The 72,089-nt window shown below is 38.4% G+C and overlaps 1 protein-coding gene across 2 annotated transcripts; it reads left to right on the forward strand.

Moving 5' to 3' along the window:
• The first annotated feature begins 34,247 nt into the window (after positions 1-34,247).
• On the forward strand, positions 34,248-52,175 carry ZRANB2 (zinc finger RANBP2-type containing 2). 2 transcript variants are annotated; one of them, XM_037826919.1, is made up of 11 exons: positions 34,250-34,513; positions 36,972-37,024; positions 37,109-37,217; positions 38,302-38,384; positions 43,284-43,360; positions 43,581-43,715; positions 44,849-45,018; positions 46,508-46,594; positions 48,549-48,707; positions 49,714-49,788; positions 50,306-52,175. In XM_037826919.1, exons 1-10 carry the CDS (start codon positions 34,458-34,460, stop codon positions 49,745-49,747), a joined length of 963 nt encoding a protein of 320 aa, XP_037682847.1. In that variant the 5' UTR covers positions 34,250-34,457; the 3' UTR covers positions 49,748-49,788; positions 50,306-52,175. The 2 variants fall into 2 exon arrangements, with proteins under 2 accessions (XP_037682846.1, XP_037682847.1); XM_037826918.1 differs by lacking the exon at positions 49,714-49,788 and having other exon boundaries at positions 34,248-34,513.
• The last annotated feature ends 19,914 nt before the right edge of the window (positions 52,176-72,089 follow it).

Here is a 72,089-nt window from a genome sequence, read left to right on the forward strand (position 1 = left end):
AGAAGAGGAGGCTCAAAGGGACACAGTTGGGACATGAGAAAATAAAGGAAAGATAGAATGTAAGCTTTGTATCAATGTTGAATTTCTTGAACTTCTTAGCTACACTTAATGTGATTGCATAAAAGAATGTTCTTGTTCATGGGAAATGTATATGTGAATTATATTGTTTGTTCAAGGATGTGTGAAGTTTGCTCTCATATGTTCAGAAGACAGAGCAATAGATGATGGATGATAGGTAGGGAGGGAGGGAGGGAAAGAAAGAAATGGTGGTGTGATAGGATGAAAGTTGGTGGATCGGGGTACAGGGGGAGGGGAATCGGGGTATGCTGGAGTTCTGTGTATGGGGTTTGTATTGTTTTTGCAACTGTTCCTGTAAGTTTGAATTTATTTCAGAATAAAGTTTAAAAAATATATATAACAACATGCCTCAAAAGCAGAAATTTAAGACAAAACATTTGTCAAAGCAATCCCATTGGAGGAAGCAATATAAGCATTCTTAATGAGCAATGCTATGCTTTTGTATACAATTGTAGGTAAAATACTATCAAAGATTTGAAGTGAAAGTCTCTCCTAGTGAGATTGTGCTCAAACAGACATAGATCCCATGAGATCCATTCAAGAGGAACTCATATAGATAGTACAGCACAGCAATGCCTGAACTGTTACCTAGGCAAATGGTCTAAAATATTAAAGTAATCAATCAGAGCTACAACCTTGACACCCGTAGAGGTGAGGTTAGTAGAGGGCTGGTCCTAGATCATCTACATGGTTGCCAGATTCCTGTGATTACACAAAGAACTTTTTGCAAAAAATGGAAAAAACCCATTGTTTTTCTCAGTTAAAAAATTGTCAAGAACTAAAGAATTAGTGATGGATGTGAGCACACAGAATAGCTACCACTTTAAAAGCTACAAGGACTTAGGCTTCCCAGAAGTCTCAAACATGTCATTCTCCCTGCTACTATCACTCTGTACACCAATGCTTCCAGTCATAAATAATAGAAAAGCTTTCATAGCTTTCTCTGGTTACTGTGTTTATCAAGAGGGAGAAAATTTAACTACCCCACCATAGCCATGGTTCTATCTTCCTTGACAGATTCAACTTCCACAGCAAAAAAAGAAAAATATTTTCACTAATTCAAACTAAGGGGCTTTTGGTGGCTTGGAGTCATGTACCCCATAAAAATATGTTCTTAACCTTAATCCACTCCTGTGGATGAACCCATTGTAAATAGGACCTTTTGATGAGGTTACTCAAGTTAAGGTGTGGACCAACTGAAACAGGATGGATCTTAATCCTATTACTGAAGGACCTATATGGAAGGCCACAGAGAGAGAAGCCTTAAGGAGCAGCCATAGCTAGAAGTAAAAGGAACCCAGAAGAGAAAGGAGATGCTACCATGTGCCTTACTATGTGACAGAAAAGCCAATGACCAAGGATTGTCAGCAGCCAGCCCCAGAATGCCACAGCCTTCAGGAAGAAAGTATTGCCTTGCTGATGCCTTGATTTTGGACTTCTAGCCTCAAACCCCTGAGTCACTAAATTCCCATTATTTAAGCCAACCTATTGTATGATATTTGTTTTAGCAGCCAGGAAACTAAAAGGGTGCTGCTAAAATAGTTTAATAAGATAAATGGTATAATTTTGGAGTAAAAACTCCTGCAAACCAGACTCCACCACTTTCTTATCACTTAGCACAAGCACGTGCTTGACTTTGGTCTCTCTTACTGCCTTCAGTCCCACAATTCATTAACTGCCAAGTCTTATCATATATGGTCACACATTAGGGGAATAATATCTTGTCTTGTCCATTTTAGCCTCTCTCTATTAATACTCTAGCTTGTTTCCACGTTATTTTTATAAATGATTACAATAGCCTACAAATTGACCTCTCCTCCTCAAATATTTTCCTTACCATAAACCATGCAACACCACCAGATGTGTCTCAAAAATCCTTCAGTGGCTTACCATTACATACAAAATTAGTCCAAATTTCCTACTGTACAATTTAAAAATCTGAAAATACCAAGTGTTGGAGAGGTTGTAGAGCTGCAAAGCTTTCCATATACTGCTGGTGGGATTGTATGGGTAAAGAAGATTTTGGAAAACTGATTCTTAGAATTTACTAAAGCTGAACATATGCATATTCTATGGCCCTAAAATTCCACACAAACATTTGCTTGTATAAATAGACTGTGATATATTCATACACTGGAATACCATAAAACAATGAAAATAAATGAACTACAGCAACATCCAAAAGCATGTATGAATCTCATCAACAATGCTGAGTGAAAGAAACTACACACAAAATAATATATACTATTTAATCCCATTTATATAGAGCTCAAAACAGGTAAAAATAATCTATGATGTTTATCTCAGTTTTCTAATGTTGCTGTAAGAAAATATCATACACAGGTTGACTTAACCAACAGGAATTTATTGGCTCACAGTTTGGAGGCTAGCAGTCCAAAATCAAGGTATCAGTAGGCCAAATCTGTAGCATCCTGGTGATGGCTTGCCAGCCAACCATAACTCAGTCTCTGCCTCTATCACATGGCCATCTGTCTCCTTCTGTCTCCTCTTGTGGCTTCTACTCTTGCTTAGTTGTCTGTGTGTCTGTCTAGATTTCCTTTCCTTATAAAGACTCTGGCCCAGCCTGGATTAAGGCCAACCCTGATCTGATTTGGCCTGATCCAAAGGACTGAGGGTTAGGATTTGAACATGTCTTCGAGGTAACATGATTTAACCTACCACAATATTGAAGTCAACATAATCACCTTTACAGAGAAAGAAAGGTGTAGTATTTGAAATGGATGTGGTTTGTGTTTGAAATTACATGCAGTAATGTTCTATGTCTTGACATGGGCAGTAGTTTCATGGCTGTGTTCACTTTGTGATAATCCTTTGAGCTGTATATTTATGTTTTGTATACTTTTCTGTACTAATTTTTTTAAAATTTAACTTTGTTAGCTTAACTCTCAAGGTTAACCATGATCTCCTCCCAACCTGTTTCTCCAACCTCACTCACAAACTGCCTTGCTAAATGTTTTATTCGCTCCTCCCAGAACAAGTCCTATTCTTTTGCTCATGCTATTTCTTATTGGGAATCATCTCCCACATCTTGTCCAGTTTTTCAGAGCTTAAATATCACCTCTTTTATGATGCCTTCCCTGATTTCAGCAGATGCTATCTCTCTATGCTCTGAATTGGAATGACAATTTGAGCTCATCTTATGGACTTGGTTTATTCATCCCTGTGTTACAGAGATTTGTTGGTCTTATCATCTAGGTAGTGTGCAAACCACTTCAGAGCCAAGAGCTATGTATTACATATCTTGGATTACTTGCATTGCTTCACATTCTGTCAGCGTATGGTACTAAATGAAAGATTGGATGAATGTGTGAATAAATGAACAAGCAAACAAACCACTGAGTCAGTCCCTTATAGAGCACCTATAATCATTATGCATGCCCCAGAGGATACCATGGATCAAGTTTCATCCCTGCCTGGAAGCACAAGTATGTCTTCTTGGGTCCTTGGATCTGTGCAACAGGCCAGTAGATAAGTGTAATAGGAAGTAAAATAGTATTTTGTCTACTGAATCCCAAGGGTGACAGGTAATCAGGCTAAAAGCCTGAAATTGGTAAATACACATCTGGAGACAAAATCGAGGAATTGGTTGTTGAAGTTGCTTCTTTCCCACCTTTCCTCCAATGTGCATGTCTTCCAACCCCCGTTTCCCCTCCCCCCAAACCCATATCCTGTCTCTCTCTTCTCTTCTCTTCCTTTTCAGAAGTCAGTAATAACATTGGTATTTTTTATTGCCTTCTCACCTCTTCCCTCTTATTTATGATAAAAAGAACCCTAATCTTTTAGAGAATTTACTCATACTTAGCCTCACATGCATAGTCTGTATGGGATTAAATATCCTCCCCCCAACTCTAAAGGACTTTGAAATGATCCTGATAGTCCATCTTCTTGACCACAGTGCTTTATACAGTGATGGGAAATAGCACAACCAGGATTAATGGAAATAATAATAACTTATATTGTTTACTTACAATGCTCCAGCACTAGTCAAGAAATATTTATAAATAGTACCTCGCTTAACCATCATAAAAAACCCATTGGGATATATGCTGAGGCTTCTGGAAAAGAGAAGCTTTGACTCTTTAGCTTGATTTAGTAATGCAACTATGTAATGACTGGAACTGCCACATCCGTTATGCTCATGAGGAAAGTCATCTGAGAATACAATAAACCCAGAGGAGCTTCTTAATGATATAATTTGAGCTCTGAATCAAGCTTCATGTGAAAGTAGGCTCACCTGTAGATTTTTCAGTTACATGAGCCAGTAAGTTACTTATTTTGATTTAAGCCTGTTTGGGTTGGGTTTTATGTCACTTGCAATAGCAAAATTCATAACTGATAGAAACTTATACCAGAAGTATTATGTTGTAAGTAACAGATCCTACAATGTGAAGTGGCTGAGTCCAGACAAGCGGGGGGGGGGGGCAGTAAATGGGAAATTGAACCCCTATAACATGGCTGTGAAACAGTTGGTTAAACTTGAGACTTAGACCATGTGCTCAGTAAGGATGAAGCTTTACCATGCTTGGTCAGGAAAAAAAAATTATAATTTGAATGCATCAGCTACTTCTTTTGGCTTTTATTAAGGTTCTACAAGAAAGAAAGACAGACTCAGACTGGAAGCAACCCACCTGAAAACAAAGAGGGAAAAAATAGAGCTGCACACAGAAAAGGGCCCTTCTGTCTGAAACCTGCTGCTATTCAGGGTACTCTTATCTTGAGCCTGACAGGAATGGAAAACTATACGCTGTTCTGAAAGCTGGAGTTAAAACAAGTGAAGGCAGGGAAGAGGGAGTCATAGCAGGACATCACACTGAGCCAGGAAGACTTTCCATTATTCTTCAGATGGCTCCCAATTCCAACTATTATGCATTACCTATCTGACAAAGATCCAGTCACTCCCATGGTGAAGTCGCAGCTGGAATGCAGCCTAAGAGTAATGGAACCCAATGCCCCAAACCCCAGCCTATTATTTCAAAGTATCTCTGTAGAAGTTGAAAAGGCAAGCACAGGCAGACAGTTGAAACCTGATACCAGTTCTAGACTCAAACTCTGTAACCTGACAAGTTCCTTTCTTTATTACTCTACGGGATTTACCACAATAAATCAGAAGCTCACTAAAGCTGTAAAATAGTTATATGGAAGACAAAAATAAGTATGACTGAAATGGCTTGCAATTGTGAATCCAAAGGCCATTTCAGGCTTTTATATTCCTATTATCAGGGAATGGTTCCTAAACGGGGTGCAGCACTCCACCCTACCCCACCCAGAATGGGCAATCTTACTAATACCAATCTCAAATGTAGCCAGAGAGGACAATGAATGAGAGACAACATCCTGAAGGGGAAAAACAGATGGGCTGACCAAAGAATTCTTTCTGTCAGTTGTCCTGGGTACTCATGTCCGGTAGAATATACTAAGGGCCAATGACTGATTCCAGTATGTATATGTGGGGGAGGAGGGTTCCCGTAAATGGCCATTTATATTTCAGTTTTTCTATGTTCTTACCACTATTGTATATGTTGTATTTGAATATGATTTAATCTATCATTTAATCAGTTTTCTGGACAATGAAGGGCTCTAGCCAACATGATGGGGAGTATCACACATACCTAGAAATCTTTGACTAGGATACAAAGGCTCTAATTGGATGAGATACTGAGTTGTCTCCCTTTGGGGAGGATGTGAATGCATTTTATGTAAGCATGGGCATTTTTTTTTAATATAGTGTTAACAGGGGGTGGGCATTTATGAATATTACGTAGCAAAGGGGTAGACCATAGTCTATACTTGTCATTTCCCAACTTAGCATCCACTCCTCCTGGCAATAGAAAGCTTAATTTCAGATTGGAAATTCACCTTTCTCCTGTCCTCAGGATTGTGTTTTGGGATAGAATTGACTCCCACCTAAACTTTAAGTGGTGGGTCCTGATTAGCTTAACTTCATTGAGGTATCCCACCTAGCTGACACAGCGACAGGATTGGAGACGTGCATGTAACCCAATCCAAGCCACTGACATGTGAGGAGATATTAACCAGGGCTTCTAAGAAAAAGAAGCTTTAACTGCTCAAACGGATTTGATGGTATAAAAATATAATGTTTAAAGCCCCAAAAAGGCTGCCAACCGGACGTGAGGACAACCCAAAGCCAAGAGACTGAGCCTGGTAATATTTTTTGAATTCTAATTCAAGGTGTATCTGGGTCAGATAGGGAAATAGAAACCACATAGTGAGGTAAACAGGGGAAGTTTAATAAAAAGAATTATTAAATTATTGTAAGAGAATAACCATAAGATTCAAGGAAATTTTACATGGCACCCTAGGGTTGAGGGAGAGTATCCAAGGAAGGACAAACTTGGAATGCTACTCCCTCTCCAGAATTGGAGTTCAGACCTTATTGGAGAACTGTAGTCTGCTTACTGGATAGCCCAGAAATTAACTGGTTTGCCCAGGCTTGAATTGGTCTGCAATTGATAGACAAACAAGAAGCAACTCTCCTTAGCGCAGGAGAGGAGCAGGTGATCAGTGGCCCGTGGCCTGAGAGTGCAGAAGGGGTGAAAACCTTCAGAGTAACAGGCTTAGCATATAGGGCTTACAAGGGGAGCAGAACTTAGCTTGGGAGAAACACCCAGGGTACAGGCAGCCTGCTGGGGGCTGCAAAGGGAATTGAGGCACCCATGCATACAGAAAGCCTGTATATATATCAAGAAGCTGCAAGGTGGCCTAAGGACTAAGTTCTGGAAATATGGCTGGGGCAGAGCTCCACCAGATGTCCTTATACCCTCACTACTAACCCACCCAGCAGCAGCCAGGCACCACAGGAGAGCCCCTTCCTACTGCAATGTCCCTCCAGCACCCCCTACTGAAAAATGTTAATATTGTGCTCATTTTAAAGAAGAAACAAAGGAATTCTATTATCATAGAGTATATATTCAAGGGTACATTTTGATCTAAGAGGTAATAAGTTGATAACTGGTGAACAAGTTGTGCCTGAATATCAGTTATGACAGCCAATAAGTTCCCTTTTTTTGTTTCAGATATTTTCAGCTTGATTTTCTGAATACTGCAACTGAAAGATTGTTGCTATAGGGCCCAGACCTCATACCATCCATATAGCTAAGCAGCATTTTTCATCAAATACTGCATGCTTCTTTGATAGCCTTTCTATGACCATTAACCATAAAAAATCTTTATGTCCAGGCCCCATGTTTTAAAGTTAGAATCCTACCTACTGCCATTGATGTAAACCTATCAGTAACCTCTTTTAAAAAATAAGAACATCCTGAAAAATGAGGGCTTTAAAATAGAAGGATGATGGAGTTGTTAGGTAATGTGATGTTTAGGTTCATGTTCAACTTGGCCAGGTGACAGTACCCAGGTATCTGGTCAAGCAAGCACTGGCCTAACCATTGCTGCGAGGATGTTTGTGGCTGCTTGATAAACCAGAAGACTGGTTTGTTAAATCATCAGTCAATTGGCTGCAGCTGAGACTGATGACGTCAATGAAAGGCATGCCTTCCACAATGAGAGAATGCAATCAGCTGGATTTAATCCAATCGATTGAAGACTTCTAAGTGAGATAGATAGAGGACTTTCACTTCTTCGGCTGACCAGCAAAGCATTTCCTGAGGAGTTCGTAGAAGTTGCCAGTTCGTTTCCTGAGGTGTTCATCGAACACGTTTGTCAAAGTTGCTAGTTCACTGCCTGAGGAGTTCATTGAACATCGTCATTGGAGTTGCCAGTTTGCTGCCTGCCCTACGGAATTTGGACTCATGAATACCCACAGTTGCATGAGATGCTTTTATAAATCTTATATTTATAGATGTCTTTCGTTGATTCTAGAGAACCCTAACTAATACAGGTATCTTGACAAGTTGATGGACTAGATATTTTGGGGCAACTGGTACATTGGGTTCTCCCCAAATAATTACACTATCATTTACAATAATATAATACAATCAGAATTCTCCATTGGAACTTGCAAATCATGATTGCTCTCAAATCTGCCTGGTCATTCTAGAATTCTGCAGTGGCAAGACAACATTCTTCAGCAAGGAAAGATTTATTTTCAGTAAAGAATAAAGAAATGTAAGCAACCATAATAATCATAGGCTGTTAACATTAAAAAAAAAAAACAATTGCCTTTTGTGGTTGTTTAAAGAAACAGAATTGCCAGGGAGTTGAATTTAGGAAATAAAAAATTTACTAAATATTCTTTATGATTAAAACAATTACTTTATGGCATACTACCAAGAAAGTTATAAAAGTCCCAAATTAGACAATACTGCCCCTTTGAAAAGTCTAATAATTTTAAGATTTAGGCTAACATATCCATGTTTTTTTAGCTTCAGGAATTTCTTCTAAATGGTTCAGTGGTATTGTCTAAATGGCAAAATGGGCCATTTTTATTTGTTTATAAGTGATTCTTAGTCCTAGGATTTTGTAAAAGTTTATTATTAAAAAATTTTAGTTCACCTCAAATACTTTCTGTGCTATTTGGAAAAAGCATCTAGGGGAAAATTCACATAAGAAAAGTAAACCCAATTTAACAGAAAACAAGAAAAATTGTTGATAAAGTGCTTTGTGTGTGGGTGTGTTCAGCCCAAAGGAAGCATCGGACATGCTCTGGGAGTAGAAGGCAGAGTGAAAAGATGCAGTATCTCCCCCTCTGCCTGCTTGTGTTGGATAAATGGTTCATTTTATTGTCAAGTTAGTTGAGACTGAATGTCAACATTATATAGGAGGGTCCCAAAGGTATGTAGCAGAGGGGATGCTATTCCAGTTTTCTTCACTTGATGCTATTAAATGAGTTCACAGTCTGTAAAATAAAAGTTAGATAAATTGAAGGCCAATAAGTACCTCGTTTTCTAGCCGTAAACTAAGTTCGAACTCCTCATGAGTTTATGTGTGTGTCTGTGGAAGGACTGCATCTAAAACAACACTTTAACAGATGGAAATTACCAGAGAAAACAAGCTCTGTGAATTGCTGTACTGAAGGGTAGTTTTTTCAAAAACAATAGCACAGCAGTCAATTAGAACGTGTGAACATCCTCAGCTCTGACAATGGATGGTATATTGAATCTGAAATATCAAAAACACATTCTCTGTTCATTTAGAAAATTTTCACTGACTTGTATATAAGGAACATTCATCTATGCATTCCACAAAAATTTATTGAATACCTACTTTGTGCCAGGAAATCATGGTTTCTGCCTTTGTCAGTTTTTCTACTATATGAGAAAGCTTTGTTGTTCTAAAAAATTGTGATTATGATGAGCTAAATGGGCACCACACTTCAAGAGGGATGTAATAAAAACAAAAATCATTCTTACATACTGATGACAATTTTCAAAGCACTTTCATATACATATATAGATGATAGATAGATAGATAAATGATAGATAAATACTGAAATCAAGTGTATTTACCAGATGATACAGGATAGTGCCCAACAAATCAAAATGCAAATGAAAGAAAATTGATTTTAGTAGAAATTTATGAAGTACAGAATCTTAGCTATTATGTCCACTTTATGTGTGATTTGGCAAGTTTCCACTAAGCCAAGAGCAAGACCTTTAAAAGGAGACTGTTCTCTACCCTACTCCATAAATAAAATAAGGATAAAAACAGATCATGAGATTGGCAATTAGAAATTTGTCATCATCAATATATACTTACTGCATGCATACTCTGTGTCAGAAACTGTGTATAGCATTCAGTCAAGACTTAAGTCACAGCTGCTAAGGAGTAAATATGAAACAAGGAAAGATAAGGAAGGATAAAGTGAAAGAATATTGATTATGGAGAATCAAGGCCAAGGAAAATGTTTTTAAGATAGAGGAGATTTTTCCATGTTTTTAAGCTGAGGAAAAAGGAGATGCGGAAAGTGAAAAATTGAAAAAGCAAGTGAGAAAGGGCATAATTTGTAGAGCAAGAGCTTGCAGAATGTAGGAGGTTTGGGATCAAGAAGACAGGTGTAGGAATGGAGGAAAAATGACTTTTTGAGAAAGTAGAGAAGGTGAGAATGGATGAGAGCAATAAATCAATTCAGAGGTGTAGAAAGAAGTCAAATAAGTTCTAGAATGAAGACAGTAATTTGGAAGAAAAGGAAGGAGATGATCCAAAATGAGAAAGGAGTAATGAACTTCAAGGAGAGGGTGTGAAGGAAGGTGTGCTGGTTTGGATATATTGGGTCCCCCAAAATATGTTCTTTAGTGCAATCTTGTAGGGGCAGATTATTAGTGTTGATTAGCTTGGAATGCTTTGATTGCTTCCACTGAGATGTGACTCAATCAACTGTGAGCTAAGCATTTGATTGGATTATTTCCATGGAGCTGTGGACCCCACCCATTCAGGGTGGGTCTTGATTTAACAGCTATAGTCCTATAAAAGAACTCACAAACAGAAGAACCTCAGAGTAGTTGAGAGGGTCATTTTGGAGAGACTTTTGGAGACGGCCACTGAAAGCAGACTTTTGCTGACACTTGGGGATGCTAGCTCAGGGTTGGCTCTGGAGAAGCTAAGAGAGGACAAAACACCCCAAGAGCAACATTTTGAAGGATGCACAGGAGCTCAGAGAGGAGCTAGAACACAACCCAGGATGAGCAGATGCCAGCCACACGCCTTCCCAGCTAACAGAGGTTTTCCAGATCCATTGGCCTTCCTTTGGTGAAGGTATACCCATGTTGATACCTTAATTTGGACATTTTCATGGCGTTCAGATTCTAAATTTGTAACCAAATAAACCCCCTTCATAAAAGCCAATCCATTTCTGGTGTGTTGCATAATGTCAGCATTAGCAAACCGGAACAGTAGGTTTTTTATAGATATAACAGCTATTTCTTCTGAGAAGTAGGCAAGGTAATCTGCTAAAGGTAAGGAGTGCAGCATAAAGTACAAAGCTTGAAAAGAATGGTAAAATATTACAATCCCAGGGGATGAGCAAGGATCTGTAAAGTTTTCCTAGACAATATTGAGAATTCAACTGAGGTTGGAAATCACAAATTTTTAAGATAGGCAACCAATATGGTTATGTGATTTGCTCCAGTTTTATTCCATGCCTGGTCCCAGAATCAGAAGAAAACAGATTAGGTTATTCTAAAATTGAAGACTAGGATAATGGAAAGAGAAGAAGGTCATGAGAGTGTTAAGAATTAAGATAGTTGATGAGAGCGGGGTTTAAATGAATGACTCTGGAGTTCTGTTGGATTGAAGAAGGAACTGAAGCCAAAGGAGGTTTATCAGGAACATATGAAGCAGACAAAATAGTAGAAGAACCAAGAAGAATAAAGAACAGTCACACCACATGCAGAAAACCTCTCCTAGGACTTTCCGCAGGCTGGAAGATAATGTTCAGTCTACTTCTTAGAACATACAAGGCTTTTCATAATCTTACCTGCCCTCACATGCCCCTGAGTACTCCATATGTCCTGGCATACAAACAACTTTGCTGCCTCCTGCCTTCATGTCCTTGCTGTTGTTTCTGAAGGACTCCTCTTCCCCTAATAAATTCCCATTAGACTGATTCAGACTTCTAGACTCATTTCAAGCACCTCTTCCTTTCTAAAGTCTCCTACGGTGATTTGTCTGCAAAGTAATGGCTACCCTAATTTCCTCTCATCCCTGTACTCTCATGCTATTCCCCAACCAAAAGCCCTTTGTTCTGGGTGGGCCAATGGAGAGCTGTAGAGTTGACATTATACCAGTTCTGAGCCTAATCTACCTGCCATACTGTAAAGAAGTTCAAACTATCTTGCCTGGAGCATGAGATACCATGCAGAGAAAAGGGCCACAGAGAGCAGAACCTAAGGTGTCCTAGTTGACACACAGTATCTATACCCCAGACACATCAATGAGACCTCATTGGATCTTCCTGCCCACCCCAGCCACCAACTTAATGCAGGTAGAGCCCAGTCAACCCAAAGAATTGTGGGACATAATAAATCATTATTTAAGGCACTAAGTTTTAGGTTTTTGTTACCCAGCAATAGATAACTGATATATCTCCCTTTTTCAAATCAAGTGCAACTGCTCACACTTTCTAGTTCACCACACTTCTTCACTTACAAAAATACCACTACTGTTTTACTTATCATACTGAGAGAGCAAAAATGTTTTACACATCTGCTTGCTTCCTATTCAATGAGATCCTTGAGATCAGGAACAATGCCCCAGCATATATATGTATGTGTACATATACACATATACACATATATACATATACATATATTTGTACACACACTTATGATAGATGTTCAATAAATTATTTGAACCAAACTGAATATGAATTTAGTTAGTGGGTGGGAAGTGTCATGGTTAAATTTCTCACAAGTGGAGAAGTTTGAGCGTCAACATGGAAATATTTTGGAGGTGAAGTTTGCAGGAGTATAGTCTAGGAATTGAGGTAAGAGTGGTGAGTCATTGAAGATATGGACTTGTGGTCCAGTTTGATGGCAGATATTTATGTGGAGTGGAAGATGGTAGATACCAAATAAGAAGAAACTGTGAACTTCAGAAGAGGAGAGGCTGTGAACTTTCTGACTTCATTTCTTTCATGAGCTTTGTGGCTGTGTTTCCAACTCTCTTCTGAATATCTTTACTGTCTGGCCTACCAGGTACATCAAACTCAAGATGTCAAAGGACAAACTGAGTATCTCTCTTTCAAAGCACGTTTTTCTCTACATATTTCCTAGCCCAGTATATTGCATCACTGCCCACTCAGTTAGTATAGAAAGAGACAGCACAGTGGTTAAGAGCTTGGGTTTGGGAATTACTCAAGCACAATAAGCTTGAATCTGGTCTCCATAAATTCCTATCTGTATGATAACTGTGGCAAGTTATTTCACTCTTCAAAGAATCAGTTTTCCTCACCTGTTTAAATACTCAAAAGTTTGCAAAGGGGATTGAGTAACTGCCTATTCAAACCCTCAATATTAGCCAAGTGAACTAGACCTCTTGAAACTGTCCTGTACTCCCTCTCTCTTAGCACCTGCCTCTCCCCAAACAACTGACCACCAAGTTCTATCAATTCAATTTCTAAAATACATCTTCATATATGCCTTTGTCCATTTCCATTTTCACTGCCTAGCACAGGACCTGAATATACTTCAACCTGCCTATTCCTGACATTAGCTAAATCATCTTTCACAGCATTGACAGAGATATTTAAAAAACATATACATCTGAACATATCACTTGTTTCACTTTCAAATTCTTTCAGTAGCTCCCCATTTCCTACAAAATTAACACCAAACTCTTTAGCTTCTGATATTTTTTATCTTCCTCTGAATCACCAGTCTCATTCTATATCATTTCCCACCATTCCCTATATTTTACATTGTTATCCTCCAAACATACTCTTCTGCCTTTGTGCCTATTTCCTTTCCTACATTATCAGCCTACCCTTCTCTGAAAATTCCTGCACAAACTCCAAGGCTCAGATCAAGTGTGATTTTCTTCCTATTGTCTTCACAGAACCCCCAAGTGAAATAGATTTTTCCCTCATCTGTTTTCCCACAGGACCATATACAAACCTGCCATAGCCTTTATCACACTATGGTTTAATTTATTTGTCTATCTTCCCAGCTAGAATCTGAGTTCCTCCTCAGAGACAGGGATAGTAAAATATTTATTTGTGCATTACCAGTCCCTGATGTAGTTTCTGGAGCATGCCAGTGCATGTGAGGTGCTTGATAAATGTCTACTGAGAGAATGAATGAATGAATGAAGAAACCATGTAAACTAGATGATGCTTGCTATATATTATTTAAATAGCAATTAAATCCAAATCTTTTGGGTATATAGAAAAGATAATCCTTAAAAGTAGCCATTAATTTGAAATAAGATTATCTCTAAGTATCTTGCCCAACTTCAAAATTCTGTGCTCTTATTTTTTACTGGGCTAAAGATTTTATCCAGGCATAAAGGATTAGAATCTTGTCTGGGATGGACTTGAACATGTAGAATAGGCTCAAGAGGGTTGTTTAGAGTATATTTGCAATTAATTCTAGCACATTAACTCTAAGAAATCATATTTTGTGAATTTTATACCTTGCAATTAAGAAAAACAGAATTATGTGTTATAGCTAATCTTACAAAATGGTAAAATAGTGGAGAAAGTGTTTTTTCCCTAAAACCTTGTCAGCTTGAATGACATGTGAGTACCCATCACTAAGCATCTGTTAGGGAAATCTTATTACTCTGTGTCTGTCACTAGAAAATTGGAACAAATGTTGCAAGACCTACACACTTAAAATGTTGTGATGTGTTTTTAAAACTGCTTTCCACAGAATGCCTTTTATTAGAAAATTGTAAGCAAACAAGTTTTGTTTAATGGCTTTTAAAGTATAAGCACATTTCATGTCAAAATTGTATCACTCTTGACTGCTTAACTTCTGTGAGAAATCTATCAGGCCCCAGTACCCAAGAAAATAGGGCCCTGGTGCCCATGTCTGTTTTACCATGACAGATTTCTTGCTGAAGGATATAATGTATGCTCAATTAAACCAATACAGCGTGTGCAATGGTCTGATGCCATCTTAGAAAGAACCATCAACTTCCTGTTCTGGGATCAGAATTTTCTTAACGTCTCGACTTTTTGGTGAATCCCAAACAATATGTCATTATGTAACATGACATACTCTTTGAACTTATATCTCAGGGAAGTTGAACTTTATTTTTCTTCCTTTTAACTTTCAAAACTTCTTGAAAATTTTACCTTCTCTCTCTGATACCCTCTGTGTCTCTTTGCTCCCTTTCCATACCTCTCTTCATTTGTTAAATATTTTAACTAACACATAAACTAAATATGCCTGAAAAAACAAAATTGCAGCCAGTTTTTCAGAGGATTCAATTTTTGGTTGCAGTATTATTTTACTTGAAAGTCATTCTCAAGATCTTTATCTCTTCAAATATCACAAAATATCCAAATGTGTTTCAGAATGAATGGGATGATAGCAAATTATGGTGGAAAAATCCTGGAGCACCCCAATGTCCATTTTATACTTTGTGTTATTTGACATGCTTATAACAATTCTGCTTCTCTAAGCTGGAGAGATCAAGCACAGAGGTGGTAGTTGCTAACTTTTGACATGCAAAAAAGATGACAATAAATATATAACATTTATGATACACATTTTTCTATACATCCTAAGCAAATATGACTTCTAAACATGAATTCCTCACCATGTTAAAATAATATTGTGTGTTACTAAACTGCCATCTACTGTACTGGTTCATTCAGCACACATCATCTCTTATAGGCTTGCCTTTTCCAATGAATATATGGGTTTTTTTTTTTTTTCCAGTTGTTTCTTGACATTTCTTTCCCATTTTCTAGCAATATATGCACCTAATGATTAGGAAAAAAAATTATTTAAACTAAATATAGTTCTACCAAGGCTTTTCACATCATTTTAGGCTTTGATTATTCACAGTGCCATGAAGACATGTCAGTTTGAGACAAGAAGAGGTTCAGAGAGGTTTATGCTTTGCCGAGTGCCACCTGTCTCCAAAGGGCACATTCATTAAAAAGCTCCAGGTGCAAGTTGTGGGAGCAAAACAGTATAATAAAGCCTTCTGCCTCCTTATGCACCTTTTGATTAATAATAACCTCCTTCAGTTCTGGCAGATTGTGCACCAATGGTCACTGCAATAAAACTAGAATACTGGGCTACCTTTTTTTTCTTCTCTGAATAGAGTAAATTGCCATTTATCTGTGATACAAACCAAAACAGTATATAAAACATGGGATATTTCTGGCATAATCTACTTTTTTATAGGAAAAGAACAGCTAAAAACAAACAGAATGATATTCATTCAATAAACAACATTCAATAGATGTCATTGATCAATTTCTACCAAATTTTCTCTGCCTTATGTCTATATACATAGAAATCCAATTGATATTTATACTGAACTGATAACCTGAAGGCATTGTAAAATTCTGAGTTATCTCCTGAATCATAAAAATGAGAAAGAAAACTGGCATTTATCAATTGCCTACCACTTACTAGACATTTTCACTGGCACTATCACTTTTTACCCATATAAAAACGTGGTAAGGCAGTATCATTATCCTCATTTTCACCATTAAATGTGACTGAGGCTCAGAGCAATAATAAGAGCTTAAATTTATTGACTGCTTACTATTTCTCTGGCATTGTGCTTGGTGCTTTATATGGATTGCCTTAATTAATCCTCAGAACCACAGTATGGAGTACATATTATTATTATTCTCATCTTCAGGTTTAACACCTGAGAGGGAGTGCCTCCTTAAATTCTCTGCCTATGTGTCTTGCTCACCTCACTCTAATCCCAGCCCTAGAGGATATTAACCATATCTGGTTTCTAACAGTTATAATGAAATAACTGCAGCATTTCTCTTCCCCACCCATGATCTGGACGAACTATTCCTCCTGGGAATACCCATAATAAACTCTGATTATGCCTATACTACACTTACAGCAGTATTTTATAAACTCTTTATATCCACAAGCATTCTCTGAGCTCCTTAAGGGAAAAGACTGTGTTAGTTACATTTTTTGCTATAATATCTAGCCCTGTATCTGTTGATTGAGTGAATGAATGAATATGCTGTTAGCATCAGGCATCCCTTCTTTCTGTGGCATGAAACACCTGTAAAGTCCTATGTCAGCTAAAAATAGTTTATTTTTGCCACAGATTGATGACTATCAATACATTTTTAATTCTAATTATGCTTTAATTTTCCCCATAGATTTGCATAATCTTTGCATTGTTCCATTTTTCTAAAAAAAAAAAAATATGTGCTCAAGTAAGCACTGCAGCAGAGTTTCAACTGACATCTTATACATGATTTGCCTTTCAGACTCCAGCAGGGCCAGCCTCCTTGACCTAATTAGACTTCTCCACTCCCACATGGCTAGTAAATGCTATAATTAATTTATAAAGTATTCTGAAACAAACACCAGCTGGCAAAAATTTCCTAGTAATGGTTTCTGCAGAACAAAAAGAGCAGTTAGGTTGTGGGAGAATTGTGAGCTGTGAGTGTGTGTGTGTATATTCAAATCTTTTAATCCACTGAATTTCCAAGAATGTCAAATTATAAAATGCTGTAAGTAAACATTTCTAATGTTTCAAAAACTCTAAGTAAATAATGTGTTATAATTTCTTGTCATTTCTTTCAGCACATTTATTTTAGACTGTATAAAGCAATGTGACAAAATATTCTCAAAGATGTATATTTGGGGTACTTGAGACTTGAAGGTCTGTAAATATTTACATACCTCCCATGCACCACAAATAAATTATGTTGTTTTTAAAAGAATGTTAGAGAGGGAAAAGGTGGGCAGTCTTGTTTTAAGAAGGACTTGTTGCATTGTGGTAGCCAATTTTTGGACTATTTGCCTACTCAACAGCCATGGTAGACAGAATTCTAAGATGACCTCCAACCTTCCTGCTCCTTGTACATTCCTTGTATATTACTCTTCCCTTGAGTGTGGACAGAACCTATGAAACATCCTAATGGATGCCATTCCCTTATGACTAGGTTATGTTAAGTGGGAAAGAAGATGGGATAATGTCTCCTGTGATTACCTTACATTATATAAGATTCCACCATCAGACTGGAAAGATTCTTCTGCTGGCTTGCAGAATTTAATTGCAGTGTTGTAAGAAGGCCATGTGGCCAAGACCTAAGGGCAACCTCCAGGAACCAAGAACAACATCCCTGTTGACATCAGGCAAGAAAATAGAGACCTCAGTCCAATAGCCACAAAGAACTGAGATGACCCTGAGCCTCTGATGAACTTATAGCCCTAGGTGATACCTTGATTCCAGGCTACTGAAACCCTACACAGAGACTCCAACTAAGCCATGCCCAGTCATCTGGCCTATAGAAACTGAGAGGTAATAAATGTTTTGTTTGAAGCTACAAAGTTTGGGGTGATTTGTTATGCAGCAAATTAAAAACTAATACAAAAGCCAACTGCCTTCCTTCCCCCCATGGGCACTACCCTTTTCCCACAGGGGTGCCCCCTAACAGTAGGGTTGATATGTTGCATCATGCTTTTGACCACTTGATGTAGCTGATTGACTTAAAGATTCACACCTGATATAAGATAGGGCAACTAGAATCTTTTGTTTGGAAATGTGCAGTTGGAACAAAGAGATTCCAGTTGGGAATCTCTTGAATATAAGAGATAAGGGGAAAGGAGATTGTCTATAACAATTTGATTATAAAAGTGATGGGCCCATGTGGGGAATAGGGAATTATTGATATAGATTTAGGGTAGGGAAGAAGTACTTACATAGCTGTTTACTGCCCAATCAGTGCACATGAAAATTTTTCCTAGTTTCTGCAGAACACCTATTCGTGTTCTTTATTGTCAAAGACACCATTTGTGGCTACTTTCATATCTCCAAATGCAAGAGAAAGGTAGTGTGCCAGTTTGAATGTATTATGTCCCCCAGAAAAAGCCATATTCTTTGATGCAGTCTTGTGGGGCAGACATTTTGGTGCTGATTAGATTTGCATGGAAATGCACCCCATCCAACTGTAGGTGATAACTCTGATGAGATATGTCCATGGAGGCGTGGCCCCACCCATTCAGGGTGGGCCTTAATCAGTGGAGCCATATAAATGAGCTGACGGGCAGAGGGAACTCAGTGCAGCTGAGAGTGAACTTTTGAAGAGGAGCTACAGCAGCCAAGAGGGACACTTTGAAGAAAGCACAGGAGCTGCAGATGAGAGACAGTCTGAAGATGGCTGTTGAAAGCAGACTCTTGCTCTGGAGAAGCTAAGAGAGGACAAATATCCCAAGAGCAACTAAGAGTGACATTTTTGAGAAACTGCAGCCTAGAGAGGAACGTCCTGGGAGAAAGTCATTTTGAACCAGAACTTTGGAGCAGATGCCAGCCATGTGCCTTCCCAGCTAACAGAGGTTTTCTGGACACCATTGGCCATCCTCCAGTGAAGGTACCCAATTGCTGATGTGTTACTTTGGAACTTTATGGCCTTAAGACTGTAACTGTGTAACCAAATAATCCCCCTTTTATAAAAGCCAATCCATCTCTGGTGTTTTGCATTCTGGCAGCATTAGCAAACTAGAACAAGAAGCAACACTATTATTATTCACAATGCTCTTCAGATTCGTTTTTTAATTGAAACAGTATAGATCTTGCCTCTGCAGTTTCCTAATACCACTTATTTAATGCTGATTGCATCATTACTCATATCACTGCAGCACCCATTGTATGGCCTGGAAATACTGGCTTTGAGTGACTCTCAAATGTTGTTACTATACTTCACTGATGATGACCACAAATGCAAGTCTTACCCAGAAAATACAAGAAAATGTGAACAATAATTAATTTCCTGGTCACGTTAAAGTTTAACATTTAAAATTCTGTAGCACTAGCATAGAACGACACATCTTCCAACCATGTCTTCTCTTGAACTGTCTAAACCGTAATCACTGCATTTCTGGAATATGACCCACCCTCCACACACTGTCACCAGTAGGAAGGTGAGGAGTCCAGGTGAAACGAGAAGAGTCTCATTCAGGCAAGGAATGTCCATTTCTTTTCCAGTAGGGCCTAAGGTCAACCCATGTTGATTAAAGACAAGAAAGGACATTGATCCCAAGAACTCATCCACTTTGAGGGCCTACAGGCTTGAAAGCCCTGGGAGGAGACAAGCACAGCCACCACCAGGACTGTCTGACATATAGCATCGAGCTTGGGAAGGGAGTGGGGTAACTACATCAGGGTGGGGACCAGGGGATCCCCCAGGATAAAGGGCTCTGCCACCACCAGTACCTTCCTAGAGTTCTCACCACCAGAGGCAGCACTGTGGTCTGAATCAGAACAGGGAAAATACCCATTCATGGGCCCACACAGATGGCTCCAACCCACACTTGGCGGTGGAGAGTTGGTAGGCCAGAGCCCAGAACTTGTGCTGTCTGATGTTAGTGAAAAGCACCCCAGGTCAGCGAATCAGCACTATTCTAGCAGGCCAATCTAGTGCAATGCCATAAATTAATACTGCTCTGGTTGGCAGGAGCAATCAGCTTGCCAAGCCATGCTCCAGGAACCAGCCTGGCCACGGGAACCCAAGACCAGCCCACAAATTCAAATCCCAGAGCTTCTAGGGCAACTGATGGACCCCGTGCACAGGGAAGGTAGGAAAGGCTGGGCAGACCCTAAAGAAGAGAAGCAGAGACCCAGGTCCAAAAGCCCTTGGTCTAGGTTCAGGGACCTGCCACCAGAGGGCAATAAAACATCGCAGGGTTTCCAGTGACCAGCCTATACACAAGACCAGCTGGGGCTACAGACTCCCTATATGATGGCACTGCTGGCCCCCAACTGGTCCCAAGCACCAGAGGGGACTTGGAACAATTCCAGAATCATTCTCCAAAGCATGGGGGCCCCTGAGCTGTAGGGGCTGGGAAGGAGACCCGCTTGCCCAGGTCTAAGGGAGGTATTGCTTCTGTCTTGTGAGCTAAGTAACAGGGAAAGGTAGCCTGCAAAAAGAAAGATGCAGGTATGCAGAGAGAAGTGCAGCATGGCTTCTTTTAGTCTCTTTCTGAATCTGTGAAGCACTTTTGCTCACATTCCACCACACACCTTTTCTTTGTAATATACCTCCCCCTCTCCTGTTTTTTTGTTTGTTTGTTTAAGCCGTTTTTGGTTTTGTTACTTGCAAGCACAGCAGCCCTAACTAGGACAATATCCAGAGCTAGATTCTTATCATTTTAGGTTCAGGAAGTCAACTTTACCATTTCCAACAGAGCTAATTAATGTTTGGAGACCAAAAGTTAATAGGATCCATAAGAAACTATGTACCTGTTTCAGTTTCATACAATGAATTGGCTTAACAAGAGGACTTTATTGGCTCATAGTTTGAGTCTAGAAGGTTTACTTCCTCCCAGGATGGGTATCTTCTGGCCAGCTGGAAACTCTTTTGAGATTCCTTGGTTTTTGCATCACTTGGCAACATACATGGTGGCATCTCCTTTCTTTTCTGGGTTCTGTTGACTTCCAGCTTCTGGCTGCTCCCCATTGCTTCTCTTTCTGTGTTCGATTTCCTTTATTTATAAGGAACTCAATCATAGTGGATTAAGGCCCATCCTAATTCAGTTTGGGTACACCCTGATTAATAACATCTTCAAAAGTCCTATTTACAAATGAGTTCACACTAAGAGGTCCAAGGGTTGGACCTGAACATGTCTTTTGTGGGGGCCATGATTCAATCCCCAACAACACCCCAGAATGCCAATTTATTAAACTGTAAACAGGGAGAAATCTAGAAGAATAAATGGTATGGAGAATTAACTCTGGGTATTTCTCTGTGGTAGGTTAAGTATACTGAACTCAGAAGAAAAGATGCGCAATCAGAGGGTTGTTTGAACATAACTACAATAAAGAGAACTGGTAGGTCTCAAGGTACTTTTATTTCAAGTTAGGATTGTTAAATGAAATTCCTTCTCTCCTCTAGCAATATTCTCCTCTGAAAAATCCTTTGAAATACTTGAACTCAAATAGTGTTGTATTCTGATCAGTGCCAGGTGCATTTTTTAAAATGTATTTTTAACTTTTAATTGTAGCAACATATACACAACCCAATTTTAACCACTTTCAAATGTACAATTCAGTAGCATTAATTACATTCACAATCCTTATTTCCCAGTATTCTAGACTTATTGTAGATCATCTTTCTGTTGACCCATGATTAACCCAGACAAGTTTTATTAACTACAGTTGGTTAACTTTCATTACTTTAACTGCATATCATTTACCAGCTATTGTCTGTGAGCCCTTAGTTGAATAATAAAAACTAACTTTATTGAGTACTATTTGCCAAGAATCTTATATTAATTATCTCACTCAATTTTTAGGCCACCAAGACAGCAAAGACCCTAGGCAAATTAGTGAAGCATGTAAAGTTGAGACTAAGTTTTACTGCAATATATGCAAATGTACCCACATAAATTTGAAACTGGGATAACAGAATATCATCTCCTGGAGTTGAGGCCAGTAGAATTAATATAAATTGATTACATCAGCAAGCAGAAGGAAAATGATTAACTGTGGAAAGCCGCCTCCCGAATCGGGCCTAGCGTATGCGCTGCAGCCTGCTCTAGAGTTACCCCCGCCCATCGAGTGAGCCAAGATGGCGCCTGCATCCTGTTTCCGCATAGTGACGCATGTATCCGCCACCCGCTCCTACCAATCGAAATCCTGTATACGCGATACTAGCCTAGAAGCTTATTGGTTGTTAATTGTGTATAAAAGGTCTTACCCGGACGGGGTAGGGTGAGACAGCCCACAAGGAGCCGTGCCTGACGGCCACATCGAGGCTGCTCTCCCACGAGGCGCCGTGCCCCGTGTGGGAACCAGTAACACAGAATGTTCATCTAGCTGTAGTAAAGGGCTTGCTTTCACAACTGCCGTGTGGTTCGAGTCGTGATTCATGACCAGGTTAGTTCGCGCAGTCTGCATCTCTCTCTCTCCTTCCCTGTTTCCCCTCGCCGGCCGGGAACCGGGGACCGAGTGGGGCAGCGCCGGACAAGTGGTGGCCTGTACGGGGAAGCTCCTCCTCCTGCCTCGCTCTCGACGGTCCCTCTGTGAGGAGAGCAGCGCTGCGCGTCGAGCTTACGGCGGACTTCCCGCGCCTGATCAACGCGAGAAGGTGAGTGCGTCTTATTACATGATAGTTAGGGCCCGTGGGTTTTCAGGTGACCCCGGGGGACTCGGAAGAGCTCTCCGAGTGACTGAAGTATAGTGCCGACTGCAATCATGGGGCAGTCCGGAAGTTCACCTCTCTTAGCTCCCTTAAAGAACCTTTTGAAACAACGGGGTATCTCGGTCAGGAAAAGCTCCCTTCAGCGTTTTCTTGATGATGTTGATACTTTTGCCCCTTGGTTTGCCTGCACCGGCAGCCTTAGCCTACCCTCTTGGATGAAGCTCGGTCGCGACATAGACCGAGCGCGCCAGACGGGCGTGTGTATGGACCCGATTCTAGTACCCGTATGGGAGACCGTCCGTGCGGTCCTTGAACTAGAATCGGCTACCGGCCTAAGCCCGTCCTCTGTCTTGCAAGAAGCACGGTGCGCACTCCAAGAAACCCAGTCAGTTTCGTCAGCGGACGGCTCCTGTAAGGGCAAACCGCCGGAGTCCAGTGACTCTGACTCAGAGTCAGATAGCGATACTGACGAGAAGGCGGAAGCATCCCCGCTAATTGAGTGGGAGGAGCCTCCCGCCACACCCGTGCGGCCTTCCGCCCCGCCAATGTCTACCGCTGCACCCCCAGGGACACCCCAGCTCCCAACTGACGCCTTGGGCGGTCCCACCAAAGGACCTTGCCGAGAGCTCCCTCTAGTGGCCATGCCCAGTAAATGTAATTATCCTTTGCTGCCAGACCCGGAAACCCCGATGGGTCGGTCAGGGGAGGGGCAACCTTTGCCGTACCCCCCGCCCGAGTATACAGGCCCTCAGGACCCTTTGCCATTAGGTAGTGGTGGGAGACATTTCTGGAGATGGAACCCTTTCACAACATTTAGACCTTTTGGCATGCTGGGTGGCTACCAGCCACTTGAGCCGCAGCCAGTCTCAGAAATGTACCCGGTTATTATCAATCCCCAAGGTGGCAATCGGCACGAATCATATGATTACAAACTATTGAGGGAATTGAGGCAGGCCGTCCATCAGTATGGCCCCAATGCCCCTTATACCTTGAACATGATCGAGAACCTCTCTGCTCTAAATCATACACCCGCAGATATTTTTCAGCTAGCCCGTGCTTGCTTGCCGTCAGGCCGATTCATAGATTGGAAAGCATGGTTTGAGGAGTTAGCTGAAGAGCAGGCCGCAAGGAATGCGGCGGGGAGACGTGGCGGGTGGAATGCTGACATGCTGTTGGGGAGAGGCGCCCATGCCCAGAACCAAACGGGTTTCCCACAAGAGGTCTATGCCCAGATCTTCCGCTGTTTTGTGGGTGCCTGGAAAAAGCTAACAGGTGAGGGAGAGGCTCAGGCCTCACTCAGCAATATACACCAAGGCCCCACAGAACCATTTGCGGATTTTGTAGCCAGGATGCAAACCGCAGCTGAGAGAATCTTCTCAGATCCAGGAGTAGCAGAGACTGTGGTTAAGCAAATGATTTTTGAGCAGTGCAACAAGGAGTGCAAAGTTATCCTGGCACAAAACAGAGCAAAAAATTTGACAGAGTGGGTCAGGCTCTGTAGAGATGCTGGCAGCCCTTTAACTAATGCAGGTCTAGCTGCCATGCTAGCCAGCTCCCTACAGGTGGCTACAAAAAGCCCGAGAACCTTAGGGGCAAAGTCTAACGGGTGCTATGGCTGTGGCCAATCAGGGCACTTTAAGAGAGATTGTCCCAATAGACGTCAACCCCCTGCCACTCAACGGTTTGGCGAACCAGGTGCAGCAACCAGGCCGTGTGGCCGTTGCCACAAAGGCCCCCACCGCGCAGAAGACTGTAAATCGGTTTTCGATGCGCAGGGTAGACGCCTCTCTGGCCGCCCCGAGCAGATTCCAAAAAACGGGAAGAGGGGGTCCGCCCTTTCGACGGACCCCCTTGCATGCCATTCGACAACACAGGATCCGATCAAATTCGTGCGTCCCCCGGCTCAGCAGGACTGGACCTCTGTGCCACCTCCAGACTCGTACTAACCCCCTCCATGGGTGTCCAGTTAGTAGGGACCTCCTTCAAGGGGCCCTTACCGGCTGGTACTGTAGGGCTCATATTGGGAAGAGCATCCACGGCCCTGAAAGGATTAACAGTTATACCAGGACTTGTAGATTCAGATTTCACAGGCCGTGCCCAAGTTATGGTTCAATCTCAGCGGGGCACCTTAGTCATTGCAGAAGGTGATAAGCTGGCGCAGCTCCTGCTCTTACCCAGCTTACATGCAGTCTTTCCAAGCAGAATCAGACAGAGAGGGGAAAAAGGGTTCGGATCCAGTGGAGCGATTTTTGAGGGACTCCATATGTCCCTGGAGTCTCGACCTATGCTAACCATTAAGGTGCAAGGCAGATCTTTCTTGGGCCTGCTCGATACAGGGGCCGATCGGTCTATCATAAGACAACAAGAATGGCCCCCCACCTGGCCAACGAGCAGGGCGGAAGAGCCCATTAGAGGAATAGGCCAAATTTCAGCGCCCATGCTCAGTGCAGCTGCCCTTCATTGGGCCGATGAAGAAGGACACCAAGGCAGTTTCCAGCCTTATGTATTAGCCCTGCCTGTGTCTTTGTGGGGAAGAGACATTCTGACCCAAATGGACGTTACTTTAATTAGCGGCTACTCCCCAACCTCTAAGCGACTGCTAAAAGAAATGGGGTATACCCCCGGCAAGGGTTTAGGAGCTTCACTGCACGGACGTGCGGAGCCTATACAAGCTGCCCCCAAGTCTGACAGACGAGGCTTGGGTTTTTCATAGGGGCCACTGAGGAGAGATTCCCACCCACACCTATAAAACTAAAATGGAAAACCGAGGCTCCGGTGTGGGTGCCTCAGTGGCCCTTGCCACAGGAAAAACTTGCAGCGTTGCACGCCCTAGTATCAGAACAACTAGAAAAGGGCCATATCGCCCCTTCCACGTCACCGTGGAACACCCCTATATTCGTAATAAAAAAGAAATCTGGTAAATGGAGACTGCTACATGATCTAAGAGCTATTAACGATTGCATGGAGCCTTTAGGGCCCGTTCAGATGGGACTGCCCCTCCTCTCGGCATTACCGGAGCACTGGTCGATTTTCATCATAGATCTGAAAGATTGCTTCTTTTCTATTCCGCTCCACCCTGAAGACACCCCTAAGTTTGCCTTTACTGTGCCCTCTAGTAATCAAGAGGAGCCCTGTCAACGCTTTGAATGGACAGTCCTGCCCCAAGGCATGGCTAATAGTCCTACCATGTGCCAGCTGTATGTCGCTGCGAAGCTAGCTAGCACTCGGCAGCAGTTCCCTCAAGTGAAAATCATCCATTATATGGATGACATTCTCTTAGCCCATAGAGACACAGATCTTCTTAAAACAGTTTTGTCACATTTAGTCCTTAGTCTTAGAGAAGCTAACCTAGAGATTGCCCCTGAAAAAATCCAAATGACTGACATTACCACTTTCCTGGGGGCGAAAGTCGCACCCACTCATGTTTCCCCCCAAAAGGTGTCTCTCAGGCTAGACAATATACACACTCTCAATGATCTACAAAAACTCATGGGGGATATCAATTGGATCCGTCCATACCTAAAAATACCCAATGTCAAACTAACACCTTTGTTCGACCTGTTGAAGGGGGATTCTAATATAAACTCACCTCGAAGCTTCACTCCAGAGGCAAGGCGAGCACTATGCCAGGTGGAACAGGCGCTCAGTGGCGCTGCATTGAAGAGAATAGACCCTGATGAGCCTTTTGAAGCCTGCGTGCTGCCGACAGAATTACAGCCCACTGCGGTACTGTGGCAGCGGGGGCCGCTGCTCTGGGTCCACCCTGGAGTTTCCCCCAAAAAAGTCCTAGAGCACTATCCTACAGCGGTTGCAGACTTGGCCCTAGAATGCATTAAAAGGGCTGTGCAGCATTTCGGTCAGCAGCCCAAAAATCTCAGGGTGCCTTATTCTTCCCAGCAGCTTGAGATACTCACCGGATGCATAGATCAATGGGCCATTCTCCGGTGTACATTTCTTGGTCCCATTAACAATCAGTTCCCTAAGGCTCCTCTCTTGCAGTTTGTCACCCGGCACCCAGTGATTTTTCCCAAAGTAACCTCTCCTAGGCCACTAGCAGGCGCCCCCACCGTATACACGGACGGCTCCAGCTCTGGAACAGGGGCGTATTGTGTGGAGGGGGACACTCCTAAAACAGTGCTCTTCCAACCACAAAAGCCTCAATGGGTAGAACTGCAGGTTATCATTGCAGTCCTGGAAAGCCTTTCCGAGCCCTTAAATGTCGTCTCGGATTCTGCTTATGTTGTGAACTCTGTACAAATTTTAGAAACGGTGGGCATTGTTAAACATTCCTCTACAGTAAGGACGTTCTTTGCCAAACTACAGGAGGTTATATGGACCAGGCAACACCCTTTTTACATAACCCATATTAGAGCCCACACAGGTTTGCCTGGCCCTATGGCCCAGGGGAACCATAGCGCAGATGTAGCCACTCGACAGCTGCACATCTTTCCGACGCTGGTACCGTATCAACAAGCCCGAGAATTCCATGCCAAGTTTCACATCAATGCAGGTACCCTAGCTAAGCGGTTCAGCATACCACGTGCAGCTGCTCGAGATATTGTCCGAGCCTGCAACAATTGTGCAGAGCAGAGAGCAGTCCCCTCGGTTGGGGTCAACCCTAGGGGTCTCACCCCAGGGGATACTTGGCAGATGGATGTCACTCATCATTCAGAGTATGGTAAGATCAAGTACTTACATGTGTCAGTGGACACATGCTCCCAAGTTTTATTTGCCTCTGCTGAACCAGGAGAAAGAGTCTCCCACGTCATTGCACACTGCCTTGCTGCATGGGCAGCTTGGGGTAAGCCAAAGACGTTAAAGACGGATAACGGGCCTGCCTACACTAGTAAATCCTTCCAAAAATTTTGTGACAACATGGATGTCCAATTAAAACATGGCATCCCCTATAACCCTCAGGGGCAAAGAATCATTGAAAGAGCGCACAGATCTCTCAAAGACTTGCTTAAAAAACAGAAAGAGGGTATAGGCCACGGCCTGTCCCCAAAAGCTCGACTGTCTGTAGCCTTGCTCACATATAATTTTTTAAACGAAAATTCACAAGGAATGACACCTGCCCTGCAACACACCACCCCGAGTCCTCCGCATAGAGGTCTAGTCCGTTGGAAGGATGTCCTGTCGGGGCAGTGGAAAGGCCCTGACCCGGTGCTCAGCTGGGCCAGAGGCTCTGTTTGTGTTTTTCCCCAGGAACCAGGACGTCAACCAGTGTGGGTTCCGGAAAGACTGGTGAGAACCGTGACATCACCTGAAGAAGCCAAGGAACAGCTGTCAGAAACGCCAACGAATATACAACCTGAACCATTAGACCAAGCCTCCGACCCTGCTGATGATGGCGACGACCGACAAGACGATAATAGTAGGACTGACCACCCCGCGGTTGCCCAAAAAGAGGATCGGTAACTCTGTTCTTTGCTCTCCTATAGCAATCCTTCTAATCTGCCTTTTTCTTTTTAGTGGACGAGTCCTTCCCCCTCACCAATGACACACTGATCCTCTCTTTTGCTAACCTCTCTGTCAAGGTGGTCAACACCACAGTTGCGGCGAATGCTACTTGTGAAACTGGTAATGGCGAGTTAAGTAAGGGAGTCTTGCTTGAATTTCTTAACGTTACAGGGAAGAGCCGCCAGTCTTGTGAAGGGATCTTGAGTAAAAAGGAGACTCAAAGGTGCCTTTTCCTTCCGGGGTTTGCTCCTACAGTCTGCAACCGTTCCAAAGACCCGGATGCCTCGCCGCCCCGCTATCCTAGTGTATCGCCCAAGTTATGTCTGGCTCCCCGTCAAGGCAACCGACTGGGTTGGCCCTGTTTCTCAAGTTGTTTCACTTAACAATATCCCCTTCTCTAAGTCTAGGCGTCCAAGAGGCATAAAAGAATGGCTATCGAATGCTGCCAGTGTAGCTTCCTCTTTGTTTGTCCCAACGATCGGGCAGGCTGTGCTACAAGCATGGACAGATCGGCAGCTCGCCATAACGATGGAAACGGTAAATGGCTTGGTCAACCTTACCCGAGACGTGCTACGCCGCCACAATCAGATGCTGAACTTAAATTTCCAGGCCATTCAGAAACTCCAAGCGGAGATAGATGAACTTGGACTGGAAATAGATGGACTCTGGAGAGTGCTTCAGCAAACATGTGACACCCGGTGGCTTACGGTTAAACTCTGTGTCACTCCTGTCAGGGCCAACGTGACCGGAAGCATTTCCAGAGTCTCTGATTGGCTGAAAAGGTCATATTTTCCTGAATTTGTTAATCTCTCCCAACAGGTGGAATCTAGTTTAGACACAATTGGGGGGATCAAGTTAAAACCCGTTAAAGTCGATCTCTCCGGGTTAGGCGAGGTTCTACAGAAACTATTGCACAGTGTTTCTTCCTGGTTCTCTTGGCCCAATTTAACTAATTGGATCCTCATTGCAGTGGGATTATTGGTGGGATTAGTCGTTGTTAAATGTTTGCTAGAACGCCTGTTTCAAGCGCAGCAGCAATTGCGTGTTACCACTATGATGGCTATGACTCCCACCTCTGTTACCCCCGATAGTGACCGATTTATTAACCATACCCCTTCCTGGTCGCCTCAGGTGGGGCGCTTTGGAGCAAAATTTGTAGCGAATCGCATGGCTGTTTCTCGGGTGTAAAAGGCGACACCAGTAGTCATAATTTTGTCTCAGGTGGGTCTCTAGGGCAGAGTCCTAGTTGTGGCCAGACTGGACCCTAGCCATTGCACAGAGACACCTAGTGACACCCCCGACTCTGGTTACTGCTGTTCCTGCCCCCGTCGTTGTTCCCCAGTTGCCAGGCAAAGCACTGCAGGGAGAGTCACGTTGCTTCCAGCTTACGGACTCTCCGGTCTCCATATGACGTGAGCATTCTGGTTGGTGCTAGAGGCTCCGCCGCTGGATGGCTGAGGCCTAGTCCAGACTCCCCAAAGCACCAAAGAGGTTGTGAACCATTTGGGTTCACGGGAGCACGCTCATCACTGGAGACACTGGGTCAAAAATAAATAAGAAAGGGGGAGATGTGGAAAGCCGCCTCCCGAATCGGGCCTAGCGTATGCGCTGCAGCCTGCTCTAGAGTTACCCCCGCCCATCGAGTGAGCCAAGATGGCGCCTGCATCCTGTTTCCGCATAGTGACGCATGTATCCGCCACCCGCTCCTACCAATCGAAATCCTGTATACGCGATACTAGCCTAGAAGCTTATTGGTTGTTAATTGTGTATAAAAGGTCTTACCCGGACGGGGTAGGGTGAGACAGCCCACAAGGAGCCGTGCCTGACGGCCACATCGAGGCTGCTCTCCCACGAGGCGCCGTGCCCCGTGTGGGAACCAGTAACACAGAATGTTCATCTAGCTGTAGTAAAGGGCTTGCTTTCACAACTGCCGTGTGGTTCGAGTCGTGATTCATGACCAGGTTAGTTCGCGCAGTCTGCATCTCTCTCTCTCCTTCCCTGTTTCCCCTCGCCGGCCGGGAACCGGGGACCGAGCGGGGCAGCGCCGGACAATTAACTTACCTTAATATCTGGTATCAACTCATGATATTAACATGAATCCAAATCCAGATTCCTGAGGAAATTCTTTTAATAACAGCTACCATTTATCACTTATTATATACCTGGTAGTATGATAGGAGTTTTATATCCATTATCACATTTAGCATCCCAAAGATCCTTACAAGAGGTAGTATTAGCTTTTTTTACAGGTGAGTAAATCAAGATTTAGAAATCTTACGTAACTTGTAAAAGGTTATGAAGTGTAGTTTATGAGGACTCTGGAGCCAGATTGCTTGGGTTTACATTACAGCTTTGATACTTACTATGTGACTTTAGGCAAATTATTTAAACTGTCTGAATTTAGTTTCATCATCTGGGAAATAGAGATGATAATATCTTCATTTTAGGATGGCTGAAAGGACAAAGTGAGATAATTCATATAAGAATTCTTTGAATTATATGAATGCATTATAGGAATAATTTTTATGTGAATAATTCTTATATGAGATAATTCACATAAGGAAAAAATATTTGAATAAAAAATGACTATTTGTTCTGCCTATGCAGAGTAGCATATGAAATTCATCAATACCTTTGATGGTTTGAAGCCATATGTACCCCAAAGAAACAGGTTCTTGAAATCTAATCCATTCCTGTGAGTGTAATTCCATTGTAAGTAGGATCTTTTAATGAGGCTACTTCAGTTAAGGTGCAACCCACTTCAATCAGAATGGGTCTTAATCTTCTTACTGGAGTCCTTTATAGATGGAAGAGAGAGAGGGAAAAGCCATGGAAGCAAGAAGCTGAAAACAATGAAGTCTGAAAGAGAAGGGAGAGACCAGGAGATGCCACCATGCACTTCACCATGTAAGAGAGGAATCAAGGATCACCAGCAGCAGGTTTTCGGGAAGAAAGCATTGCCTTGCTGATGCCTTGATTTGAACATTTTTCCAGACTGTAACTGTAAGCAAATAAATTCCCTTTGCGTAAGCCAGATCATTTCATGATACTGCTTTAAGCAGCATAGGAAATTAAAACAATACCTAAGAAACATTATTTTGCAAATATAGTCCATATAATTTTATGCCTCTTTTCTTTTGTAATAGACTTTGGGTGGATTATGTCAGTAAGCTGTAATACTATCTTCTTTAAAGAGCTGTTCTATAAGTTTAAAAAGCAAATGCCTGTAAAGCATTTAAAATATTGTCTGGTGCATTCAAAATGAAGCTAATAATAGTAGTAATAAATATGATTAAAACTAGTACTAAAATTGTATAGTATATTATAAACACTAGTACCAAAGTTACAAAATAGTAGCATAAAACATTACTAACATTACTACTGAAGTAGAATATATATATACACACATATATAATGATATATAAATAACTACTTTTAAAATAGATTATCAGTCACCATGCCCAGGAAAAAACACTTTTAACTTTCTAAGTTAGTTCTGATTTGGGGAAATCAGAACTAACCCTGTTGCACCTCTTCCTAGGCACTGTTTTAAATGAAATGCCACAAATTATCCTTATTAAAGCATCTCATTCTTACCTAACATCAAAATTCATTGTGATATGGTAATATCATATCACAAAACCAATGGAACAGAAGTAAAGAATAACTTACTTAAATAAAATAGTGAGAAACTAAAGCACATAAAAAGGGATTTCAGAATCCAAATTTGAGTTTGAGAGGGTATAAAGATGCACATTACTACTTTTACGATTTTTTAGGTGCCATAGGATTTATAGAATAGAGGGCAACCAGATCATTAACTGGAGCATATCTAAAACTCATATGATGCCAGAACCACAAGTTACTTATTTGGTACAGAATCCTGCTAGTGATTAACAAAAAAGTCAACAACTGAGAGGACTTGACTTTTGATTTGATTTTTTTTTCAAAACCAGCTTATTAAGGCATAATTTATATACAAAATAATTCACTGATTTTAAGTGTGTAGTTTGATGATTTTGAGAATGTACATATTAGCATAACCACTATTATAATCAAGATATAGAATCATTCTAAAAAGTTTCCTCATGTCCATCTCAAGACAAAACTCTTTCCAACTGCAAGAACGTAATGGAGAAATTTTAAAACCTTTTTTGGAAGATGCTAATTAAGACCTAGCTAAATGGAAAGATTATACTATTTTCATGACTGGGAAGACTCAATATTATGAAGATGTCAATTTCCTCATTCTGTTATAGAGATGCAGTATCATTTCAATCAAAATCCCCACAGGGTTTTCTGGGGTGCTTGTTATGGTGATTCTAAAACTCTTCTGAAGAAGAAATGGGGGCAGCCTTGATCTACGAAATATCAAGGCTTATGGTATAGTTACAATTAACAAAGTGTGGTATTTGCATATACAAATACCATCAGAATCTGGAAACTTGATATATGACAGAGGCAGCACTGCAGATCACCAGGGAAAGGATGGCCTAAAAATAATACTGAAACAGTAGTAATCCATATAGGGAAAAAAGGAAATTGCATTTCCACTTATACACAAAAATCAACTACAGATGAAGTCATAAAGACTTAAATGAGAAAGGCAAAATTTTAAGACTTTCAGAAGAAAATTTAAGAGAATCTCTTTAAGTCCTAAGCAATCCTTATTTAAGGATTTCTTAAATAAGACATAATAAGCACTAACAGCACTTTTAAAAAAATAAATATCTCTACTTTAAATGTAGTTACTGTATTCATCAAAAGCCAAACTACAGAGCACTAAAAGACATTTGCAATTCATGCAACCAACACAGGACTATTACACAGAATATATGTAAAGAACTCTAAATAAATAAATAAGGAAAAGACAAACAAGTTAATAGGTAAAATTTGACAGCCTCTTTACAGAAGTGAAAATCCAAAAGATCAATAAGCATGAAAAGATGCTTAACATCTTTGGTAATCAGGAAAATGTAAATCTAAGATCATGAGCTATTATCTTACACCACTTTGGTAAAAATTAAAAAAATCAGTACCCAAAGCTGCCAAATGTATGGAGAAAGGTAATTCTTAAAATACTGCAGATAGGAATGTAAATTGGTGCAACCACCTTGTAAAGAAATTTGCTCTTCTCTTGTAAGTGAATAGCTCCTTCTGCTAGTTATGTGCTCTACCCCAGAAAATTTATTGTGTTTATGTACCAGAAGGCATGTATGAGAATGGTCACAGCAGCGCTTATTGGAATGGCAAAATGTGGAAAACAGAAGGGATATATTGTCACAACAAAGTAATATTACCAGTACATAGCAGTGACTATAGAGGAACTAACTACATGCAACAACCTTGGACAAGATTAGAAGCATAACATTGAGTGAAAAAGACAAAGTTGGAGATTACTTAACTATGCTTATAAAGCTCAAGTTTATTAAACATGTTGCATAAACTAAATTTTTAAAAAGAAAGGGAATAACCCAAAATACAGGAGAGTGTTACCGCTGCAGAAAAGCACGGACGGGGTAGTGAAAGACAGGTGTTTTCCAACATATCCGCAATATCCTAGTTCTAAAATTACTGGTCGGTTCCCCGGTGTGTGTTGCTTATGTTATATACCTAGTTATGTATCAGAGATTATGTAACAGATTCTAAACTGTATTCCACGCGCATAGTAAACGAACAGTTTTTCGCTTTATCAAAGTAACCTCCCCGAAACTGAACAGCCCAGCACCTCAACTCCTAAATACAGACTGTGCAGCTCACGGTTCTACTTCCCAGAACTGATCAGAGTCACTTCCGCTTCCGGAAGTTCTCCCTAGCTCCGCCCACCTAAGAGGAAGGCCTTTTCTTTTGAGTCCTCCCGCCTGTAGAGGGCTCTCCCAGGCGCCTAGTGCCACGAAGGCCTCCTGCCTGGGCTGTCCCTTTGGCGCCTGTTAGTTTAGCCCCAGAGGAGACTTTTGCATTGTAACTCAATCGGCGCGAAAACAATCGTACAGGCACTTAACTGTAGACAGTAACTTTCAAACGTATCCCAACTTGGTGCCTTCGTTCTCAAACCCTGACGCGGTGTTGTGTAAAAGTCAGGCGGGATGGGGACAGCCCCAGGGTGCTGAAAGACCCAAGCTTGCTTCCTCCTGTGAAGACGTAGCTGCGGGTGGCTGTGGTGGTTGCGGCGGCCAAGATGTCGACCAAGAATTTCCGAGTCAGTGACGGAGACTGGATATGTCCTGACAAGAAGTGAGTCCATGAAAGGTTCCGAATTGGGGTGATGTTTATCGGTGGGAGCTTTATCAGGTGTTTTCGGCATTTTTCGTTTTTACGATCTCGTCCCGTGTGCTCAGCCGGATTGAGGCGGCGAACCGCCGGCTGCTGGGCGGGAAGCAGACTCCTGATCTCACAAGCGAGGTCTTTTGGGAGCCTTTGTTTTAGGATGTCGCCAGCTTTTTTTCGACATTATCGCTCCATTATTCCTCCTGGACAGCGAAATCGTCTATCCTTTGCCTCTACTCACTTTTCCGGTCCCGGCCAGGTTTCAGTGATAAAATCTCCCCTTTCGGGGTTGGCTTGGTGTTGGGTCACCCCCACGTGACTTTCCCTTGAAGAACTTTACTCTGTTCTCGGAAAGCTTTGCTTTTACGGCCCTCGCCCTTTTGCTTCTCATAGTTCATGATGTTTTGTTTTTTTCTTAATCAAACTTTTCCTCTGTACTGTTTGTGCCGTTTACCCAAGCCTTTTCCTTGTTTGGGATATTCTGACATTTCTCCGTCATTGACCTTTTAATTCTCCACAAGAACTGGGCCTTTCTCGTCGTTAGGGCCGAAAAGACGGAGGCTTGTGTTTTTGCATGTTTAGCCCTGAGGATGCCTGCAGCAGAGAAGCACGTGTTTTAGTGCTCGATTAAATTGTTAATCAGCTTTTACTGAAAGTGCACAAATGTGTACACTATCTGGAAACTATTAAAAAAATTAATGTATAAGTTAAGCTCAAAGTTAAAACCTTTGCTTTCTTGTCCCTGAGCTAGCCATAGATGTCGTAGAATTTAATGATTGTAAAGAATCCAAAACTGGAGCAAACTTGAGTTTAATTCCAGTTCCATTAAGTAAAGATCATGTAACTGTAAGTATGTTATTTACCTTTGCTGAAAAAACAGGAGTAGAACAACTCCCTTATAACAAATAAATGAAACAGTAGAGATATGTGTTGTACAATGAAGTGTAGCAAATACTCATTAATTAATATGTAGTTTTAAGTGTGTACTTTTGCTAGTAGTTTTAAGAAGTTAATCATCTGATGTCATTAAAAAAGATGAAATCCATATTTCCCAAGCGTTTGAATTCTGTCTACATTTTAAGCATTAATGCATAACTATTAGGATTACCTGAAGGGACTCAACTTTAATTCATCATAGTGAATAGAATGAAAGTCGTATGTTATGAATAGCATTTTTCTGCCTGGTACAGCACTGTTGATAACATTAAAAAGGTATGGAACAAAAACTAATGACTTTTGTTACTCATTTGTAGAATAATGGCTTTTGTCAGTGTCATTAATGACAGCATGGCGGAATATTTGAAGTAGGACTCTCTAAGAGATGACCTTTCAACTTAGTTACAAGTATATGAATAAAGTACTATTTCTACAATACGAGTAGATCCCCAAAACATTTTCAGAATATATTTTCAATTTTTATCAGGGTCATAAGGAATATTCTTAAGGGGGTAAAACAAAACTGCTGGGATTACTTCAGTTAAGCTTAGTGACAATTCTTTGCATCTTTTATTTCATTCTAATATAGTACTCCCCCCACCAAAAGTAATCAGCTTTTAAAAATTTAAGCATTACCTGTCATTCAGAACATTTAATATATTTTTACTAGTATGTGTGCGGATGCATTATTAAAACCAAGTAAATGAATGAATATATGTGTATATTTTTGCTTTTAATTATTTGCTGAGGCTAAGCATGAAGCCATACCGTGTATTATTCTATTTATTAAAAATTATTGGTGGTGGTCCTTATGTCATTTTTATCACCTTAGTTTAGGGGGTGTGATAAATATCCTAAAAGTCTCTGTTTCCCTTATAATCTTTGAACCTTTTTATATTTGCCTTTAGTACAAAGTATCTTCTTTTTTTATTACCATCCCATCTACTACCTGTAAAAAGTCTTTCATCAATGTCCATGAATAAAGCCCTCCCTGATTTATTTTCTCTCTCTTCATCTACCTTAGCAATTATATTTCTTATGATACTTGAACTTTTGTGTATGGCTCATTATTTTCCAGATTGGGAGTTCCCTTGAGGTCTTTCTAAAGTTCCCTGGTGTCTTGTCAGTATTGTTGAATTGGAGTTAAATCTCACTTCAATTTTGTAAGGTGATTTCATTATAATTAATGATATGTGCTGGTATGAGGACACTTGGACACAGAGATTCTAAGTGACTTATCCAGGATCACATAACTGCTAAGTGGAAGATTGCAATATCTTATTTTGGACTTCTGACCACAAATTTTGCTAAATTGCCGGATTTTTTTCCTAAATAGTTAACATTGACATTAACGTAAGTGAGGTAGAACTGAAAGTTCTGGATTCCAGATATGTAGTGTGGACATATTTAAAAATTGTGTTTATAGAAATTTTTTTTAAATTAAGTATCTAAAACACATTTTTATTAATGTTTTTTACTTTATCTTCAGATGTGGAAATGTAAACTTTGCTAGAAGAACCAGCTGTAATCGGTGTGGTCGGGGTAAGTAAGGTAATGTTAACACTGTGTATGTAGATGGTTTCTTTATTTCCCCAGATTCATATTGCTTTGTTTTTCTATTTTTAGAGAAAACAACTGAGGCCAAGATGATGAAAGCTGGAGGCACTGAAATAGGAAAGACACTTGCAGAAAAGAGCCGAGGCCTATTTAGTGCTAATGACTGGCAGTGTAAAACGTATGTATTCAAAATTATTATTCACTTATCCGTCCATAATATGTGCAACCATTACTTGTTAATATAACCAACTCTTAAAAGTCACAAGACAAGCCAAGGCAACCTTTTAAATTAAAGGCCTGTTGGTTGTTAGTCTGTATCTGATATTTAAGATTAGTGTTAAAGAGCTTTTAAATTCTCTTTTTCACTTTTTTTTTAAATGGTAATATTAGTTACTATGGTGGATTATTTACATCAGTAAATGCGTGGTTAAAGTGAGCAAACAGCAATCCCCCTCCTCAAAAAATTACGGTTTTTTGAAAGCTCTAAGGCCTACTTTTTTTCTGTTATTAAAAAAATCTCAAAAAACATTTTTAGGTTTTTTCATTGATGTTAAGTAAACCAAAAAATTTATTTTGCCTGTTCACAGAAATTTTAGAATCATAAATTGTTTGCCATAAATTATTACCCTAATTAGGTAGGTTTCTTAATATTTTTGTTTTTCAACTTTGGGTTTAATTCTGTGTTGATTTTTCAACTTCCATCTTTTCTTCTATCCAAGTTAATCGGATATATATGAAAGGGAACTGAATCAGAAAATGGTCTTACATAACTTCCTGATACTATCGATCATAAATTGTACTGGAGAAGTTTCCAGCAAAAAGTTTAAGTCACTGTTGATTTGGTATGCTGTTCTTGAACTGATTCCTTAAGAAAAATTTGACATTATTTGGTGTGTAGCTTTACTTTTCTTTGAGGTGAATTTGGGGACTGAGAAATCAGTAGAATCTTTAATTTGACTCTTTTCCTTAAGGCATCAGTATCTCTATAGATAAAGTTCATTTGTTTCTCATAAAATCACAAAGGCGTTCTTCATTATATAAATTTTGCTTCTCTGCTTAAATAGTGCAACTTGTTGGAGCCCAATTCTCTCTCCAGACAAGTGTACGTTTTCTTTGCTTACCATAGTCCTTAATGAAAATTTTGTTAATGGTAGTGATTTCGTCCTAGTATTTATTTAAAATTGTATGATGTCTAAGAATTTCAATATTTTCCTATTACTGTACTGTGGTCTACTAATTTGATATTTTTTTTACTTCTAAAGTTGCAGTAATGTGAATTGGGCCAGAAGATCAGAATGTAACATGTGCAATACTCCAAAGTATGCTAAGTTAGAAGAAAGAACAGGTAATATACAGCCCTATTTTAATTAAGCAATTATAAATTAAATTTTAATTTAAAAGAACTAAATTTGGAAATTGTATACTTTCTTGTTAAGAGCACAGTAGTTGAGGATTCTTTGTATTCTGCCCTTATATGTATACATGTATATAAATATATATATATTTTTTGTCCAAATGCAAAAAGGTCATCTGTTGTTTTGTAATAAACAATTTACAAAATGTGATGTTAGGCAGCCCTATACTAACAAATAGTGACACTTCGATACTTGTAAAAATTCTTTGTCCTCCTCGCTCCCCACAGCCCCTCCTGGACTAAATGTTTGTTATTAGTAATGATAATATGGTATTAGCATTTTTTCATCCATTTGATATCCTAGTGGGACAAAAAGGGCAAAAGACTCCATTTGAAGTATTTTTCTAAATCTTGGGCAATGATTTGCAAACTCAGCTATGCTATGCTTTAGAATCATCTGGGAAACTTTTTAAAAATACACATTCCAAAGCACAGAACTATTGAAGCTCACTGGGGAAGGGGTCCCAAGAATCTGCAATTGATGTTGATGCTTATGGTGTTTAAGAACTATTCGCCTAAAGAATGGGTTACCATATGCTCTGGGTGTTGTCAGTGGTTAGATGAAACTATTTCATTCAAATATCTAATAGGACTTGGTTGTTCCTGGGAGTCACTAGTCCTTTAAAGAATCCTTTGGACTTAGTGCTTCCAAACTGCAACAGAAATTCTACTTTTATTTCCCCTCTTCTTTAACTTACATTCTTACATCTAATCTATATAATTTTTCATTTTCAATCCTCAAATCCAATCCCATTCCTATCATACTTTGAAAATGATCTTACCTGTGTGTGCATTCAGTGGATTAAGGTCTTCCAACGAGAGTATCTTTTTTCCTTCCCTCAAATCTCGAAGGTAAAGACGTCTTAAACTGATTATATCTAAACCAAATTCATAATTTTCCCACAGGACCTGGCTCCTCCAGTGGTCTCTTTCTTGTGAATAGTACCACCCACTACATAAGTCAGAAACCTAGACAATCTTGATAGCTCCTCTTCCTGCTCCCCCCTCCAAAAAAAAAAAACACATTTTTTTCCATCACTACCGTAGGCAAAACTACCATTGTGTCTTGTCTTAGAAATGTAGCCATTTATAGTTGGTCTCCATATATATTTCCTTCCTGCCTAGTTGAAACCAGAAGTTTTTTTTTTTCTTTCCAAAATAAAAATTCCTTTTGTTTAAAACCTTTTTAGTGCTTTTTAGCATAAAGTTCAAAAATCTTAAAATAGGTGTTAAAATTGTAATCACAAAAGTCCTTTTCTTTATTCACATTCTCTTTGACCTATTTCATTATTTCTCTTTTAAAGTTTCCCTATTTAGCAAGAGCTATAGCCTGACAAACAGAAGTTATCCAAGTTTGTGTTTGATACCTCCTCATTTTCCTTTACTCAGGTGTCGTCTTTCCATCATCCTGGTGTTGTAAACCATTCTTACTTCTTGACTATCAAGTATTTGTCTTTGTTGATGACATTTGAAGGTGTGAACTAGCATACTGTTGCTCTCCAGTTTCTCTTGACTGTTTTAATAAGGCAGTGTGAGGTTCAGGGGAGCATTTCCCTAAGCATGGGACAGAATGTAAATAAAATAAAATTTGCTACACTACCTCTGAAAGATTAACTTCTACTGCATAATTCCATCACCTTGTTGCACAATAATTAGCTATTCTGTTTTTGGATTTGAGGGTTACTTCTATTTTTGTTTCTTTTTAAATAAAAAATATTAAGTATTAGCTTCAGTAGAAACAATCTTAATGTGTTGTGTTTTTTTATTCTTTTGAATTACTTCCTTAATATAAATTTTCAGGAATTGAACTAATTGTTCAAAGTATAGAATCACAAAATTTTCAAGTTAGTGTCTTAGTTCTTCCATTGAAATATATTTCATGGTCACCTCTTTTTTCTCTCTTTCCATTAGTAAACCCTAATTCAGGCTCTCACTTTAAATATGTGTTGATTCCTCACTGGCCTTTTTTGTTCAGCTTTTTGCATTTTATTATGAGACAAATTTGAAAATATTTTCATTCTAAGGCTTGCTAAAAACCTTCAGAGGTTCTTGGTTGCTTGTTTCATCTAAACTTTGTGTTTTAAAGCTTTCTCAAGAAGCTCAAATTCTATAAATGGGACCAGAATTCTGGTGTTTCCCAAAATTTTTTCATTTAAGAGATATTTATTGGCCACCCTCCTGGGTGCTGGAGATTGTTGGGTGAGCAAAATAGACATGTAGAGTCAAAGATAAATGAACTCCTTTTTGAAAAAGTGGTGTTGAAGCTAAGAAGTGAAAAATGGGGGTTACGTTGGTAAGAAGTTGAGAGGACATTCTAAGCGGGCAAACAGCCTAAGAGACTTGCAAATTGAGCATATTGGATGAACTAAAAGAAGGACCATGTATGGGACCTAGTTAGCTCCAGAAAACACATAAGAAATAGTCATAGCCTTGTAAATCAAGGAAAAAGAGTTTATATTCTAAATGTAAGGAGAAATATCCCAATGGATTTTTTAATAAGGAGTGGGGCAATCTTATTTCCTTTATAAACTACCATTGCTGTTTTGTGGAGAAAGAATTGCAGGCTGGAAAGAGTGGAAGCACGATAGTCAATTTCACAGCATTACCTGAAGAGCTTTAGAATGAAGGAAACATACAGAATATGCCAGTGATTCCTCTAACTCACTTCTGTTATTCAGTGGAAACAATATAATCAACTTTTTTCATAATAAAGAGCTACTGCATTTTCCAAGTATAGGGAAACAGTTCATGAGTTAGATTTGTTTTTGGAGTTCATACAACATCACCGTTTTCTGTGGCTTATGTGAGAGAACATGAAAATAGCTGCATCTTTGCTATAATAATTTTAAAGTAATTTTGCTTTACTGTGGAACATTGCCCATTTGAGTTATAGTTCATTTTCTAAATCTTGCTATAATTTATTCTTTAGCTCTATATATACCGTATTTCAGCTAATAGATTATTAAATATGAACAAAGAACTCTACTATTGATTTTAAATAGAATTGTTTTACATGCTTCTACATTACTTTTTTTTGAATGAATTTTTTTAATGAATTAAAAAGTCCAGTTTAACAGACATGTTTTCTTTTATGGTAGCCTAAAGCTTATTATGTTGCATCATATTTGTTTGATTTGCCTTTTCTTTTTCCCCATCTGAATTATGTCCCATCTAGGTCCCATAGATTTTTTTTTTAAATTTTATTATTCATATTCTTCCACTTATTTTGAGTTTTTAATCTTGATCTGCAGTGCTTAGTCATCTCTTAGAATTTGTTCTTGTTTCTCAAACTCCTATATCTTAATCTCAGGATTTATTGATATAACAATTAAATATATTGAGGGACAAGAAACTGTATGGTTGGGTTATAATGTTCCCTGTATTTGTAATCCATGATTAACATTGAATATGAGGTATCCTCTTGAAGTTAACATGTACCCTGTTGTACTTCTGACCATCCCAAATAGCAAATCCCATTTGTTTTTGCTTCAAACTGTCTTTTTTTATGTACTTAATGTTTTGAGGAACAAAAAGTCATTATGTATTTAATACGCTTCACTGCTATGTGATATCCACAGAAAGAAAAAGAAATGTTTGTAGATTACAGTTGGAGTGCAAATTGTCTCTGAAACAAAGTAGGAAGAGGAAGAGAGAAGGGATGATATCCCGATATTCCAAGGATAAACTGGTCATTGAAGTTTTCACTAGTACAGGTATAATACAGGAAAAAAAGGATGTTATATCAGTGTGAGTTTTTCAGAAAGTTAAATTTATTAAATTATTTTGAAGGGAGAATTATATTCTTTCTACTGTTTTTTTTTGGCCCTGTTATGAAAAAATGGTGGAGTAAGTGATCTTTTTTTAATGCCCATGACTGGCGAATTCTTAAGTATTTTCTAATTGCTTTTTTGCTTATAAATTTAATGTTTTGTGAGTTTATGAAGTCCTTAAATCTGAAAATCACTGGCCTTCACTGCTAGTACTGCTCTAGAATATGTGAAGCAGTTATCATGTTACCCTTAGCCACATAACTCTTTGTTTTTTAATGGGATACTTTTTCAGAATTTCTCACCTCACTTTCTGTATAAAACTAACTCGCTTTCTTTTTTCAATCTTCCTTTTAAGCCAATGTCATAGATACAATAAATTGTAGATATAATTGTGACATCAAAGAATAATGGTTTGCAGATCTTGATTACTTTTCTTTACTATATTTTTCATTTCAAAATTTACTTGCTACTCAGAGAAACCTGAGTGATATTTAACTATGTATTAAAAATAGCCCCATTGAAATGAATATGGGTGTCCTTTATTGTATCATCATTATGTTTGCCTGTATAATTTGGGATTTTTCAAGATCTGGCTAGTGGCCCACTAAAAATTTCAGTGGCTCAGAAAAATTTCAATATATGAGAAGATTTCAGACAATTATCTACAACTGATAAAAGGTGAAATTTGATTCTTGGTTCTTATTGAGCCTAGTCCTCCAGAAAAATTGTGGTAAACTATAAAGGAAAGTCCTTTTAAGACAGGCTTGAGTGATGTTTTCCATCACTGATTGCCTTAGTTAGATCACACATTTGTGAAATCAAGAGCAAGAAGTGTAGCCACGGGACTTTCCTAGCTAAGATATTTAACTTTGTGACTGTTTCTCTGTAGCTATGTATTTTTATTAAACGCTAGTAATTTATTAGATGAATAGGCAATTGCTATTGATAAGATTTTCTTCTCCTGTTGTTTAAAGGTGATTTAGACATGTTTTTATTATTTAAGTGAATAGGATAAAACATAACTGAATTATGGTTAATAATTGGTGTCCTTTTTTTTTAGGATATGGTGGTGGTTTTAATGAAAGAGAAAATGTTGAATATATAGAAAGAGAAGAATCTGATGGTGAATATGATGAGGTAAGCTACATACTAGCCTGGAGGTTAAATGCAAATTGAAAGAACATATTAGAAAATATCTTAAAGGCAAAGGAAAAATTTTTGATGTAACATTTTTGTGAGTGCAGTTTGAGTCTTTTGCAGCAGTTTATAGTTAACTATATAGAAATAATTTCTTAGCAAAAGTGTTACTTCTAATACATTTTCAGCTCACAGAAATATTATGTAACTTTTTATCTAGTTTGGACGTAAAAAGAAAAAATACAGAGGGAAAGCAGTTGGTCCTGCATCCATTTTAAAGGAAGTTGAAGATAAAGAATCAGAGGGAGAAGAAGAGGATGAGGATGAAGATCTTTCTAAATATAAATTAGATGAGGTAAATGATTTTCTTGTCCTTTTCCTTCTTGTCTTATTTGGATTATGACATAATATATGACTGCTTTTGATGACCTTTGGCTCTTTGTGAAGATACATTCTCCCGTATATTCATTCAGTCTCACAAAGGCTTTGAGCTTCCACTATGTCTTAAGCACTATTCTGGTTCTAGAGGTATAATAGTGACTGAAACAGAACCTCCCTTCTCTTACGGAACTTAAATTCTAGTAGGAGAAAGACATAAATTAGCAAGATAATTTAGAAGGCAATAAATGTTTTGAGGACATCATGTAATAACATAGACGAGCTCTTTTTGTTTCAGTGGCTGTGGAATTTCTGAGGAAGTGAAATTTGAGCTGAGACTTAAGTGATAGAAGGAATCTGCTATAAGCTTGTCAGAGCGTATTCAGGCAGACAGAACAGCAAATTTAGGTTCCTTAAGTAGAGAACAAGCCAGCAATATTCAAGAAAATATATGTAGTCCAGTGTGGTTAGAGCAAAGAAGAAAATGACATGAGGGGGAGCAGCAGTCATAACACCAAGTCTAGGATGTTCTGTGGGTAGAATCTGTAGATCCAGATTAAGGGCACTTTAGGGTCTGAACATAAGAGGCCCTGAATGCAACTTAACAAACCAATATGGAACACTAAAAAGTTTTAAAGAAACAAGTAGGGTTTATTTGTCTGAACTGTGTTTCAAGGTGATTGTTGGTGACAGTATATTAAGGAGCAATTGGAGAGACAGAAGGAGTTTACAGAGTTAGGGAGACAATTTTGGAGGTTCTGTAATACTCTAGAGAAAAATGGAATGAAAGTCTGAACTCTAAAGACTGAGGGAGATGTTTTCAAGGACTTTGGAAGGGTAGAATTAAAGATTCTTGACAACTTGTTTGTTAGTACAATGTAGAAAGAGATAAAATGAATACTACTTCTAGATTTGCTTTGAAATATCTGGGATAGGCATGTCTGTTTAACTGAGATGAGGAATGTAGTAGGCATATTTCAGGACTGAGAATTAGTTTGCTGAGGTGTTGGTAATAAATCCATATGGAGATGTGTAGTACACAGAACTGTTCTTAGTAGGTAGTGTTAATATCCAAATGTCTAAATTTATATGATTCTGACTTTTTGTCAGGATGAGGATGAAGATGATGCCGATCTCTCAAAATATAATCTTGATGCCAGTGAAGAAGAAGAAACTAATAAAAAGAAATCCAATAGACAGAGTCGCTCAAAGTCTCGATCTTCACATTCACGATCTTCATCACGCTCATCCTCCCCCTCAAGTTCAAGGTCTAGGTCCAGGTAAACGGGTACAGGTCAAGGGTAACACCAGTCAAAATGTCAGTATCTAACTTCTTTATTTATAAATTTTGTTTTTCTTGATTGAATAAGCTTTTGATTTTAAAAATTTCACTTAAATCACCTTTTAAAAGATATTTTTTTCATCTTATTACCATGTAGTTATTGTCCAGTGTTTTTAGAAATGTAAAATTTTAACATGAAACTTCCTTAGCAGGTTTTAGAACCATACCTTTTATTAAAATAGACTAAAATTCAATTAAATCATTAATGCCCTGATAATTAAACATCTGAATAGTTTACATTTAGAAATTTTTTCTAAATAAAGTGAAGATTTATATTTTCACTGAGGACTTAAAAGGCTTAATATAGAAATTGTATAAGCATTAATTAATTCATTGCTCATTACAAAATATTTTAAAAATTTAGCTTTGTGTCAGTATTCTAAATTAAGCAACAAATTCTGCCATATTAGCTCTGATAGCTTAATGCTTATAATTTTGAGATATCCAGGAATAAATTAAATGTAGGACTCAGTTGGCATTGTATATGAATGTTTTTTGTAAATTTTTAGTAGATATTCCCTGATTTTTATAGTCAGTAATAAAAGTAAGATTTCAGGTGAGAAAAATCAGTGCCTTAAATAAACACCATTTCCTTGAAGAAACTTCATACATGTTTGATATCAAGGGCAGTGAATTTCTATGGTGTTTTGTAATGAAGTAGTAGCTGAGTATTCAATAATTAGATAATTGTTAATTGAATGCAATAAAACCTGAAAGCTTTTTAAAAGTGATTTATAAAGATAATATTTTTTGATATAAAAATATAATGATCTTTTTCTGCAAGTTATTATAAGGAACAAATTAAAGGCATGAATTAGATTTAATAAATAAATTGAGTGTCATTTGTGATGTATAGAATTCAAAGGAACCGTATCTCCCTTTGTGCCGTTGCTTTCAATGATGTATTTACCTAAAACAATAACAGGATTCTTAAAATACATTTTCCCTTTAATTCCCTAAGTTTTTTTAAAGACAGACATACACATGTCAATGCATAAACCTTCTTAGTAGTTAGAAACTGAGGAAATAGTTAAGGGAATTGACGGGCGATTCCATAGAAGTTAAATATAAATTGCAGCGTCCGTTATCCTGTATATGTAGGTCCTGGGTGACTTAGTGTCTTCTAATGAAGTGATAATGCTAACTGCTTTCATATTTTGAACCATTCTGAGTGATATTCAAAGTAATTTAATCTAACTTGGAAAGTGATAGTTGATTTATTTTTAGAAATTACCTTAAGTTCTGGCATAAAGAGTAAAATAGGAAATAAAAAGGTTATTTACTTGAAAACATTTGTATTTTGAAAATATGTATTGCAAGTGATACTCTTTCTATGAAAATGAACTCCTTTCAGTATTCACTTCACAAAGCTCAGTTAAGTGGCCCTGGAAAAAAAAAAAAAAAAAAATCCTTCCATATTGTTCCAGGTCCCGTTCAAGAAGTTCTTCCAGTTCGCAGTCAAGATCTCGTTCCAGTTCCAGAGAACGTTCGAGATCTCGTGGGTCGAAATCAAGGTGAATGAGGTAGCATCTCTCTGTAAAGCAGAGAGAAAAAATATTTAAAGACTGCAGAAGGCGTTGCTGCTTTTTTTTTTTTTTTTGGCTTATTTTGCTTGTACTTGTTGTCAGTTTTATTTTAGCATTAGATAACTAATGCACTTGCCTCAGCTTAATTTTCTCACCATGAAATGTTCCATTGCCAGCCTGTGCCAAGACATTCCCATGATTGAATTAAGGTGGCTATTTTTGGATTATGCAAGGTTTGTTATTTTGGTGCCAATATGTGATGAAGTGCTTAGACGGAGCTAGGCTTTATCCCCAAATCTCCAGTATATTAAGGTTATATTTGTAATAGTATATCAAATTAAATATGTATATAAAAAGAAAATGTGTAGTCCATTATAAAAAGGCAATTTTTCTATTGCCAGGCAATTTCAATACTTACAGAAACAACTTTGCCATTTATGTCAGATAAAGTTTCTAAGGAGACCTGTATGCATCTTTTCATGTCTCTTTAATTTTACACAGAATATTAAAAATAGATTGAATAGAGTAGACACCTTCTTAAATTCCACAGATGAATCAAGAAGTATGGTTGGTTGGTATTAAAAAGAGCATTTTTGTTCCCTTTCAGTTTGTATTTAGTCAGACTTTTAGAAGGAAATGTAATTTGTAATTTGTAAAGAAGAAAATGAAGCGGTAGTTTTTATCCACTCATTGATTTTTTGAACTTAAATATGCTGCCTTTGTTTTTAAGTTTGTTTTTCATGTATTAAAGGCATCTAACTTAAATATAAGAAGACTACTAAAATTCTGCTTGTTTGGAATTTCATGCTGAAGGGTAATGGCTCTTGGTAAAAATAATCATTCACTGGCTATTAGAACAAAATTTATAGAATTTTTAAAGGGCAGCTGAAATTTTACATTTAGGAGAAAAGAATGATATGCACCTTGTATTAAGCCAATACAAAATAGAAATCAGATGAGGGTTGGTTTTTTTGGTTTTTGTTATGTTTTGTTTTCTTTCATGTTGTATTATCAATATTCTAGTCCTTTTATTTTAGTACTTCTTGGGTGAAGATACTAAAGCTCTAGTATTCCATTTGGGAAGTACTGTAATTAAAATTGACAGAAAAGCCTTCGAAATCTTCCCAAACATTTTTTTGTTGCTTATACTTTCCAAAGAATTCTCCTTTTGGGCTTTCTGATTTTATTTTAAGCCCAAAGGTGAATTTTTTGGGAAGTTTGAGCTAAATTCCTTCAACCAAAATATATAAATGAAGAAGAAAATTTTTGCATTTAAACATTTGCACATTTACTAATATCTGAAACATGTGAATGTCAACACTTCATAATTTCATGAATAGTGATCCTTCATAAAAATTAGTATTGTAAATATAAATGAAGTTTTAAAGTTACTCATTTTATTTTTCTTTGAATATTTTGCAATTTAATAGTTACTGTTTTTTCTCTCTCCTGTCCCATAGCTCCACTTTTTCTGTAGCAACTTAAGTAATGATTTGCATAATTCCACATGGAATTATGTTCATTTTCCTCAGGAATTTGTATATATTATACATATCTTTCCCTCAAATGGAAAGATATATTTTGTACACATAGAGTTGTGCAAATGCACATTTACCTGTTAGTTTTGCTGTTTATATATAATTTAAAATTAAAAGCCTTAAATTAAAAAAAAAAAAATTTAAATTGTTTTAATACAGTAAGTTGCTTTTCAATTTCAATTGATGAGCAGTTATCTTAGAATTCCAAAAAGATGAAATGAATATAATTCTACTTAAATAGAATGTTTTCATGGTTGAACCAGAAGTCTTCTCTTGATAAGCAGTAAGTATTCCTTCTTATTCCATAGTGGTTATAAATCCTCTTTGAATAATTTTGGAGCTGTTAACTAAACAGTTTGGCTCATTTCTTCATTTAATGAAATATTTGATTTGTTTCAATGAAGATCCAGCTCCAGGTCCCACAGGGGCTCTTCTTCCCCACGAAAAAGATCTTATTCAAGTTCATCATCTTCTCCTGAGAGGAACAGAAAGAGAAGTCGTTCTAGATCTTCTTCATCTGGTGATCGCAAAAAAAGACGAACAAGATCACGGTCACCCGAAAGGTTTGGGTTTCTGTAGAAATAAGAATGGGTGTTCTTAAGTGTGCTTAATAGATTTAAACTTCCTAGTTAGGGTTAGACTTTTATTATCTCCTTTGTTCAAACTTGAAGTTATACTTTTAACTTTATACTTCAGACAAACAGATTGCTCTTTATCCTATGTGCTTTGATCTGGTTGATTAGAAAACTTATAGATCACACCATTCCTTTCTGCTATCTGATGATCTTAATGTTTGAATCTTTATATATAAACTATTATAGCCAACTCTCGGTTATTTCTGTCTTAAGAGCTCAATTCAGAAGCTGTATGTTGAAGTAATTTAGAGGTTGGTTTTTATGTGTATTAATTTATATTACTGATTTTAAATTAAATTTTAGAAAACATAGGAATTCTAGGACATCTTTTAAATAACTATTCCAGATCATTGGGAATCTGTCCTCATTTAAATACGTGCAAATGCATTTCCACAGCAGATCATTCTTTAATACCCTTTAGGTATAAGGAAATTGTTTCTTACATCCCATACATTTTTCATCTTGCAGTCCAACTCTTTTTTAGAGAAATACCTTTGCCAAGTTACTTTATATATTGACATTTTAAAAATTGATGAGAACAGTCTTTTGTCAGTGTCTAATTATATAGTCATTTTAATGGCTTGATGTGTAATCTTCACAAATTTTTTATTTCTGTTTAGCTTGTGAAAATAAGGATTAGGTTTAAGTCTGATTATTGCTGGATTCAGTGGTAGGATTGCTTCATGATTCCTTCTTGTACAGAATGATTCATTTTGCTTCTCCTTCCCATTCATTTTGAAGTTTAGATATTAAGATTACACAAAACTAGTTTTGTTTTTGTGCATTTATTCCTTTGTAAGAAAATTACTCTGTACTTGAGTGAACTTCATTCTATTGCTTTCTTAACACTTCTGCAAATTTTTATCGTAGCCACATATAATCCCCCTAGTTTGTTGTCATCTAAACTTAATGAACATGTTCTCTATTCCATAAGCCAGGTGATTGGTGAAAACACTAAACAACTCTGAGCCCAGGGCCAACCCCTACGGAACACCACTACTTTACCCAGGTTGATATTGACTTATTCATATTAGCTGCATGAATATAACCCTATAACTAGTTGTACAATCATCTTGTGTAATCTAGATTTTCACAGTTTAAATTATTAATAGATTCTCGTACACAAAAGCCTTGCTGTACCTGTTTTACATAAAGACTTATCACACCATCTGTCACATTTCCATTACCAAGTTTATATGCCTTTGTAGAACCTTATCTGTAACTTCATACATTTTGCAAGGCTTTATTTCAATACCTCAAATAATTGAGAGGTGGCTATATTTTGATATGAGAAGATATTTTTAAATTATAGAGAATTTTAAATTATGTTTATAGCATTACTGGGCTCACATCCAAAGTCTTAAAACACCAGATAATTTTATTTGTATAAGTTTTTATCTTAGTTTTTAATTATTCCCTTGGCCAGCGTCGAAGTGTTTTGTTTTTGTATTCTCAGTCTTATGAATAAATGCTGAAATCCAGCTCCAGCTTACTATTTTGCTTGCTTTCTTCATTATGTCTTACAGGCACCACAGGTCATCTTCTGGATCATCTCATTCTGGTTCCCGTTCAAGTTCAAAAAAGAAATAATGTATTAAAATTTACATCTTAAAAGAAAATATATTCAGTACAGTGCATGAAGCATATTTTTTATGAAGTTGGTGTCTTACTGGTCAGAAGTGCTAAGTCTACTAGTAGAGGTGCATGCCTTTCATTGCTTTTTGGAACAATACATCTGTGTTTGTGAAATTAAAAGTAAATAGCATTTTAAGCCATAATGTCCCAAAATAGATGCTACGCTGCATTCATTATTTAAAAGCATTTATTTGCTTTATATAAAACCATTTCTGCCATAACAAATACTTTATTTCCTAATTTGAGCTGTTTGTATTCCAAAATATGTCTTGTCTTTTGACTAAGACAGGATTGTCAATTTGCCTGAACTTTAGGCATGGAGGGAAGAACTATGGTAAACTAGTTGGAAACAAGCTATTTATGTTAGTTTGGGAAAAGAAGTTAACCTGTTTAGATTAACCTATGTCAAAGTGACTCATACCAGAAGAAGTTAAACTTAGTTGTAAAACAGTCAACTGGAACTGCTTTATTTTGAAAGTCCCTTTGCTTAGGGTGCCTTAGAATCATTAACTCTTTTATTCAGGTTTGCTTTTTGTACCACCATATTTACTGTAAAAGAATCTTGTAAATTGCAGGAGAAAGGTATTACTCATTTCTCTTACTGAAATGGGGTTAAGAAGAAAATCTAACAGTTTGTCTCTTCTCTGTTGATATGGTTGGCTGCTAAGAAAAACATCTTCAAAATGTTTGGTTATCTTAATGTTTTAAGAAGCTTTGTGTGATATATTTCAAAATCTGGTTGTATATGAGAGGTTAAAAAAGGCCAAATCATAGTTGTTAATGAGAAGCAAATTGAAGAGAGCTTCTGAAGTGTACTTCTCTTGGGATGAAAGGCCAACCAAGACATTGTGAATTTAAGTGAACATTTATCTTGAGATATTTAACTTCAAACATTTTGCATAAAATTTTCTCCTGAAGTGCAAATGAATACTTGTTTCTACATGATGTAAACAGAAATCATTACTGTTCCCATTCACTTGAAGGTTCTTATGGCTTAAAATGCTTTGGGAATTTGTTTTATTTCTCAAAATCTGGTCACTTGAGCTCCATTTTGTCTTCTGGTTTAAAAATAAAAAGGTTTCTCTTAACAGTATCTTCAGTGACAATGCAAGGTAAGTATATTAAGGGAAATCATCAGTTGTGCTTTAGGGCTTTTTTTGTCAAAGGGTATGGATTTTTTGTTTTTTTCCCTTTAACTTTAATGTCTGCTGCAATTTAAATAAAAATTAAAACATTTTAGGATAGTTAATAGATAGACCAAACAAAATTATATTTGTTTTTAATTTTAAAATGAGTGTTTTTCTCTTCAGCTGATCTAAAGGTGAAAACAAAATATCTTATGTAGAAATATTTTGATAATATTTTTACAATGAACTGCCCCATGTTTTTTTACGTATTATTTTCTTTGCTACATTTACTGTAGGTTGCACAAGAACTTATACTCTTTTAATTGTGCCTCAGACTTCTTGAAAGTCCACCTTCTAAATAGCCCAGATCAGATGATCTTCTAGATTTTATATGTTACCATTTGTTTATTCTTGTGCTTTTCTGTGTTTAAAACTTTGGCTGTACTAAACAAGTGCAAGGTTATAAAATTAGCTTATAGTAGTTTACAATTTGAATGATTATGATTTCATTTGGTTTAAACTGTACTAGTTCATTTCATAAGGCAATGATACTGTAGACAAATGTAAATAAAGCCTGTGAGTCAAGCATCAAGTGGTGGTTGTTAGAAATAAACTAGAGATTTTCAAGCTCTGATCTCATGTTCGTTTTTTAGCTAACCAGTTTTGTCTGTTACTTTTAGTTTTATATTTTAAACTCTTGTATTCACTTTGCTTTATCTAATGTCACTTCATTTTTATACATGATATTTGGTATTATCTGGTAATAAATGTCCACGTTCAGAGCAAGCTCTGAACACAAGGCCATGTTGTGGCGAAGTATGAAGGTAATGAAGGTCTTTGTTTCCCATCTCCTCTTCCTGTTCTCTGGCATCCACGGCCAGTGTTGTAGATGTTGGCAAGAAGGTAAGGAATTTTTCCACTCTACCTCCTATTTTTATATGAGTGCTAGATGCTTTTTAAAGAGCAATAACCTGATGGGTTTCCTGGCCTGAAAATTATAATATCTTAACTAATTCCCCCAGTTTTCTGACAAGGGTACAGATACACCCCTGATTTCACAAAAGGAAGGGTTAAAGAGTAAGGAAATTTAAAACTCCCCAGGGAGCCACAGAACTAGCTAAGTGGCAGTTCACTGCCAAATCTGATTGCAAATCCCATTATTATCTCTAACAACCAGATAAACTCTTTGAAGAGATAAATGTGAAATTCTTAAGTCAAAATGGTCTGCCATTTTTAAAATAGTAATTTGGTAGAAAAATTGTAATTTCAGTTATTCATAGATAGACAGTAGGTTGATAGACAAACTCAGGTATACATATGCAATATATAACTACTTTTTATTTTGGAAGTTTTAAATAATCTGGAAAAGTTAGGTCGTACAGAGAGGGTCTAGGTACTCCCTCACTCATTTTCCTCTATTGTTGGTACCTTACATCACCACCACATATTTGTCAAAACTGGGAAACCAGTATTATTAGTCCATTCCTGTTAACCAAACTCCAGGTTTCATTTGAATTTCTCCAATTTTTCCATTAATATCTACTTTCTGTTCCATGATCCAGTCCAGAATACCACATTGCATTTAGTTGTCATGTCTCCCAGTTTCATCTAGTGTGTGACAGTTTATCATTCTTTCCTTGTTTTTCATGACTTGATAGTTCTTAGGAGTACTGGCCAGATATCCTGTAAACTGTTCTCCATTCTGGGTTTGTCTGTTGTGTTTCCCCTTATTAGCCTGGAGTTAGGAGTTTTTGAAAAGAATACTAAAAGGTGAAGACCCTCATCACATACCAAGGAGTAAACACAACTACTTGAAAACATTGATGTGATGATGTGAACTGTTATCACTTGGTTAGGGTAGTGTTTGCCTGGATTCACCACTGTGAAGTTATAATTTTTTGGGGGGAAGCAATTTTTTAAGTGTTGCCCAGCCTTGTGGGTTGGGGATATTATTCCACCTCTTTTAGTGAGGGACGGTTACACACATTTGGAATTCTTTAATCAGAAAAATTTGTCTCTTTCTCATTCCAATGCTATATTATATATTTTGCTAATAAAATTGTTCCAGATTCAGCCATTATGAGGGAGTTCTTAAGTTGTCTCCTGGGTCCTTTGACATGCCTTCATCCTTTTGTTCTTTGAATACTTCCTTTGTTCTTTGTGGTACTATCCGATTCCACAAGATTGTTCTAGACTTATCCTATATTTTCCCTGCCACAGCTGTAGAATTAGTCATTTCTCCAAGGATCCTTGGTTCTTTTTGGAAATCATGATCTGTGTGTTAGATTTGTTCATTGCTACGAAGATGTCATTGCTTCTAGGCCCCATCAGACAGAGCTGGGTAATATGTATACTAACCCATGTATAGATAGATACATAGGTGTGTCTGTATGTGTGTAAAGCTGAACATGAGCATACACTGATGTCTGCAACTTAATGTTGCTGAATATGTTTTGAAGATGGAGCTAGTAGATTGGGAGTGGGATGTGAGCAAAGTGAAATCCAAGAAAAACACAATTGCCATTAACTAGAATGGGGAAGACTGGGAAATGGGAAACTTGGGATTTTTTGTTTTCCTCCTTTGGACATAGTATGGCTGACATCCATTTTAAGACATCATCAGGGTGATTAGACTAAGCAGTTTGAATGTAGGCGTTTAGGGAAGAGTATTTGGCTGGATTTAAAAATTCAAGAGTTGTTAGCTTTGTGGTTAGTAATGACATCAACAAGAGAATGAGCACCGAGGCATTTCAGAGTTAATTGGTGTGGGAAGAGGAGTAGGTGAACACGACATTGAGGAGAGCAGATAGTGAGGTAGGAAAACTAGGAGGGAATGGAGGACAGTATTAAAAAGTCAGAATTTTTTTATAGGTGAAGTAAGATGAGGACTACTAGATTAAATATTGGAGGTTGTCTCAGTTTCCCTGCTGCCAAAACAAATATCATACAATGGGTAGGCTTAAACAGAGGAATTTATTGGCTCGTGGTTTTCAGAATAGAAGTTCAAAATCAAGATGCCAGCACAGCAATGCTTGCTCCCCAAAAACGTGTTCTGGGGCTGAATGCCAGTGATACTGATCCTTGACTTTTCTGTCACATGACAGTGCACATGGTTGTGTCTTCTCTCTCTTCTGGGTTCAGTTGACTTCTTCCTTCTCATAGCTTTCTCTATATCTGAATTTTCCTGGAATTTTACTCCAGTAATAGAGTAAAAACCCAGTCTGGTTCAGTTGGGCCATACCTTAACCGAAGTAAGCACTTTGTTTTTTACCTAGCCACATTGAGCTATGTGGATCCACTAGGGTAGGGGGTGAGGGTGCAGTGGGGGAGTGGAGGGAGCTGTTAAACATATGCAAAAGATAAACATGTTATAGATAATAGAAGCATACTTTGGAGGTACTGTGAGTTCAGTTCCAGACCACCTCAATAAAGTGAGTCACAAATTTTTTGGTTTCCCAGTGTGTAGAAAAATTGTTTACACCATACTGCACTCTATTAGGTGTGCAATAGCATTACATCTAAAAAAAAAAAAAATCCCTTAAATTTAAAAATTATTAAAAAATGGTAACCATTTGTGCCTTCTGTGAGTCAATCTTTTTGCTATTGTAGCTTCTGGACTTGATGCTGATGGCTGCTGACTGATGAAGGTGGTAGTTACTGAAGATTGGGGTGGTGGTGGCAGTTTCTTAAAATAAGACACAGTGAAGTTTGACACATTGATCCTTTCATGAAAGATTTCTCTGTAGCATGCAATGCTGTTTGATAGCATTTTACCCACAGTAGAACTTTAACAATCCTCTCAAACCCTGCCACTATTTTACTGAGTTTATGTAATATTCTGAATACTCTGTTGTCATTTCAACAATGTACACAGCATCTTCAGCAGGAGTAGATGGCATCTCAAGAAACGACTTTTTTTGCTCGTCCATGAGAAGCAATTTGTAGCAATTTGAGTAGTCACATCTAAAGGCTCCATTGCTTGTACTGTTAACTATATAGTCCTTCGTCTATAATAGCGTTCACTGTTGTACAGTCCTATATTTTATCCTTTAGTTTTTATTCTAGTAATATGCATCCTAAAGTTTCCCCTTTTAACTACGTTCACCTATACAGTTCATTGCTAACTACATTCATGATAATGTGCTACCATCACGTCCATCTTTATCCAAACCTTTACCATCAGTGTATATAGAGAGTCTGTACAAGTTAAGTATCAAATCCCTATTCCCTAACCCCAGTCTATCTCCTGGTAACCTATGTTCTAGACTCTAAAGCTGGGATGAGGTTCATGGAACCCAAAGCAATTGCTATAGTAACATCAAAGATCACAGATTACCATAACAGATACAGTAATAAAAAAGTTTAAAATATTGTGAGAATTACCAAAAATTTGGCCAGACACAAAGCAAGCACATGCTGGTGGGAAAATGATGCCAATAGACTTGCTTGATGCAGGGCCAGTGTTTTAAAAGTACACTTGTGACATGCAATAAAACAAAACACAATAAAATGAGGTGTGCCTGTAGTTCCTATACATCTGTGTTTACCAAATTAAAAGCTAATGGGATAAGATAACCATATAAACTCTTAAAATACTTTAGTGAATGATTGAAATATATCTAAGGAGAAGATTTTAAGGAAAGCTGTAACTTGATTAAAGGAAATAAAATGATTTTGAAGTGAAAAATATAAAGATCCACTTTATATTAACCTCAGAGTAGAGGGGAAAGCTCTTGTAAAATACTTCAGGGTGGAGGTGGTCTCTGATAAGATAGCAAGAATCCCTTCTACCTGAATGAGGGAAAACTATGAAATTGAGTAGTTTTTAAGACAAGTTTATAGAAGAAAATTATGACTTAGGGGTTTTCTGTTTGCCAAGATTCTGAAGATTTTATTGTATTTAGGGAACCAGAAGTACTCTGGCTGTGGGAAACATTGGAGAAAGAAAAAGAACCTTATGATAACTGTCAGAATTAAAGTGGACCACATTGAACACTGAAAACACTGATGCATTAAAGATCTCAATGTTGAACTCAGAACAAAGGGAGTTTTGTACTTATCCAAAAAAGAAACTTCTGTGGCCTAATTTCAGAAAGGTCATCAGAAAGTCTCAGTACCTCCAACCTGAGGAACTTTGAAGAACTGAATGTAATAAAAAGTTTGCTTATATTCTTCTTCTGGAGTCATAGTGCCTGATTTGAATTTTTATTTAATGGTTACTGTGACCCTGAACATGTTTATCTTTATGCCTGAGTTTTCACACCTGTAAAACGAATACTAATACTAGGGTCTGTTTCATGGGGTTGTAGGAGCTAAATGAGATTTCATAAATGCTTTTAGTAATGGCACATAACTACATAGCAAATAATTGGGTGTTTTTGCTCTCTACCCATGTCTTCAAATATTTCATATACACATTCTTTGATGCTTATTTCCCACTTTCATTTGCAGAGCACCAAATCACATCTAACTGCCTCATATATCTACCTTTAAATGTGAAATATACAATTTCATCAAATTCTCAAACTGTCCACTAAAAGCAGTATCTCACATTGGTGAACAGCATTATCACTAATTTGGAAATCCTCTTATGGTTTCTCTTTTGCTTTCCCACCTCATATCTGATGTTACCTACATTGATATTTCTACCTCTTAACCAAATCCACAGTGCTTAATTAAGAATGTCACTGCTTTGGTTTATAGGCTAGGGTATTGCAGTGACCTCATTAATGTTCATCTGGCCTTTTAATCTTGTCTGGTATACAGTAGGTTTTCAATAGTACTTGCTACATGAATTTGTTCCACCAGGTATTGATTAATTCCTCACACTGACGCCAGAATGATCTTACAATTCTTATGTTGTTTCTTGTATCCTCTCATGTCTCAGTGCCTTCCCTTGGCTTTCAGGATTAAACTAAAGTCCTTTTACATTTGCAAAAGCTTTGTGGTTTTTTTCAGTGCTCATCCTCCCAACTCCAGCATACTTGGGCATAATATTCTAATACACTAAATTACTTTAGTAATTTCTTCTTTGTACAAACTTCCTATGCCTGAAATGCCCTGCACCCACACCATTACCACCCTTTTCCTCCCACTTGTACTTCATGAGTCAATTCAGAACATTAGGATGCCATTCTTGATTCTATGAGTTACCATGGGAACTAGATGAACTTGTAATAGCTTGTCTGTTTCACCAGTATCTCTAGAACTTAGCACAGTTACTATCATAGCAAGCAGTCAGTGTTTGGTGAGCAAGTTAATATCTGCTGTTTGGGTCAAGTTACCCCCACACCCCAGCAGTATTAGTGCACTTTGTACTATTAGAATAAATGCTTGTTCTTTACTGAAAAGATTTTTATTTATAAGGGCTTTTCTTTTTTAATTCTGAAGTTATCTTTACCAGATAGACCACCATGAAAACTAGTCATTAAACCGAAGTGTGAAGAGGAAACATTGTTTTTATTGCTTAAAAAAGTTGACTGTTTCCTCATAAGACAAAAAAGGTGTGAAGTTGTCAGTCCACCTATGCTTCTGTGAAGTATAGAATCTTGAAGTTGCATATAAACTGTTCATAGTCCACAGTTTTCTATTTAAACTATGCCAGTGTGTTTTACTGCAAACTACTAAGATAGGATCAGAAACAGGTCAGCCCCACTAGCATACATTTTGCTATTTTTAAATGTATTTATATCACTAAGGAAATGGGGCACTAGGAATTATTGAACTGGAAGTAAGATATGTGGTCAACTATTACCTGCATGATTCTACGCAAAAATTAACATAAGCAACTTCACTGTAAGTTAATAACTTCCTCTGGAGTTCATGACGCATGTCCTAAGTACAATGGGTGCATCATTTGCAAAATGAGCAACAAATTAAAACGATTAGTCTCGCTATGCTGGGGTAGATGCTGATAGTAGAATTCAAAGTAGATGCAAGTGGTGAAATAAGTCTCTTATTGTGTTAATCCTCTTTGTGACTAATCTGTTCACCTTGAACCTGGCAAAAATATTGGTTTTTCAGTGTTTACTTCCCCACATCCGATTTCTGATTGAGGAAAATAAATGGTCTGTATTCTTAGAATTTGAGTAATGTTACTATTGAAGCTTAAAAATTTTAATGTGACACTAATGAGAATATGAAATAGTTGGACCTTGGTAAATGATGTGATTGGGATTTTAAGATTGCATTTTCCTGTATCACACCTTATGTCTCCTATTCATTGTTATTGATCTGTTAGAATCACAAAAAAGGAAAGGTCAGAAAGTATTTAATTTATTGTTAAGTCAGTTCTGCATCAGTAATTTTCAGGCTCCATACCTTAGTGTAGCAGAATCTGTGGCACTAAAACCATAAAATAGGAGAGTGCCAAGAAAGAGATAAGATGGGGACATTCATTTGTAATTGCTATGTTTTAGTGTTTTCCCCAAATTACTAACGGAAATGAGTTAAGCACAGGCTTCTCAAAGCATTCCATATCATTTGGTCTAGGGCGAGTACCTGACATTGGCAAACTACATGTTGAGGCAAAAGATGAGAAATACTACACGTGACCAAAAAATTGGTAAACCAATTGGAAAATAGCAAACTTAATTTACATTTTTCCCACATTTGAAAGAGTCAACTATCAGGAGAAAAAAAAACAGGAAAATATCAGGATGTATAGTTTAATTTGGATGTAAAAGAAAACCTTGTTCAAGAACTCCAAAGATATATATAATGCTTTATAATAAACATTCATTTTAGGCACTACTGCCTTCTCTGTCATTGGTCATTGCCATTTTGATTATATTGTTTTCTGTGGCTGCTTGAATTAGTAAGACCTTTTCATTTATGTAATACCCTTATTTTTTCATCATATAACAGGTTAGCACAAACCTTTTATTTGGTAATTTGACAGTATCTGGGTAATCAAATGTTGGCTGTATCCATGTTGGGACATTAAAGTTCATTCTATTAAATATATATTGAGCCCCTGCTACATAATAAAGTGAGCTAGGTGATTAGGTTAGATAGTGAAGCAGCAAGCTGTTCTAGTGGTTCAAGGAAGTCAATTTCAAATCACAAAATAAAAGATAGAGTTGGGTGTATACTTTAATGTGATGAAGAGACCAAAGGACAGGAAAATTGTTCTCGGGAGTAGGATACTTAAAAGGTCAGAGCCAGAAGAGTTTAATCTATTGTACAGACGGATAGAAAGCCAATGAAGCCAGCACATAGCTAAGTGGGGAACATAGCATAAGGCTGTAAAGATAGAAGTTGTCTGATGCAAACATTGTAGGCCATAGAAAGGTACATGAAATGTACCCTAACAACATTGGGGAAATACTAAAAGATTTGAAAGGAGTCTGGTCTGTTTCAATATAAACAAATTTGGCTGTGTCTTGGAGAATGGATTGGAGAGAGGCATTCTAGATGAGAAGACAATAGTGAGGGAAGGTTTTCTTAAGCAGAGTCAAGGTAGTAATACCATGTGTGTAGTCAAAGCAATGTACTCAAAATACGTGGTTAAATATATGACTAAAACCAATACTTTGTGGATTTTAAAACAGTTAACTTGGAGGAATATAGCTATTGTGTTTCTTGTATTCAGAAAGTAGTAACAGTAGTAATTTAAGGTAGACTTTTTTTGTGTGTTATAGTAGCTTTTTTTTTTAATCATTTTATTGAGATATATTCACATACTATGAAGTCATACAAAATGAAGCATACATTCAATTGTTTACAGTACTATTATGTAGTTGTGCATTCATCACCAAAATTAATTTTTGACATTTTCATTACCACACACACAAAAACAATAAGAATAAAAACCAAAGTGAAAAAGAACAACCAAAGTAAAACAGGACACTGGGTGCCTCCACCCACCCTCCTTTTTTCTACTGCTCCATCCATAAACTGGACAAAGGGGAGTGTGGTCCATATGGCTTTCCCAATCACGTTGTCACCCCTCATCTACTACATTTTTATACAATCATCTTCAAGATTCATGGGTTCTGGGTTGTAGTTTGGTAGTTTCAGGTATTTACTGCTAGCTGTTCCAATTCATTACAACCTGAAAAGGGTTGTCTGTATTGTGCATAGGAGTGCCCACCAGAGTGACTGCTCAGCTCCTTTTGGAATCTCTCTGCCACTGAAGCTTATTTCATTTCCTTTCACATCCCCCTTTTGGTCAAGATGATGTTCTCCATCCCACAATGCCGGGTCTAGATTCCTCCCCGGGAGTCACATTCCACGTTTCCAGGGAGAGTCACTCTCTTGGGTGTCAGCACTTAGAGGGGAGGGCAGTGATTTCACTGCCAAGTTGGCTTAGCTAGAGAGAGAGGGCCACATCTGAGCAACAAAGAGGCATTTGGCAGGAGGCTCTTAGGCACAATTATAGGCAGGCCTAGCCTCTCCTTTGCTGCAACAGTCTTGCCAAGGGCAAGTCCCGTGGTAGAGGGCTCAACCCATCAAACCACCAGTGCCCTATGTCTGTGAGCACATCAGCAACCATCAAGGTGAGGAAGCCCAACACCCCTGCGTTCTCCCCCAGCTCTTCAAGGGGGCTCTGCATTTTTTTTCATTTTTTTTTAACTAACTTTTTTTTAATTAACTATATCAAAAAAAATTTTTTTTTAAAGATATACAATAAAAAAAATTTCAAACAAACCATAACGAGGGAGTAAGAAAAAGACAACTAACTTAAAATAACTACTTTACTTCCAACATGTTCCTACTCTACCCCACGAAAATAACCTAATACAGCAACATTTCTGTGAAGTTGTTCGTAACATACCCATCAGAAATTAACAAACCATAGTCATTCCTGGGCATTCCCAGAACGTTAAATTTACCTACAATAGCTTATCTGCTCTCATTGGGTTATGTTTCCCCCTTCATTAATTGCTCTGTATCACTAGTTCCCCTACATTCTACATTATAAACCATTTATTTTCGGAGTGTGTTGTTTAACCTCCAGGCATTTGTGGATTTTCTAAGCCTCTGATGGTTATTGACTTCTAATTGTATTCCATTGTGGTCAGAGAATGTGCTTTGAATAATTTCAATTTTTTTTTTTTTAATTTATTGAGGCTTGTTTTATGTCTCAGCATATGGTCTATTCTGGAGAAAGTTCTGTGATCACTAGAGAAGAATGTGTATCCTGGTGATTTGGGATGTAATGTTCTATAAATGTCTATTAAATCCAATTCATTTATCAGATTGTTTAGGTTTTCAGTTTCCTTATTGGTCTTCTGTCTGGTTGATCTATCTATAGGAGACAGTGATGTGTTGAAGTCTCCCACAATTATTGTGGAAACATCCATTGCTTTCTTTAGTTTTGCCAGTATTTGTCATGTATTTTGTGGCACCATGATTGGGTGCGTAAACATTTATGGTTATTATTTCTTCTTGTTGAATTGCCCCTTTTATTAGTATGTAGTGGCCTTCTTTGTCTCTCTTAATATCCTTGCATTTAAAGTCTATTTTATCTGAGTTTAATATTGCTACTCCTGCTTTTTTTTTGGCTGTAGCTTGCATGAAATATTTTTTCCATCCTTCCACTTTCAATTTCTTTGTGTCCCTGTGTCTAAGATGAGTCTCTTGTATGCAACATATTGATGGTTCATATTTTTTGATCCATACTGCCAGTCTGTATCTTTTAATTAGGGAGTTTAATCCATTTATATTCAGCATTATTACTGTGAAGGCATTTCTTGAATCAGCCATCCTATCCTTTGGTTTATGTTTGTCAGATATATTTTTTCCCTCTCTCTCTTATTGTCCTTTAATGAACCAACATTGAATCTCTTTAGTACTGAACCTTTCTCTATATCTCTCTCTCCTTTCTTTGTTTCTCTGTCGGTAGGGTTCCCTTTAGTATCTGAAGTAGGGCAGGTCTTTTATTAGCAAAATCTCTCAGCATTTGTTTGTCTGTGAAACATTTAAGCTCTCCCTCAAATTTGAAGGAGAGCTGTGCTGGATAAAGTATTCTTGGTTGGAAATTTTTCTCTCTCAAAATTTTAAGTATGTCATGCCACTGCCTTTTCGCCTCCATGGTGGCCTCTGAGTAGTCACTACTTAGGCTTATGTTGTTTCCTTTGTATGTGGTGAATTGCTTTTCTCTTGCTGCTTTCAGAACTTGCTCCTTCTCAGTATTTGACAGTCTGATCAGAATATGTCTTGGAGTGGGTTTATTTAGATTTATTCTGTTTGGAGTTCACTGGGCATTTATGCTTTGTGTATTTATATTGTGTAGAAGATTTGGGACATTTTCCCCAACAATTTCTTTGAATACTGTTTCTAGACCTTTACCCTTCTCTTCCCCTTCTGGGACACCAATGAGTCTTAAATTTGGACATTTTATTTTATCTGTCATATCCCTGTGGTCCATTTCTATTTTTTTTTTTTTTATTTTTCCCCCATTCTTTCTTTTGTTCTTTCATTTTCTATTCTGTGGTCCTTGAGGTCACTGATTCATTGCTCAGCTTGCTCTAGTCTTGTACTGTGAGTATCCAGAATCTTTTTAATTTGGTCAACAGTTTCTTTTATTTCCATAAGATCATCTGTTTTTTTTTTTTTTTTTTTTTTTTATTTACTCTTGAAATTTCTTCTTTATGCTATTTTATGGTCTTCTTCGTGTCCTTTATATCTTGTGCCATGCTCTTGTTTGTCTTTAGTTCTTTGATTAATTGCTCCAAGTACAGCGTCACCTCTGATCTTTTGATTTGGGTTTTTGGGTTTGGGTTATCTATTATCATCTGGTTTTTTCATATGCTTTAAAATTTTCTGTTGTTTTTGGCCTCTTGGCATTTGCTTTACTTGATAGGGTTTGTGCGGTTTGAATGTATTATGTCCCCCCAAATGCCATTATCTTTGATGCAGTCTGGTGGGGCAGACATTTTGGTGCTGATTATATTTGCATGGAAATGTGCCCCACCCAACTGTAGGTGATAACTCTGATGAGGTATTTCCATGGAGGCTTGGCCCCACCCATTCAGGGTGGGCCTTGATCAGTGGAGCCATATAAATGAGCTGATGGGCAGAGGGAACTCAGTGCAGTGCAGCTGTGAGTGATATTTTGAAGAGAAGCTATAGCCAAGAGGGACACTTGGAAGAAAGCACAGGTGCTGCATATGAAAGACAGTTTGAAGACAGCCAGTGGAAGCAGACTCTTGCTCCAGAGAAGCTAAGAGAGGACAAACACCCTAAGTGCAACTAAGTGACATTTTTGAGGAACTGCAGCCTAGAGAGGAACATCCTGGGAAAAAGCCATTTTGAAACCAGAACTTTGGAGCAGATGCCAGCCATGTGCCTTCCCAGCTAACAGAGGTTTTCCAGACACCACTGGCCATCCTCCAGTGAAGGTACCTGATTGCTGATGTGTTACCTTGGACACCTTATGGCCTTAAGACTGTAACTGTATAACCAAATAATCCCCCTTTTATAAAAGCCAATCCATTTCTGGTGTTTTGCATTCTGGCAGCATTAGAAAACTAGAACAGGGTTCTTTTAGGATATGTAGGATTATTCAAAGTCTAATCTCTGATTTGTCAGATCTACAGCTTGGTGGCATACACCTTAACCCACAGATGGCATCAGCAAGTCACCTATTCCCCTCAAGCCAGTTCTCCCCAACTTTGTCTTTGTGGTCTGTGGGGGTCTGATTCTTGTGGAGTCCAATTGGTGCACCAAGTTTGGGTGTGTTGTTGGTGCTGTCTGCCATGAATGTGGGGCAAGTGAGCAGTTAGGGAGGGAGGGAAGCTTTAATAATCAAACCTCCCAGGTGTTCCTGGAGATTTAAGGCTGTTGCAAGAGTCTAAACCTTCATTTCAGTTTCGCCACAGGTTATCTCTGCTGCTGACCCACAAGTCCTTGGTATTGGTTTATGGTCCCTGGAATTTCTGAGTGGGTCCCTCTTCCAAGCCATGCCCTTCTAGGGCCTCTGCTGAGGGAAGGTTGTGCTACATCACAAGCACACGCTGTCCATCAAGGGAAGTTCTGGGCCACTGGGCCATGTACGTGTGTTCCCAGTCTGCTGTAAGGATGGCTGTATGGGGTGTGTTAATTTCCCTCTTTTCACACAGCTTCACCTTCCCAGCTCTGAGACAATTAGCTGTGGGTGCACGAAAGTCTATTGTCCATGCCTGATATTGTGGCATGTGCGTGTGTTGCTGGAAACAGTTCCTGTCACATTGGGTTTTTTGGCATGGCTCTGGGCTGTGGTGCCGGTGCCAGGCAGGAGCGTTCCCAACCCACTGGGAAGATGGCTGCAAGGGGCATGGTTTTTTCCCCTTTTGGCTCACCTCTGCCTTCCTCACTCTGAGACAAGTAGCAGCAGGTGTGCGAAAGGCTATCTTCCACACCAGGTATTGAGGCATTTGCACAGCCTGTTCCTGCCATGCTTCACTGTGCAGTTCTCACTCCTGTATCTGCAGCCACTTTTGGGTTTTTTAAAAAAGAACTAGTCCACCTCCAAATGCCAACCCACAGTTTCCCCACACTGCAGTGTGGCTGCTGGATATTCAGCAAGCTTACTCATTTCATAACACAGACTCCCAGTTTCACCAAGTGCATGGTCCCTGTGGATTTAGCAGGCCTTGTCCAGCTGGTGCATCGCTGGAACTGGTGTTCTGGGTCACTTTCTGGCTTTTATCTAGTATTTTTCCTGGAGGTGTTTTTTTGCCCTGTCTCTCATAGCCACCGTTTTATGTTCTCCTCAAGGTAGACTTTCATAAGTCAATAAGCCATATTTTGGAGAAGCATTGTTAGAAGATGACAATGTAAGAAGATCTAGGAATCAGTCCCTCCACCAAACTGTTGAACTGGCAGAAACTGTCTGAGTCAACTATTTTGAAACTCCGGAGTGTGGTGTTAACACTGCAGCATCCATGGAGGGTCAGGAGGAAGAGGCTGGTAAATTGCAGTTTATCCAGTAAGTTGTACCCTTCCTGTGGTGGCTACAATCCTCCATACCCCACCTCATGATGGGCAGCACTGGGGGCTGCAGATTGACTTCTGGCACAGCTTGCTGGGGTTAAGGTGGGACATACAGACCCAATTCCTTCAAAAGCCAGGGGTGTGTTGTCTAATAGCTGTTTACTGCTTTTGATTAGCTACTTCAGATTGCTGGGGACCTGCTCTGTGGGCAGACATTGTTCCAATACCTTGGGCAAAGGCTGCACAGCAATCAAGACATCTTCCTCAAAACAACTGAGAACAGTTAAAGGGATTCATTAGTTGGGCAAGTGCTGAAGCAAGAAAACTGCTTAAAAGGCTATAGAAGTGCCTGATTCCCTTGCTGGCACCTCCTCCCCTCCCTCCACAATGCAGGGTGGAGCCAGTTTGCACTCCCATTATGGGTCTCTGACCTTTTCCAGAGGGAGCACAGTGGCCCCTGTGTGCATACTGGGGTGCATGTATGTCATTGCCTGTTGCATAGAAGCCTGAGGGACTGAGCTGAGGAACTTGTCTCAGGCTAGCCCTTCAAGTTGCAGACAGCTGGGACAGTAGGAGAAACAGTTAAGTAGAAGTGGCCTGTGGCAAAGGACTACTTGTGTTAAAACACACAAGACAGCACTCATGAAGGGATGAAAGTCTAAAGGGGAGCATAGGGGTATTGACTCAAACTCCTGTAAACAGGAATTCCTAAGATGCTAGCAAGAACAAGCCGGGGGTGGGGGTGGGGAGGGGGACACAGGCTGTGTGACTTCACACAGACTCATACAGGAAAAGACCCCACACTTTGCATTTACCTCAGGTGATTTTCTTGATAGGAGGGCTACGTACTGAAGGAGACCACCAGAAAAAGCAAAGTCAATTTGGAAAAACTGAATGATGTGTTCAGAATGATGTGTTTTCCTTTGGTTTATTTTGATTAGCTGTTGGCATTTAAGAAAATCTCTGTCATATAACTAGCTGCTGACAGCAACTTAACAGCTCAGGAGCTAAATCCCAGACTTAACATATCAAAATACAGTGTGTAACAAAAGATTACATGACAAACAGAAAAGGATGGCCCACCAAAAGGAATAAGATTAAAATCCCAAAACCATTAATGAAAAAGACAGACATAGGGCTTACTGGATAAAGACTTTAGATAAATGATCATCAGCATACTCAAGGAGATAAGGAAAAACATGGAGAAAGAGCAAAAGGATTTGAAGAAAATGAATCAATAATACAGGAATCTCTGAGGTTTTCATAAGGAATCAAACAGAAATACACAATGAAATGAAAAGTTCCCTAGAGAGTTTCAACAGCACATTGGAAGTGGCAGAAGACAGAACCAGTGATCTCAAAGACAAGACAATTGAAATTATCCAGGCTCAGGAGTAGAAATAAAAAAGAGCAAAACCTGTGGGACATCATCGTGTGTAACAATATATGCATTGTTGGAGTCCCAGAAGGAGAAGAGAAAAGGACATGGAAGGAATATTCAAAGATAAACTGGCCAAAAAGTCCCAAATTAAAAAAAAAAAAAAATCATAAATATATGCCTTCAGAAGCCCAACAAACACCAAATGGGATCAACTGAAAGTGACCCACAACCAGGCATGTAGTTACCAAATTATCCAATATCAAGGACAAGGAGAGAGTTATGAAAACTATGAGAGAAAAGCAGTGAGCAATGTACAAGAGAAAGCTAATAAGATTTAAGTGCTGATTTCTCATCAGAAATTATGGAGGCAAGAAGGCAGTGTGGTATGAAATATTTAAAATGCTGAAAGAAAACAATTAGCAGCCAAGAATTTTATATCCAGCAAAACTTTCTTTCAAAAATGAGTGAGATACTGACATTCCCAGATAAAAAACTGAGGGAAGTCATTACTACTAGCACTGCCCTAAAGCAATGATTGATATAGATTTAGGATATTTCATTTTAGCCACAAATAAAATAACTGTTAAATATATTCAGAAAGAAATGAGAAAGGACTCCAAATGGCACAATACAATTAAGTCCAATAAATATAAAAATAGACATTAAAGGAAGAATTGAAGGTCAAGAAAGGTATAAGACTTACAAAGACAAAAGAAAAAAATGCAGAAGAAAGTCCTGCATTATCAGTAGTTACTTTAAATGTAAGTGGAATAAACTCTAAAGTCAAAAGGCAGAGATTGGCAGAATGCATAAAAAAGTATGACCCAACTGTATGCTGTTTTTAAGAGACTCATCTTAAATTCAAAGACATGAGAAGGTTGAAAGTGAAAGGGTGGAAAAAAATATACCAGGCAAGAAGTAACCAAAAGGGAGCTGGGGATACTAACATCAGCTAAAAGATACTTTAAGTAAAAAAAACACCACTGTTAGAAAGGGAAAAAAAAGTTCAATATATACTGATAGCAGGGTTAGTTCAACAAAGAAGACATAAGTATATATGCACCTAACAGCCGAACCCTAATATGTATGAAGCAAATATTGACAGATTTGATGGAAGAAATAGTTCTACATTAATAGGATATTTCAATATGCCTCTTTCAATAAAGAATAGAACATATAGACTGAAGATCAATAAGGGAATGGAATGGTATTCTAAACCAACTAGATCTAACATTCATATATAGGACACCTCACCCAACAGTAGCCCAATACAAGTTCTTCACAATTGCACATAGATCATTCTCTAGGATAGACTATATGTTAGATCACAAAACAAATCTTAATAATTTCAAAAATGCTGAAACCACACTGTGCCAGTTTGAATGTATTATGTCCCCCAAAACACCATTATCTTTGATGTAATCTTGTGTGGGCAGAGGTATCAGTGTTGATTAGATTGTAATTCTTTGAGTGTTTCCATGGAGATGTGTCCCACCCAACTGTGGGTGATGACTCTGATTGGAGTGTTTCCTTGCAGGTGTGGCCCTGCCCATTCAGCATGGGCCTTGATTAGTTTACTGGAGCACTATATAAGCTCAGACAGAAGGAGCAAGCTTGCTACAGCCAGGAGGGACACTTTGAAGGATGTACAGAAGCCGAGAGAGTAGCTGCAGATGAGAGTTTGAAGATGGCTGTTGAAAGCAGACTCTTGCTCTGGAGAAGCTAAGAGAGGATGCCCCAAGAGCAACCAAGAATGACATTTTGAAGAGGAACTGCAGCCTAGAAAGGAATGTTCTAGGAGAAAGCCATTTTGAAACCAGAACTTGGAGCAGATGCTAGCCACATGCCTTCACAGCTAACAGAGGTTTTCCAGACACCATTGGCCATCCTCCAGTGAAGGTACCTGATTGGTGATGCATTACCTTGGTATGGCTTTAAGACTCTAACTGTGTAACCAAACAACCCCCTTTACAAAAGCCAATCCATTTCTGGTGTTTTGTGTTCTGGCAGCATTAGCAAACCAGAACACATACAATATATCTTCTCCAACCTAAATGAATTGAAGCTAGAAATAGAGGAAGAAATGGAAAATTCACAAAAATATGGGGTTAAACAATGTTCTATTAAGCAATACATTAGTCAAAGAAGAAATCACAGGTGAAATTAGGATATATCCTGAGGCTAATGAAAATGAAAGCACAACACATCAAAATGAAAAGGATGCATCAAGGCCAGTGTTGAGAAGGAATTTTATAGCTCTAAATGACTACATTAAAAAAATATCTCAAGGAGGATGATGTCATCAACATGGTGACATAAACAGCTACTGAAAACTTCTCTCCAGAGATTCAGTGCAAAAAAAAAAAAAACAAAAAAAAAACAAAAAATAAGTATTCTGAATTGTTCAGAACTCTGGAAGAAGATATAGACTGGAAAAAGACTCTATAAATGCCAAACTGAAGGAAGAGTAAAAATATCAGGTAGGAATCTCACATCCCAGACCAGCCAGTCGTCTCCCTTCTCCCTCACTTGGTCTCACACGGCACAGGAAAGTCACAGAAACAGCAATCAGGATCCCTCCCATTGGGGACACAGACTGTAACATCTCTCATAGCAATGAGAGAGACCCCCACCATTTGGAGACCTGGGAGATGGGAGGATATTTCAAGGCCCATGTCAGTGAGGGACAGAGTCTGAGGAAATGTGGACAGAGACTGTGTTTCCAGCCCTGGGTATGAAAGCCCTTCCCCCTCCCCTGAGAGAAACAGCAGAGGTCATTTCCTTTCCTGGGGGATGGCTGAAAAACTGGGACAGCTGGGAGAGTCCTCTGCCACAAGTAAAGTGCAGGACATAGTCTCATAGTGAGCCAGATTTTGGGCCAGCAAAGTGAGAACACAGAATCCCAAAGTTTCAACCCCACCTGTTCAGATGCAGTTTGTGCTCAGAGGCAAAACAGCTTCTGAGGATGATTAAGTCACCAAACAGCACCATCTGCTGGACACACTTGAAAGTGCAAGGGAATTGATGGGCTCTTAAAAGAATCTACAGACCCTATCTTAGTACCACAGGAGCTGGTCTACACCGTCTGCATGGAAACCTGGCCCTGGTTTGAGAAATATGGATGAGCCAACTGCTAAAGCAGGGCCCTAAAACAAACCCAGATCTTGCTGGCTGGCAAGGAAACAGCACTACTGGGAGCCAGCAGATGTGTTTTGCCACACACAGACTTTGCTGGGGTGCCCAGTGCCTACTCCCATCCTTAAGGTAGACTGCTGTGGGCACCTGATTTTTGGGGGGAGTGTAGTACACAAAGCCACACTGACAACTGTATGGCAAGAGAGACAAAGAACATATAGAGATCAAAGACAACCAAGAAGAAAACCATAGGTAAAAGAGAGAAAACAACTTCCAGAATGAACTAATCAAGAAAATCAGATGCCTACACAGCAAAAATTCATGAGTCATTCCAGGAAGCATGAAGAAATGGCCCAAACAAACATCTAAACTGAGATACAGGAATTGAAACAACTAATAAGAAATGTTCAAACAAATCTTCTAAATCAATTCAATGAGTTGAAAGAAAATGTGGCAAAAAGATGAAAAATAAGAAGAAGACACAGGGTGTCCATACAGAAGAACTTGAATGCTTGAAAAAACAAATGACTAAACTGATGTGAATGAAAGTCACAATAGAAGAGAAGAAAAACACAATGGAGACATACAGCAGCATTTTTAGAAAGGCAGAAGAAAAGATTAGTGAACTAAAAGGACATTTAAATCCTACACACAAAAGAACAGATAGGGAAAAGACTGGAAAAATGTGAGCAGGGTCTCAGAGAACTGAATGATAACATGAAGTACATGAACGTATGTGTTATGAGTGTCCCTGAAGGAGAAGAGAAGGGAAAGGGGCAGAAAGAATAATAGAAGAAATAATCACTGAAAATTTCCCAACTCTTAAGAAAGACATAAAATTACAGATTCAAGAAGTGCAGCACACCCCAAACAGCATAGATCAAAATAGACCCACTCCAGAACACTTACTAAGCAGATTGTCAAATGTCAAAGTCAAGGAGAGAATTCTGAAAGCAGCAAGAGAAAAGCAATCCATCAAATACAAGGAAGCTTGATAAGACTAAGTACAGATCTCTCAGCAGAAACCATGGAGATGAGAAGGCAATACTATGTTATATTTAAGCCACTGAAAGAGAAAAAACTGCCAACCAAGAATTCTGTATCTGGCAAAACTGTCCTTCAAAAATGAAGGAGAGTTTAAAATATTTTCAGACAAAGAGACACTGAGAGAATTTGTGAACAAGAGACCTGCTCTACAAGAAATACTAAGGGGAGTACTGCAGACAGATATGAAAACACAAGAGAGAGGTTTGGAGAAGAGTGTAGAAATGAAGATTAGCAGTAAAAGTAACTAAAAGGGCAAAAAGAGAGGAAAAAAAGTAAGATACAACATACAAAATCCAAAATAAAAAATGATTGAAGAAAGTACTGGCTGTACAGTAATCACATTAAATGTTAAAGGATTAAATTCCACAATCAAAAGACATAGATTTGCAGAAAAGATTTTAAAAAAAAAAAAAAAAACAAAACACAGGATCCATCTATATGCTGTCTATGAGAGAGTCACTTAAGACCCAATGACAAAAACAGGATGAAAGTGAAAGGTTGGAAAATGATATTTTGTGCAAACAACAACCTGAAAAGAATGGGGGTAGCTATATAATATCAGACAAATGAGACTTCAAATGTAGAACAATTAAAAGATACAAAGAAGGACACAATGTATTAATAAATGGGGCAACCCATCAAGAAGACATAATGCTCATAAATAACTATGAACTGAGCAAGAGTGCCCCCAAATACATGATGCAAACACTAACAACACTGAAGAAGAAGTAGACACTTCTACAATAATAGTTAGAGATTTGATGCACCACTCTCATCAGTGATAGAACATCTATACCAAATATCAGTAAGGAAACAGATTTTGAAGAACATGATAAATGAACTAGACTTAACAGATATTTATAGAACATTGCAACCAGCAACAGCAGGATATACATTATTCTCAAGTGTTTATAGATCATTCTCCAGGAGAGACCACATGTTGGGTCACACAGTAAGTCTCATTAAATTTAAAAAGATCAAAATTATACAAAACACTCTAAGATCATAATGGAATGAAGTTAGAAATCCACAACAGGTGGAAAGCTGAAAAATTCACAAATATAT

The sequence above is a fragment of the Choloepus didactylus genome, chromosome 2 (assembly GCF_015220235.1).
Source record: "Choloepus didactylus isolate mChoDid1 chromosome 2, mChoDid1.pri, whole genome shotgun sequence".
NCBI lineage: Eukaryota > Metazoa > Chordata > Mammalia > Pilosa > Megalonychidae > Choloepus > Choloepus didactylus.

Coding starts and splice junctions, on each gene's coding strand:
- ZRANB2 (XM_037826918.1), top strand. CDS start 34,458: ATGTCGACCAAGAATTTCCGAGTCAGTGACGGAGACTGGATATGTCCT. Junction 46,595..48,548: donor TCTCGTGGGTCGAAATCAAG/GTGAATGAGGTA, acceptor GTTTCAATGAAG/ATCCAGCTCCAGGTCCCACA. Junction 48,708..50,305: donor AGATCACGGTCACCCGAAAG/GTTTGGGTTTCT, acceptor TATGTCTTACAG/GCACCACAGGTCATCTTCTG.